This window comes from Panthera leo, chromosome C1 (genome assembly GCF_018350215.1).
Source record: "Panthera leo isolate Ple1 chromosome C1, P.leo_Ple1_pat1.1, whole genome shotgun sequence".
Taxonomy (NCBI): domain Eukaryota; kingdom Metazoa; phylum Chordata; class Mammalia; order Carnivora; family Felidae; genus Panthera; species Panthera leo.
This window is the reverse complement of record NC_056686.1, coordinates 8,663,468-8,724,863: the sequence shown is the minus strand read 5'-3', so window position 1 is coordinate 8,724,863 and position 61,396 is coordinate 8,663,468. Positions and strand designations below refer to the sequence as shown.

Here is a 61,396-nt window from a genome sequence, read left to right as displayed (position 1 = left end):
GGAGCAGGCAGGGTGCCTAACATACATGCATTTTATTTAACCTTCAGGACATTCCCTGGAGGCACAGAGGAGACATTATTCCAGCTCACATATGGCAGACCACTGGGCCTCATTATGTGCCAGGCGCTAGGACACAGCAGTGAACAGGTTGTCTGGTGGCCTCAGCCACAGCAGGGAAGGTTTGAAGCCTATGCTCTCTCTCCAGTACCGCAGCCACCAGCCACCTGTGGCTATGGAGCCCCTGAAAGGTGGCCAGTGCCAATTGAGATGTGCTGCAGACTCGTACCCCCCCCCCAAAAAAAAAATAATATATACACACACACATATATATATATACACACACATATACATATGTATATACACATATATCCATATACACATATGTATATACACATATATACACATATATCCATATATACATATGTATATACACATATATATACATATATATCTATATATACACATATAGGCACATATAGACACATATATCTATATCTATATCTATATATACACATATGTATCTATATATACATATATATAGGCACCTGGCTGGCTCAATTGGAAGAACATACGACTCTTGATCTTGGGGTTGTGAGTTCAAGCCCCATTGTTGGGTATAGAGATTACTAAAAAATAAACTTTAAAAAAGGTAAACAATTTCATTAATGCTTTTATGTTGACTATATGTTAGTGATCATATTTTGGATAAAGTGAGTTAAATAAAATATATTGCTAACATTAAGTTCACCTGTTTCTTTTTACTATTTAAAATGTGGCTACTAAAACATCTAAAATTGCATAAAATGGCTCACTGTGTGATATTGGGGTTTATGACAAATACATATTGTCTTCATCCACTGTTTCTATAAATTGGGTGTCTCATTCATAATGAGCTCCTTTCAACCACACCTGGGTTTATGTGAATGCGGTAACTTTTGGAAACCCCCTAAGGATTGAGGCTGGTTGCCAGGGGAACCAACAATGTGATTAGAGGGTTGAAATTCCAGCTCACTACCTGTAAGCAGAAAGAGTTAGGGGTCCCCAGGAAAAGACAGACATAACTTTCCTGACGTAAGTCATTTTAGGGTTGCCTGGCTGGCTCAGTCAGTACAGCATGTGACTCTTGATCTCAGGGTCATGAGTTCAAGCCCCACGCTGGGCATGAAGCCTACTTTTAAAAAGGGGGGGGCACCTGGGTGTCTCGGTCAGGTAAGTGTCTGACTCTTGATTTTGGCTCAGGTCATGATCTCTGGGTTCGTGAGATCAAGCCCCAAGTTGGGCTCTGTGTTGCGTCAGGCTCTGTGCTGACAGCACTGAGCCTGCTTGGGATTCTTTCCCTCTCTCTCTCTCTCTCTCTCTCTCTCTCTCTCTCAAAATAAATAAACTTAAAAAAAAAAAAAAGGCATTTTCAGCTCCCCACCATCCCATTGAAGAATGCTAGAACAGCCACACCCAGGCCAGGAGATAAGCTAATCACATCAGGACAATAATCAGTGGTGAAATCCTCAGTGTTGATTCCAAAGTGAACAATAACCTGACACACATTCTTGAGCTATCTCTGCAGGATCTAAACCCCTCTGAGCACTCAAATAGAGGGCCAATTGGAGCCAGAGACCTGATGCTGACTTTTGCCAGCCCTCCGGACTTTGACCTGGACTCAGTCACCTTCAGATGACTTTTGCCCCCAAGTCCCTGCTGTATTCCCCCTTGTGCCAGCCCCTTCATGCATATGTATGCACTCTTACCTTAAAACTTCCCCGATGTTGTTTCTGGAGACACTGCTTTGGGAAATATCCTTAGTGTTCTCCTTTTACTTGTTGCACGGAAATCCCTTCCTTTTCCTATTCTTTGGCTTGGTTGTGAATTTTGGCTCAAAACCCATCAAGAGGAGAGCCCAGGTTGGGTAACAAATTTGGCAACTCTGGTGGAAACTCTCACCTAACCCCTTCGAGTTCCTTCTGTGGGGAAGGGCATAAGAGAACCCCTCTTGATGCCTGATTTGTTGAGGCACCTCATCTCGCTGAATGAGCTCAGTGGCTGTGCCAAACATTTTTTTAACGTTTACTTATTTTTGAGAGACAGGACGTGAGTGGGGAAGGGGCAGAGAGAGAAGGAGACACAGAATCTGAAGCTGCCTCCAGGCTCTGAGCTGTCAGCACAGAGCCCAACGCAGGGCTCGAACCCATGAAGTATGAGATCATGACCTGAATCAAAGTTGGACGCTTAACCAAATGAGCCACCCAGGCGCCCCCCAAACATTTTAATCAGAGAGTCCCTTCAGAGAGGTCAATGGCAATTATCTCACAAATCAGATTAGGGTTCTGCCGCTATCTCAAGGGGAGAAAAGGAGGGCTGGAGGTCTGAGCAGCAAGCTGGTCTGGTCTGGTCTGGTCTGGTCTGGTCTGACTGGGGAGCCAGGACTTGTAAGACGTCCTTGTCTCCCCAAGTTCTGGAGGCTGAGAAGGGATGCCTGATCATTGAAGGCCTCCATGAGATAGATCTCAGGTTCTGGAGATTGTCTGGAAATTGTCTGGGTAGAGAGGTGCCAGTTTGGTATACCTCAACCAGCTGGGTGTCCACTTTTAAATGATCAACTGAAAGAGCTTACTTACCAACGCTCTGCAGGACATTTTCAGTGGGCTCAGAAGAGCTGAATTTGTGTGGACACTACTCCTTATTGCAGATCTCTTTGTAGTTGGAGAATGTTTGTAAAAGAGCTCCATTTGATTGGTTATAAGGCAAGTGCTCATCAAAATTCAGCATTCGAGGGACGCCCAGGTGGCTCAATTGGTTAAGCACCCAGCTCTTGATTTCAGCTCAGGTCATGCTCTCATAGTTCATGAGTTCAAGCCTTGCATCAGGCTCCGCACTAACAGTATGGAAACTACTTGGGATCCTCTCTCTCTCCCTCTCTCTCTGCCCCTCCCCAGTTCATGCTCTGTCTCTCTGTCTCTCAAAGATAAATAAACAAAAAAAAAAGGATTTTATTTTTTTTAAGTAGTCTCTACACCCAATGTGGGGCTCAAACTCACAACCCTGAGATCAAGAGTCACTCACTCTACTGATCAAACCAGCCAGGTGCCTCTGTAAGTACACTCTTAAAAAGTTTCCAAAATTTTTGGTTACTTCAAACTTTGAAGTTTTTCTGGGTCAAAGAATAAATTGGGTTCGATTCAATGGATATCGAAATCTTTTCCAAATAAGATCCTGGTATAACAATTCACAATTGCTTACCACTTAGTTTCCACTAGACATTACGGTTTCTGAGAATTAAAAATATAATTAAGAATACTGAAAATAATAAGGGAAACAACTCTGTATGCAAGGAAAGATACATGTTTTTGGCAAGAAAGGTATAAGGAATGGGGATACTTTTTTTAATTCTAATTTTTTTAAAAATTTACATCCAAATTAGCATATAATGCAACAAGGGAATACATTTTTTTAAGAAAGTAATTTTGTCCTAAAATGAGACTGGTTGTTATTTTTTTCTAATACTTTAACGTTTTAATTTAATTTTTGAGAGAAAGAGAGAGAAAGCGTGAGCATAAGTTGGGGAGAAGCAGAGAAAGAGGAAGACACAGAATCTGAAGCAGGCTCCAGGCTCTGAGCTGTCAGCATAGAGCCTGACGAGGGGCTTGAACTCACGAGCCTTGAGATCTTGACCTGAGCACCTGACCCGAAGTCAGATGCTTAACCGACTGAGCCACCCAGGGGCCCCAATATATTTTTTTAAGATTTTATTTTTTTAAGTAATCTCTACACTCAGTGTGGGGCTCAAATTCACAACCCCAAGATCAAAACTTGCATGCCCCACCCACTGAGCCAGCCAGGCGCCCCCTGAATCTTATCAATATTAAGAGCTAAGTTTTCCCAAAAAGTTAAAAACAGAACTACCCTACAACCCAGCAATTGCACTACTAGGTATTTACCCAAAGGATACAAGAATACTGACTCGAAGGGACACATGCACCCACCCCGATGTTTATTATGAACAATAGCCAAATTATGGCAAGAGCCCAAATGTCCATCGACTGATGAGTGGATAAAGATGTAGTATATACATACACATAATGGAATATTATTCAGCCATCAAAAAGAATGAGATGTTGCCATTTGCAATGATGTGGATGAAGCTAGAGTATATTATGCTAAGGAAAATAAGTCAGTCAGAGAAAGACAAATAGCATATGATTTCACCCGTATGTGGAATTTAAGAAAAACAGATGAACATAGGAGAAGGGATAAAAAAAAAAAAAAGAGAGAGAGAAGCAAACCATAAGAGATTTTTTTAAGTTTATTTGTGTGAGAGACAGCAGGAGTGAAGGAAGGCAAAACGAGTGTTGCATCCACACGACTCCTGAAACAGAACGCTACGGGCACCAGTGACAGTCACAACAAAGTTTCTTGCAATGAGAAGCAAGGCCGACCGATCGGGACCGGCACTCTCGACCAGAGTGTGGCCTCGAACAGCCGGGGTACAGAGTTTTTATAGCCAACCACATCGTCTAATGATCACCTAGGAACAGAACAAAGAAATAGTTCCCAGATGGGGGTAGAAACAGTTTAGACCTGCCCTTGCCCCAATCCAATCAAACACTAATCCAGTTGACTTTCCTTGAACTTTTGATTGATAGGATAAGGCTGTTATCTCTTAACCTACAGCATTAAAACAAAGCTGTTATTTCTCAAGGCTACAGGTTAGCCCTAACACTACAATTTAACCCTTACAAGAGAGGGAGAGAAAGCATCCCAAGCAGGCTCTGTGCCGTCAGCTCAGAGCCTGACATGGGGCTTGAACCCACGAACTAGGAGGTCATGACCTGAGCCAAAATCAAGAGTCAGATGCCCAACCAACTGAGCCAGCCAGGTGCCCAAAGATTTTATTTTTTTAAAGTAATCTGTACACCCAGCATGGGCTTGAACTCCTAACCCTGAGATCAAGAGTTGCTTGCTCCCCAGACTGAGCCAACTAGGCACCCCAAGGAGAACAGATTCTTTTCTTTTTTTTTTTTTAATGTTTATTTATTTTTGAAAGAGAGAGAGAGAGAGAGAGAGACAGAGTGTGAGTGGGGGAGGGGCAGAGAGAGGGGGAGACACAGAATCGGAAGCAGGTTCCAGGCTCTGAGCTGTGAGCACAGCTTGAACTCAAGAACTTCGAGATCAAGACCTGAGCCGAAGTCGGACGCTTAACCAACCAAGCCACCCAGGCACCCCTAGATTCTTACTGAACCTATGCAGATAACTGTAATTGCCATCAGAGTAAGAATACTCACTGAGAGTTTCCAAGTTTTAGAGGGATCCGGTAGGGAGAAAAAGAGAAATGTTTCAGTTTGTTCACAAAGGAATATTTTACCAAATTTCTGTAAGTCACAGATATGTTAAGAGAACAAGTTTCCTTAAATCTGGAAGAGCAAACATGGAAGAACCAGCAATGTGTCACACGAGAGTGATTAAAAATTATAATCATTTTCCTTAATTCATTTAGTCCCACGTTATTCTTGTTCTGTTTGAATGCAGTTTTTCCATTAGTTCTGAAAATTCTTACTCAGTTTTAGTTTTAGGATCTGAAGGGTATCAGAAACCTGTATTCATCAAAAGTCCTGCCCATGAATCTCCTTGAAGATGAAAAACATTCGTAAGAGCATCAGAAGAATAATTGTAAATGACGAAAGACTCAAAACTGGCCCTGGGTAGGGGTGCCTGGCTGGCTCAGTTGGTGGAGTGTGCGACTCTTGATCTCAGGGTTGTGGGTTCGAGCCCCATGTTGGGTATAGAGGGTGTTTAAAAATGGAATCTTTTTTTCTTTAATAAAATCCTTAAAAAAAAAAAAAAGGGTCATGGTTAACAATCTGATGACAGCACATTACGACATACCTGACAAGGAAATTTGGTTATTTCTGGGACACACAACATTTCAATAACTAGATTACAAGTGATGACATTATACCATGGCATAGTAAAACATTAGGAATTTCATATAATTTCTATGACAACTATAGCATTTACCCATACAATATAACCGGGGGGGGGGGGGTTTATCATCACTTATTTGACAATCCTTCCCATGGGATTGAAGATGCCAAATAAATAAGTTTATTTTTGATCTGTCAAAAAACTTCCCTTAGAGGAGCCTGGGTGGCTCCGTTGGTTAAGCAACTGACTTCAGCTCAGGTCATGATCTTGAAGTTCTTGAATTCAAGCCCGGCGTGGGGCTCTGTGCTGACAGCTCAGGGCCTGGAGCCTGCTTCGGATTCTGTGTGTCCCTCTCTCTCTGTATTCATCCTGTCCTGCTCCTGCTCTGTCTCTCTCTCAAAACAAACAACAACAACAAACACCGAAAAAAAAAAAAAAAACCACACACACACACAAAATTTTTTAAACCCAAAAAGAATGAAATCTTTAAAAAAAAAATGACTTGTTTTACAAAGTAGTTTTAATTTGTCTATTTTTGATGGAAATGAGGGTGATTTTGCAGAGAAAAATGTTTCAGTTACACATACTTATGGATGTTAAATTCTAGTTCTGATCATCTTTGAGTGTTTGCTGGTTGGCCTATGACACTGGGCTGGATCCTGAATTCTTATCTCGAATATCTAGCTATAATTCACCAAACTAAAGTTTTCAATTTTCTCCCATTCTTGGACTTGACGAAACCTGTCTTTTCCCCTAAAGCCCTGCAAACCGGAACTAGGTACCTGGAGGCAAACTTCAGAGAAACTTCCACAGTGGCCCGTGTTTATGCCATGTTTGTGCCTGTTGCTGTCTGAGTCATTCAGAATGATCACGGGAGACCTCGGGAGAGAGGCTATACAGAAGAGTGTGTACTGTGTTAAAAACTCACAGAATAGGGGCGCCTGGGTGGCGCAGTCGGTTAAGCGTCCGACTTCAGCCAGGTCACGATCTCGCGGTCCGTGAGTTCGAGCCCCGCGTCAGGCTCTGGGCTGATGGCTCGGAGCCTGGAGCCTGTTTCCGATTCTGTGTCTCCCTCTCTCTCTGCCCCTCCCCCGTTCATGCTCTGTCTCTCTCTGTCCCAAAAATAAATAAAAAATGTTGAAAAAAAAAAAAAAATTAAAAAAAAAAAAAAAAAAAAAAAAAAAAAAACAACTCACAGAATAAACTCTGACTCTGCCTCTAGCCAAGGCTGTGTGAACTAGGACTTTGCCTGGGGAAGGTCGGCAGGTGGATTTTACTGCCTCTGGGGGATTTAAACACCTTCTGTTTTTTTACAGATACTTTCACTGGAAGGATGGAGGTTTTCCTTGTGGAACTGAAGGGGCAGATGGGGTAATCAAAGGGTTGCCTGGGGGGAGGATTCCTAGCTTTGGTCTTGCCTGAACAATACAAAGTGATAATGGACCAGCATTTGTTTTAAAATAACTCTGGGTGTGGCCCGTGCTCTAGGGACAAAATAGAAGCTACAGGCTGCCGGCAGGGCACAATCATCTAGAATGGTCTTAAGTAAAAGGCACCTTTGGGAAATGCTCTGGGGGAGATTGAGAGCCTAGACGTCCCTTGGGGGGATCGTTGAAAGCTACAACCAGACTTTAAGTGGGGAAGACCTTACCTGGTGCTGAAACTGAATAAGCGATAAAGCTTGTAATTCACCTAGGGGACTGTCATTCTGCCCTCAACAAATACACAAATATGAGCCTGCCTTTATCAAATGAAATAAACTCCATTCCTATGAACCAAGTGACTGGGTTTGCTTGAAGACCTGGAAATCAGGATCATCTCAGGATCAGCTCAGCCCTATCTCAACAGGACCCGACTTGATGCTATTAACCACTCACCCTTTTAGAAAGCTACAGAAGGGGGCACTTGGGTGGCTGAGTCGGTAAAGCGTCTGACTTCAGCTCAGGTCATGATCTCACGGTTCGTGAGTTCGAGCCCTGTGTTGGGCTCTGTGCTGACAGCTCGGAGTCTGGAGCCTGCTTTGGATTCTGTGTCTCCCTCTCTCTCTGCCCCTTCTCTGCTCATGCTGTCTGTCTGCCTGTCTCTCTCTCTCAAAAAGAAATAAGGGGCGCCTGGGTGGCTCAGCCGGTTAAGCGGCCGACTTCGGCTCAGGTCACGATTTCACGGTCCGTGAGTTCGAGCCCCACATCGGGCTCTGTGCTGACAGCTCAGAGCCTGGAGCCTGTTTCAGATTCTGTGTCTCCCTCTCTCTGACCCTCCCCTGTTCATGCTCTGTCTCTCTCTGTCTCAAAAATAAATAAACGTTAAAAAAATTTTTTTTAATTAAAAAAAAAAAAGGAAACATTTGAGAAAACTAAAAAAAAAAAAAAAAGAATGAGGAATGCAATATCTCAAGTGTAGGGAGGGCAGATTTTATAAACAGAAAGAGTAAAGAGCTCCTAGAAAAAAGAAAGACAGACATAGCTTTCTTGATGTAAGAAAAGTCATTTTAGGCCCCAGAGGCATTTTGTTAAAGAATGTAAGAACAAACAGCCACTCTCAGGCTTGGAGATAGCTTAATCATATCAAGACAATAATCAGCAATAAAACTCCCAGTGCTGATTCCAAAGACTGACCTGATGCACACTGAATTGTCTCAAAGTGCCCTTTGAGCACTCAGATATGGACCAGAGAATTGAAGACCCTTCCCCTATCCAGCCCAATCCCATGCTGTATTCCCTACAGCACAAGCCCCTTCATGAATATGTATGTACGCTTACCTTAAAACTTCCCTAATTTTGCTGCTGGGGAGACACTGCTTTGGGTCATGGCCCCAGTGTTCTCCTTACTTGTTGCCCATAAACCCCTTCATTTTCCTATTCTTTGGCTTAGTTGTGTCTTTTAGCTTGACACCCACTAAGAAGCAATCATACTCCCTTGGGTAACATTCTCACTCAACCTCCTGGGAGGAGAGAGGACTGAAGATTGACTTGATCATAAATGGCCAGTGGTTTAATCAATCGTGCCTATGCAATGAAGCCTCCATAAAAATCCCTGAAGGACGAGGGTAGCAAAGCTTTCCGGCTTGGTGAACACGTAGAGATATAGGGAGGGTGGTGGGCCCAGAGAGATGGTGAGAGTTCCTTGCCCCATCCCACATACCTGGCCCTACGCATCTCTTCTATCCGGCTGTTTCAAAACTGCAATCTTTTTTTTTTTTTTAAAGATTGACTATTTTGCTTTTTTAAAAAAAAACTTTTTTAGTGCTTATTTATTTTCGAAAGAGAGACAGAGCATGAGCAGGGGAGGGGCAGAGAGAGAGGGAAACACAGAATCTGAAGCAGGCTCCAGGCTCTGAGCTGTCAGCACAGCGGACTTGAACTCACAAACCTTGAGATCATGACCTGAGCTGAAGTCGGGCACTTAACCAACTGAGCCACCCAGGCACCCCCAAAACTTCAATCTTTTATAATAAACCAATAATCTAGGAGGTGGAGTGTTTTCCCAAAATCTGTGAGCCATTCTTGCAAGTTAACCGAACACGGGATAGGGTTGTGGAAATCTCCAATTTATAACTGGTCAGTCAGCAGCTTAGGTGACAATTTGCATGGGTGATTGGTGTTTAAATGGGGGTGTGTGCGGGGGACAGTCTGGTAACAACACTGAGCCCCTAACCTGTGGACTCTGATGCTATCTCCAGGTAGATCGTGTAGGATTGAGTCACATTTGTAGGATACGCTTTTGGTGTCTACCGAGAATTGGAGAATTGCTTTGTGTGGCTTGGTGATCAGAAGTGGAGTATCATGTAGAATAAAAAGGAAAACAACAGTTTTTCTGTGCAGTTGGATCTGTGGCTCACATTATATTTCTACTACACAGCACTGCTTTATAAGCATGGTCGAATCTTGCCACAAATACTTGAAGAGGCAAATCAGTACCCGCAGACCGACCAGCTTATCAGTTCCCAGTAAAGTTGATCCAAGGGAACGTTCCAGCTCTGAGTGAAGCAGCAGCCTCATGTCTAGATTCGGACTCTGCACTGTGCGGCCACTCCCAGATGTGGCCTCTGGGTGTGGCCAGGCCTTTGGGATGGGGCACATACCAGGGCCTGTGACCCACTGCCTGGTAGAGTGGCTGTTTCCTCCTTCTAGCTCCCTGGCCTCCCTAAGGGGACCAAGGGCAGGAAATGAGTTCCATTTCCTTTCTCTTCTTTGGCAGAATCTTGCCCAAGTCAGGTGGAGGCCTGGAGGTTCTCCCTCCTCAACATCTGTCTTGTCTATTTCTGCGAGCTGTGGCCTAGGTCCTGGTCATGTGACTGACCTGCTCCAGGAGGCTTGGAATCCACCCCCAGCCCTCTTCTCTGGCCCTCCAGCCAACACCCCGGCTTTCTCTCTGAAAGGGTTTCAAGCCGTGAGGCTCTCATCGACAAGACTCCCCCAGTTCGACTGATAGTATTATAGGTGAGGGGTGCAGGGCAGGGCTGGGGCCCAATTACAGACCTTTCTTTTCTACATTACCTACTTCTATTTTGGATGGCTTTTTCTAGGTGGACAGGAATTGAGTCGTAATCAAAAACAGGTAGTAGTTGGGGCGCCCGGGTGGCTCAGGTGGGTAAGCATCTGACTTCGGCTCAAGTCATGATCTCACAGTTCATGAGTTTGAGCCCAGCGTGCTAAAAGCTCAGAGCCTGGAGTCTGCTTCGAATTCTGTGTCTCCCTCTCTCTGCCCCTCCCCAGCTCATGCTCTAGCTCTCTCTCTCTCTCCAAAATAAACATTAAATTTTTTTTTAAGGTAGTAGTTAAAAACAACCCTGATACACACACACATATATGCACAAACCAGCTCAAAAAGGACACCCAAGAAACAGATCAGGCATGGTTGCTTCTGGGGAGAATTCTGTAGCCAGGGGTGAGCAGGATAAGGATTAAGATTTCTACTATATGGGTGCACCTGGGTGGCCCAGTCGGTTAAGCGTCCGACTTCCGCTCAGGTCATGATCTCGCAGTTCATGGGTTTGAGCCCCACGTCAGGCTCTGTGCTGGAGCCTGCATCAGGTTCTGTGTGTGTGTGTGTGTGTGTGTGTGTGTGTGTGTGTGTGTGTGTGTCTGCCCCTCCCTTGCTTGTGCTCTCTCTCTCAAAACTAAATAAACATTTAAAAAAACTTTAAAGTATATATAAAAAAGATTTGCACTATATGAATTTACTGTGAGTCAATTTAAAAAACACAAACACTTAAAATTATCTTTAGAAAGCATACACAGAATCCATCAATCATCAATGACATTGAAGCCATGAAGTCCAATCCTCCTTTTACAACCTGGGAAAATGAGCTTTTACAACCCCCCCCCCCTGCCAACAGCAGCCACCCTGCGCCTTGCTGGCCCCAGCCGCCTGGCCTGGAAAGTCTCCACTACTGGGAATCTCGTCCCCCTCCAAGGCCCCACTCAAATGGCATCTGCTACCAGGCTTCTGTCTCAGCACTGCCGGCATTTGGGGACAGTTAATGCTTTGGGTCAGGGGTCATCCCGTACACTGTAGGGTGTTTAAGAGCATGCGGGCCTCTGCCCACCGATGCGGGTAGCACCCCACCCCCCACCCCTTTCCTGGATGTCACAACCAAAAATGACTTCAGACATTGCCACATATCCCCTGGGGAGAGAAATCACCCTCAGCTCAGAAGCACCGCATCACAGAAGACACTGGCGCTTCCTGGGCACCGTGAACCGTGTTGCAGCTCTGATTTCTGTCCCACGGCTCGGGGAGCAAGGGACCAGATTTCTAGCGAGGTCATATTCAAACCCCTCTCCCTACGCTTACTTGTGTGACCTGAACTGGCTTCTCCTAAGCCTCCAGTTCCTCATCTATAAAAAGGAAATGACAGAGGCGCCTGGGTGGCTCAGTCGGTTAAGCATCTGACTCTTGATTTAAGCTCAGGTCATGATCTCGTGGTTCGTGAGTTCGAGCCCTGCGTCTGGTTCTGCTCTGGAGGTGCAGAGGCCGCTTGGGATTCTCTGTCTCCCTTTCTCTCTCTCTGTCCTTCCCCTGCTCTTTCTCTCAAAATAAATAAACTTAAAAAAAAAAAAAAAAAAAAAAAAGGAAATGACAGCCCCTACCCCAGAGGGCTGAGCACCTGACATACACAATGCCCAGCCCACAGCAAGGGATGGATAGAGGTTGGCCCTCAATATTAATAAACACCCCGAAGTGTTATCAGTGTTACAAGAAGAGTGTGTCCAGGGTGTGGTGGGGGCCACCAGGAGTTCTCTCTGGTGCAGATCTCCAGAGATGAAGCTTGCCCCAGGCGGCCAGCGCCGGGCTCACGTGTAAGGCTTTACAGAACACACAAATGACACCGGGATCATACGTGACTGGGTTTGGGAAACACAAGCCACCCGGTCTGCTGACACAGCCCTTCTTGCCAGCCACGGGCTCTTAAACCTCTCCCTGCAGACACTCGCTCGGACACGTGCACAGTCACTCACCCAAGCATCTCCCACTCTGTGGTGTGAATGATCTTTAATAGAAACTCTCCTGTTTCTGTCTGTCCCTCTCTCCAGAGGCATCGGGACAGGGTGATTCACTGCAGCGTGCGGACATGTCACTCCCTCCCCCCACGCAGAGGATGGAGCTTTGGCATCGATGCCTTTCCTGTCTCCCAGGGGGTTTCTGAGTCATCATCTCCAGGGGACAACATTCTGCTCCCACGACAGGAGCCACGGAGGAAGGGGCTTCGGCAGTCCTGGGGGCAGGGAGGGGGCGTGAATCTGATCCGGTCTCTGTGTCTGCTGGGAGCAGAAGTCCTGGGCTGCAGCTCTGCCCGGGAGAAGCTCCAGGGCTCCCTTCTCACACCTAGAGCACCTCTGGGCAGCCGGTTAAGCCCTTGTTCTGCTCAAGTCCCGCCCCATGGAAGAAGCAGACAAAGAGGACTGGGTATGTCAGGAAGATGGGTGGGAAAGGGCAAGTTGCCACAAAGCAATGAACATGCACTGCTGACTACGGGGCGCCTCCCTGGGCTGGGTCCAGAGCACCAGGAAAGCCCCAGCCAAGGAGGTGTGTTCTGCCTCTGGCTCGTGGCCAAATCCCTCCGATGGTGGCTCCAAGAGCAATGGAGGTCAAGAGCCTGGAGGCTGGTCCAGGTTCCCTGGGGCCCCGACACCCCAGAGTGCTGCCCGGCAGTGGTTGTTGGCAAAGAGGAAGAGGTCCGAGGTGGCTGGCCTGGCCAATTAGGGATCGACGAAGGACACGGCGATGTAGCGGGTGCCCCTGGTGGTGGGGAGCCCCTCGTGGTAGTGCGTGAGTCGCCCGGGGTGCATGAGGGTCCAGCCTTTCCGTGGGGCTCGGATGGAGCAGTTGTAGCGCAGGAACCGACAGCCCCCGCCCTGGGATACAGGAAGCGTCAGTTCTCCCACGGGAAGCTGGGCCCTTCCCCCGCCGCCCTATCCCCCACCTGAGCCACTGCAGCCCAGTGTCCGCAGCCCAGTCTGCCAGGGATGCCTTGTAGAGTGACAGCCACAGCTGCCTAAGGAGGACACTCAACTCAGCAAAGACAGAGGGAGCGAGAGCACTGACCTTGAGTCAGGCAGCCCTGGGCAAAGGTTGGCTACATGCTTTACTAACCCAGGCCTCAGTTTCCCCTCCCAGGAAACAGGCATGAACCTCACAGGGTCATGAGAATTAAGTGAGATGATCCAGGTAAGAGCTCAGGGCCAGGTTTCTCAACCTCAGCACTATGGACATTTGTGGGCAGAAAACCCGTTTTTTAAACTGTGGTAAAATGCATGTAACTGAAACTTTACCATCGTAAACATTTTTTAAGTACACGGTTCTGGTGGTACTTTCTCTTGTGGGGGGGCTGCCCTGGGCACCCCTGGCCTCTACTCACTAGATGCCAGTAGCACCGCCACAGCTGTGACAACCAAAAATGTCCCCAGGGGGTGGGGGGACAAAACCATCCCCTAGGTGAACCCCTGATACGTGGTACACTCTCAAAAAAATTAGAGGATGCTTGTGTGGGTGTCCTTCACTGTGGCCAGCCCAGGACTGAGTCCCCAAAATGCTTAGAAAATAGCAGCTTAAAAAAAAAAAAGAGGGGCGCCTGGGTGACTCAGCCAGTTGAGTGTCCAACTTTGGCTCAGGTCATGATCTCATGGTTTGCGAGTTCGAGCCCCACGTGGGGCTTTGTGCTGATACTGTGAATCCTGCTTTGGATTCTCTGTTTCCCTCTCTCTCTGCCCCTCCCCTGCTGTCTCTGTCTCTGTCTCTGTCTCTCTCTCTCTCTCTCAAAAATAAATAAACAGAAAAAAATTTAAAAAAAAATAGCAGCTTAAGGAATGAGTGAATGAACAATGAATGAATGAATGAATGACTCCCTAGCTGAGCACACCTAGAGGCCTCCCTTGGGACCTTGAGGCCCCCAGAGCTGTCCCCTCTCCACCCCACGTCCTCCTGGTTTCCCCGGCTCTCCCCTCCAACCACCAGCCTGAGCCCCGCACCCTGACTAAGCCCATCCTGCCATTTCCAAGGCAGCCTCTTCCTTCTGAGACTGATGGAAACCCTAATCTCCTTATCACCAACAGCTATCAGGCCTTGAGTACTTACTGCGGGTTCCCATAGGCAACCACCTGAATGAGCTCAGGGAACTGTCACAGCAGTTGTGTGGAGGGCCCTCTACATTTTTCCAGCCAAGATAGGAGGAAACTGAGAGCCTAAGAAACATGTCTGAGGCCACAGAGCTGGTGAGTAGGTAGGCAGGTGCCGGTTTACGCAGTCTGACTTCTGACCTCCTGTGCCCACGATCCACTGTGTCTGAAGTCCTTTCCCTCACAGACCTGGCACCCTCTCTCTCTCTCTGGTTCTTGGGCACTGGGCCCCACAGGCCCCGCGGCCCCAACCACCCTGTGAGCAGCTCACCTCGTAATCCACGCCGACCCGGTTCAGGGCGATGTTGATGGTGAAGGTGGAGGCGTCGTGGTGCGGCATGAGGGACGGCTGCTCATCTGGCTTGTAGCGGACAACAAAGGCCAGGTCGAACTGGGCCTGTGTCAAGGGGGTGGGAAAGAGAAGCGGCTGGACAGAAGCCGCTGAAGAGCAGGAGAGGCAGGGGTGCAGAGGAGGGGCCCCTCACGCAGTCTTTGGGATGCTGGCTCCCTGAGGGCAGGTTTGTTCAACGCCGTGTTCCCCCGTGCCTGGCACAGGGAAGGCTTTCAATAAAGATGTGCAGAGAGGGGAAAGGACAGAAGGAAGGGAAGGAAGAGAAGGGAAGGGAGGGGAGAGGAGGGGAGGGAAGCTAGGGCAGAAGGAAGGCAGCTCATCCTTACAACCCTTTATGGCAACTATGCAGGCTGCTGATTCGTCCGTCAAGGGCAGTGCCCAGGCAGTCAAAGCAGGGGTCTGGAGAAAGCCTTGTGCGTGAGGCGGTGATCAAGGGAGGGAAGGAGCGCAAAAGGCAAAGGGGCAGTCAACAGGTACTCAGTGGGGAGCTAAAGGGAAATTGAGAGAGGAGTGAGTATGCTGGCCAGCGAGCCGGGGGCTTGTCTGCAAGCTGGGCAGAGATATCCTTGAGGCAGGATTTAAGGACACGAAGGAAGGAGTCAGAGGAGTGATGTCACAGGCTGGAGGCAAGACGGGCTGCCCCTACCCTGGACTCTTCCAGAGGCGCTCCCACCATGGGAGGAGACTTCACTCCCACCTGGAGACCAAACATTCAGGCCTCTCCCGCAGGCTGGGACCACTCTCTCTCCTTCCCCCCACTCTCCTCTCCCTAGCCACTCCCCCCCCATCCCCTCCCTGGCTACATCCCAGGCACACCCACCCTGGTATAATAGCCTGGGTAGAGCTTCTCGGTCATGGGGGCGATGTACTCCACCAGGAACTTGTGCCATTCCCGCTCGAAGCTGATCTGGTTCATGTGGATGTCGATGGTTGGTACGTTTTCGTAGCCACCCTGGATGCGGTTGTCCTGGAAGTGACCAAGGCGAGCGTGGTAAGCAGAATTCTAAGACGGCCGCCTGGTGTGTGGACTGCCCAACCGCCCCCATCCCACCTGTAAACACGATGGGATGAGGTTAGGGCAGAGGGCAAAGCGAACGGGCTCTGCAGATGTCACTGAGGTAACAAGTCAGTTGACTTTGGGTTGATCACACGGGAGAGTGCCCCGGGCGTGCCTTTAAATGAGCATCTTGAAGAGAGAGACTCTCCCGCTGGCCTGGAGGAAGCACGGGAATGAATTCTGCCACAGGAGCTTGGATTAGGACCCTGAGCCTCACCTGAGACCCCCAACCCTGGCCGCCCCTCGACTGCAGCCTCGAGAGACCCCTGAGCAGAGGACCCGGCTGAACCACATGTGGACTCCTAGAAACCCGGAGATGATACGTGGGTGTTGTTTTATGCTGTTGAGGCTTCGTGGTGATCTGCTACACCGCAGAAAAAACCAGGTGCAGAGGGTCACAGGTTGGCTCAGGCACTAGAGTCCCAGCACTGACCTGGTCCCGGGAGCACAAAGGCTGGCCAGACCCCAGAAAGCATGGGCTATGCCTGTTCCTGGCCTCCGAAGATGATCTCACCACCAAAGCACGTGGATGAGGCTGGTAATCGGAACCACTGGTTACTCCAGCTGCCAGGTCAAAGGTTAGCCAGGCTCTGAGGCACACGGGCCCAGGGCCTCATGTGCCTTTATTTTTTTTTTTTTTTTTTTTTTTCAACGTTTTTTATTTTATTTTTGGGACAGAGAGAGACAGAGCATGAACGGGGGAGGGGCAGAGAGAGAGGGAGACACAGAATCGGAAACAGGCTCCAGGCTCCGAGCCATCAGCCCAGAGACTGACGCGGGGCTCGAACTCACGGACCGTGAGATCGTGACCTGGCTGAAGTCGGACGCTTAACCGACTGCGCCACCCAGGCGCCCCTCATGTGCCTTTAAAAATGCCCCCTGAACTTTCTAAGACGAGTACAGGTACGGGATTCCTCTTCCAGGGAACCACACAGCCTCTCAATCCAATATGCTACTTGCTTCTGCTGTCTGGTGAATGTGGCCTTAACGTCCCTAATTCTTCCTCATCCCACACTTGCGTGTTCCTCCCCCATTACACACCCAATCTGGTAAAGGAAGCGAAATCATTCTAATAACAAACCAGGAACTGGAAATCTAGAATGTGAGATTAAGGCAGCTCAAAGTCACCTAGCGGTCATGGCAGCCTGGGGACCCATACTCCAACCCATTTCTTCAATCCCCTACTCCTCAGTGCCAGAGCACCCCCCGAAAGAGTCCCAGAGAGAGGGGTGCCTGGGCGGTTCAGTCGGTTAAGCGGCGGACTTCGGTTCAGGTCATGATCTCACGGTTTGTGGGTTCGAGGCCCGCATCGGGCTCTGTGCTGTCAGCACAGAGCCCACTTCAGATCCTCTGGCCCCCTTTCTCTCTGCCCCTCCTCTGCTCATTCTCTCTCTCTAAATAGATAAATAAACTTAAAACAAACAAGCGAACAAAGTCCCAGAGAGGTTGGCCAGCTTGCCAGGAAAAGAGCCCAGAGGGCAGGCTCCCCCACATTTCCCAGCCCAGGCACCTGGGCCCCCACCTTGTTATCTCCCAGAGACCACTGGCCATAGTGTTCCATCTCCTCCACCAGCTCGTCACAGGCCGTCTCCGTGAAGATGGGGAACCAGTAGACATCTGGGCAGGGCTGGGGAGGGCGGGGACGGAGGGGAGGACTCAGTCACACGGGTCCGGGTGGCACCGCTGCCTCTTCCCCCACCTCCCCCACCCCCCTGTGGAACCCGCCACAGGCAGGGCCCCTCAAGTGGCCCAGGCCCTTCCCCATACCCTGGTCCGTGAGCTGCTAAAGGGGGAAGGAAACTGAGCTCAGAGCTGGTCTTTCTCAGCCAAGGTCACAGAACTACCGGGGCAGAGCCAGGAAGGGAATGTGCGTACAGAGGGAGGACAGCCCAGCAGGCTTCGGGGCAAATAGAGAAGCACTGTTTCTTGCTACTGGCCCATGGCCCACGGTTGAGACCACATTTGGGGACATTTTCCTCTTCCTCGCCTGGGCCAGGAGAGCAACCCAAGGTCCTGAGGCCCCTGCAGACTCCAGCTGGGAAGTACCGACAGGAGGAAGGACCAGCCCACTGCCCAGGCTCTTGCCCAAGTGCTTCCAGAGCCTCCCCTTCTCTCCTGGGGCAGCTGATTGCCTTCCTCTGCCCTCCATCCCCCTCAGCAGGTGCAGGGTGTGAATCCAGTACCTTTGTCCCCAGAGGCGCCCAGTCCTTACCATCTCTAGCAGCTTCCCTGCCAGGGCCTTGGTGTAGTTCTCGTGGATGTACTTCTCCTTCCAGTCCTGGGGTGGGGGGAGGGGAGTCGGTTGGGGTCCTCAGGCCTGGCCCGGGCCAGCTGGGGCTCCAATGCGGGTGAATGTGTGCATGCCTGGGGGAGGGGGTACGCACCAGGCCCACCGGGTGCAGGTGTATGACGTGGGCACACAGTATGCCTGCAGGAGCTGGTGTCTTCATGGGTACCTACACGCGTGTGCATGTGTGTGCAGGTCTGCGTACAGGTATGTGCATGTGCCCAAGTCAGCCATAAGCTCACAATGTCTAGGAACGCCGTCACCACTTTCTCCTCCTCTGAGCTTCTCGACACCCTCAGAAGTGAGCGAGGCTCAGACAGTATACCCATTTTAGAGCTAAGATAACTGAGACCCCAAAGGTCGAGCGGCTCAACTAAGTCACAGCTGAGGGTCCACAGACCCAGGCCTGACTCCTGGTCTCCCCTCCACTAGATGGCGCTGCCTCTCCAGAGCCCGCGTCTCCCAGCCCAAACCCTGCCCCACACGGTCCCTGGGGTGGAGGAAGGCAGGTGGCAGGTAGCCCTCAGAGCCCCAGCCCTTCTCAGGCTGAGCAGGAGTCCCCTTACACCACTGGCTCGCTGGGGTCCCTTCCTCTCCCTCCCCTGCCCATCCACCCAGGACCTCACCTCGGGGTTGCTGAACACCTCCCAGAGGTCGTTGTGGAGGTGGCTGGTCTGGTAGCTGTCCAGGGAGAGCAGGTGGCCAAAGGTGTGCCGGTTGGTCAGGTACATGAACACATCCTGGGGAGAACAGGACGGATGGAAGAGAGCCCCTCTCCCCCACCAGTCCCAGGAGAGAGAGGCATGGCTGCAGCCTCCTCTGTCCATCAAGTTGGAGATCAGGGAACCAAGTGCGGGCACCCCATCTTGTCTCCCTAGCACCCGGCCAGGCCTGACATGGATACAATCAAGGAGGGCTTCCTGGAGGACTGAATGGGAATCAAAGAACCAATGTTGATGGTGTAGAAGCAAAGAATGGTGTCTGCTCCTGAAGTTCAGAGCACAGGAAGACACCATCATGCTGCCACATTTAAATAAAAATAACCACAGTCGGGGGCACCTGGGTGGCTCAGTCGGTTGAGCATACGACTTGGGCTCAGGTCATGATCTTACGGTTTGTGAGTTCAAGTCCCATATCGGGCTTGCTGCTGTCAGCCTATCAGCACAGAGCCCACTTTGGATCCTCTGTCCCGATCTCTGCCCTTCCCCGCTCACTCGCGCTCTCTCTCAAAACTAAATATTCTTAAAAAATAAAATAACCACAAAAACATATCGGGTGGGGCACAGGGAGAGGGCAAGGGCGTCTCTTTGGCACATTACTCTGTGCTGACAGCTCGGGGCCTGCTTGGGATTCTGTCTCCCTCTCTCTCTAATGTACTAAGGTACATCTAATGTACTCGGGGTACATTTAGGTGGAGAGTTTAGGGTTTTTTGGCTGTGTTGAAAATGTCAATGAAACAGACGGTGTGAAAACTGGGTCCACTAAAATGGTCCCCACGGACCCTAAGGACCAGCCCTCGTGCCTGATGCCCCGAGTGCCCCCCACCAGGCCCTGGCATCTCAGAAGCTCGAGGCCTAAGGCGGCAAGATCCAGACCACCTTCTCCATCAATGCCCCCCCCCCCCCCCCCCCCGCCAACTGCCCAGCCCTGCCGACCTGCTGCCGGATATTGGCACAGAAGGCCATGTCGGGGTCCAGCTTGCTGTGGTGGAACAGGTCTGTCTGCAGCAGCTCAGCCCGCAGGGCACTGCCCTTGATCAGGTAGATGTTGGAGATGTAGGGCACGTTCCAGACGCCACTAAGGGTGAGAGAGGAAGATGGAGGGGGCTGCAGGCCGTCATAGGCTAGAGATCAGGGCCCCGGGGGAGGAGGCAGTCAGAGGCCGGGAGGGCACGAGAGTGCTGACTTGATTCCCCTACCCTGGGCACATGGGCTCAGGACAACTGCCGGGAAGTCCTTCCCTGTGTCTGACTGCAGTCTTCCCTGCTTTGGGTTTCGCAGGAATTCGAGGGCAACAGGGACGGGAATATTGGGGGAAGACGGGTGAGGGCGTTCCCATCCCGCAGGTACTCACACGCGCCGCCCCTGCACAATGTCCACATAGTCCTCGGAGCGGGCGTAGTAGCCATCTGCGCTCAGGGCCCCCCAGAAGTTCGACCACAGCCTCCCATGGCGGGTCATCAACGGGGCGATGACGTTCCTGAGGAAGGGGGCACCTCAGTGGGAGTCTCCCTGCCCACTGGGAGTTTGGGGCAGATCTAATTAGTGCGGGGAGGGGGGGGGCGGGGGGAGGAGTGCCCTTTCAACCCGCAAGTGGGGCCTGGAGGGGGGTGGGTTGGCCCATCTGGTTCGTGCTCCCTCCAACAGGGCAGCCGGGAGCGGAGGGCAGGAGGGGCGGCTTGCAGCAGGGAGGAGGGAACATCTTGGACCAAGACAAGGTTGCCGGGCTGGGGCAGGCCCAGGGTGGGAGGTGAGGCCAGGGTGAAGGCGGAGAAGAGAGGCGTGGCGGGGGGCCAGGGGGGTGCCTGGAGCGGGGGCCCGGGCTTAGAGGGCCAGCCTGCCGCAGCCCACCCACAGCCTCACTTGTTCTGCTCGATCAGCAGGCGCAGGGTTTTAGGCTCCGTCAGGGCCACGTCAGCATCCACGCTGAAGTAGTAGGTGCAGCCACGGTCCTGTCGGCACAGATCCCTGCAGGTAGGGGTTCCGGGGTCAGCAGAGGGGTCCCAGGGTCCCAGAGCAGCGCTGCAGCCTTACTCTCCAGGCCTGCCCCCCTCTGTGACCACAGGGAACCAGCCAAAGGTCTTTAGAGGGGTCAGGCCAGCCCTGGTGCAGGTTGGGCCCAGCAGCCTTGACCCCGAGACCCAAACCCTGGGCTGTTAGGCTCTCAAGATGAATGCCCGGAGCTCAGCGACTGCTATCAAGTGCCCTGAAAACCCTCGGACTGGGGAGAACACGGCCCACAGACAGGTTCGTACACCGCCCAGGGCTAGGGGGTAAACCGGTTCTGCCCCTTCTGAAGTGTAGTTTGGTCACCCGTACCAAAAGCCTTACAAACTTATGCTCTTTTTGTTAATCTGGCCCAGGGCTCAGCAACGTACAGCCCGTGCTCCAAATCCAGCCCACTGCCTGGTATCATTGTAGGTCGTGACCTAGGAATGGCTTCACGTTTCTGAATGGTTGGGGGAAACGAAAATCAGAAGGAGTCACATAAAAATCATATGAGGGGTGCCCGGGTGGCTTAGTTAGTTAAGTGTCTGAGGTCGGCTCAGGTCATGATCTCATGGCTCGTGAGTTCAAGGCCCGCGTCGGGCTCTGTGCTGATAGCTCGGAGCCTGGCGCCTGCTTCGGATTCTGTGTCTCCCTCTCTCTGCCCCTCCCCTGCTCATGTTCTGTCTCTCTCTAGCAAAAAATAAATAAACATTAAAAAAATTTATTTTCAGGAGCGCCTGGGTGGCTCAGTTGGTTAAGCATCCAGCTCTTGGTTTCGGCTCAGGTCATGATCTCATGGTTCGGGGGTTCAAGCCCTACATCGGGCTCTGTGCTAATGGCACGGAGCCTGCTTGGGATTCCGTCTCCCTCTCTCTCTGCCCCTCCCCTGCTCGCTCTCCGTCTACCTCTCTCTCAAAAACAAATAAATACACATTTTTTTAAAAGTTTAAAAAAAACTTATTTTTAAGTCGTATGAAATTCAAATTTCAGTGTTTGGAAGTAAAATTCGTGGGCGCACAGCCACGCCCATCTGTGCTACAACCTCAGGGTCAAGTGGGCATGGCAGAAGAACCTTCCTGGAGGTTCCACAGCCTCGGATCTGGACTAATTCTTCCACAGTCAACAGGGATTACTTGTTTGTTTTAATAGTAAAGGCAAAATCAGAGATCGTCTCTCGAAACTGTCCTTGTTTACCTACTTCTGGCTTTCCAGTTCTTCCTCTTTCTCTGATTTGCTTCCTGCACCCAAATGACACTGCTCAGCCCTACCCAGGAGCCCCCAGGTTGGCAGGGCAGTGCCTATTTCCCCATTTGACAGATGGGAACACTGAGGCCCAGAGAGGGGCAGGAACTTGCTGGAGACCACACGCAGCCTTCTGAACTCCTCTGTCTCCTGGCCTGATGCCCCCTGACACCACGGCCCCCCTGCCCACTACCGTCAGCAGAGATGACCGTGGTACCCCAGCCCCCAACTCACGCGCCCACGTTCCTGGCGTCGGCGTTTGCCACCCGAACCTCAGGGCCCACCAGTTTCACGGACTGGTACTCGCTGCCATGCTCTGCCAGGAACTGTTCCACCCGAGCCTTGTGGTGTTGCTCCTAGGGGTGGGGGATGGGAGGGTGAAGATGGGGACAGTGGTTCCACCCCAGGACCACAGCACCCCTGCTCCTGCAAGCCACTCCCCTTCATTCCTCGCACACTCTTGGCCATTGGCTTTCCTATCTCCGGACCTCTGCGCATGCCAGCCTTTCTGCCTGGAGTGCCCTTTCCCAGCCATCCCTGACCAGGCCAGGCCCACCAGCGTCTTAAGAGCCTCTGTCACTTGGACAGCATCCCCGACCCCATATCCAGAGTCGTTGATTCTGCCAGTCTGGAGCGAGGCCCAGGGACCTGCTTCGCTACAAGATGCTCTGCGTGATCCTTGGACTGCACTTTGAAAAACAACAGTCCATTCCCCAGGCTCCTTGCAGGGGGAAGCGGACAAATCCAAGATTTTTAGGATCAAACCCAGGATTCAGAGCGAAGCCCGGCTCTGCTACCATTAGTTGTGTGGCCTTGGACAAGCCACCTCACCTGCCTCAGCTTCCATTCCCTCCCTTGTAAAATGGGAGGGCAACTGAGCCTAAGTCCCAGGGTTCCTGTAAGGAGGCGACAATTCAGACCGGGCTCACAGGTCTTTAAAGACTGCCTGTGACAGTTTTCTTTTTCTGCACAAAAAATGAGAATTCACGTCTCCAGGGAAGCGGGGAGACTCCCAAGGGCAGGGCTGACACCCTTCTCCCGTTTCCACGTGGCACAGTTGAACTAATGTCTGTGACACAGGCAGAGCTGAGCCGAGCGTGCGGCCACAGGGCCCTGGGAGTGGGGTGCTGACTGTCGGGGCTGAAAGGTCTCAGAAAGGGGTGCTGCCGGATGAGAGGACGTTACAGGAGACAAGAAGCCTTGAGAACAGAGAGAACTCGACGGCGTATCTGGCATCCCGGATGCCAGGGAAATGAGGTGGGACTTCATCCAGCTAGGAAGCGGGGGAGAGGGAAGGAGCTAGGAATACTGAACCTGGGCCTGCTCCCCACAAAGCAGCAGGCCTCAGGGCCCTCCTTGATTCCCCAGAGGGTACGCAGGGAATGAAAACCAGTTTGTCATCGAATCGAATCAGGAAGGACCGACTGAGGCAGGGAGAGAAACAATGACGATGATGACAGCTAGGAGCACCTGTCATGTGCCTGCCCTTCCCTCCTGTGTGTTCCCCGTGCCCACTTGTTTAACCCATGCAGCAATTCCACGAGGTCGGCACGATTCTAGCCCCATTGAATAGGTGAGAAAACTGAAGCACAGAGAGGTTGAGCAATGTCACACAGCCGATACAAGCAGTGGCCCTGGGATTCAAACCCGGCCAGTCTGACTCAAGTCAAGCCCAACGCCACTTCCATTTGGCCCAGACAGTGATGCTTCGGTTAGTTCCGGAGATGTCCCGGGCCACCCCGTGAGGCTGGGCCTTGACCCAAGCCTCATGGCGACCCCGCCAAGTGCCTGCTACTCACGTGGTTGTGAATGAAAAGCCGCATCTGTTTCCGGGGGTAGTGGAGGCGGAGGAGCCGCTGGAAGAACAGGGATAGGAACGGCGTGGGCTGTTCGATGAACACGCCGACCAGGACTGTGGGCAGAGCTTCATCCTGCACGGGGAGGGGGCGGCATGAGGGGCTGGCGATGTGGCCACCGGGCCGCTGCCGAGCCCCTAGGGTGGCCTGAGGGACCCAGAGCCAGAGGCAGAGGCGTGCAGACTTAGCAGGAAAGGGGCCTGAGCCAGGGGGCTCCAGGCAGGATGTGCAGAGACAGGCAGAAGCAGGGACTGACAGGGAAGCAGAAGGAAGCGGGAGGAGGTGGGGGGTCCCTGCTGGGCAGATCGCGTGAGCCTAGACTTGGAGCCAGGCCTGCTGTCACACAGCTTGGCTGGCATGGGTCTGCAGCGAGCCATAAACAAGGGGTTCAGGGGGCGCCTGGGTGGCTGTGGGTTGAGCATCCAACTTTGGCGCAGGTCATGATCTCACAGTTTGTCAGTTCGAGCCCCGTGTTGGGCTCTGTGCTGACAGCTCAGAGCCTGGAACCTGCGTCGGATTCTGCGTCTCCCTCTTTCTCTGCCCTTCCTCGGCTCGTGCTCTATCTCTCTCTGTCTCTCAAAAATAAATGAACAAAAAAATATATATATTTTTAGTATGAATAGATAAACATTTTAAAACAAAACAAAACAAAACAAAACAAAACAGGGGTGCCCGGGTGGCTCAGTCAATTTAGCGTCCAACTCTTGGTTTCAGCTCAGGTCATGATCTCACGGTTCACTGTCAGCACAGAGCCTGACTGGGATTCTCTCTCCCTCACTCTCTACCCCTCCCCCACTCATGCTTTCTCTCTCTCTCAAAATAAATAAACTTAAAAAACAAAAAAACGAAAAAAACGAGGAATAAGATCCGTGAGTGAGTGGAAGGCAGCTATAGGAGAGGAATCAAGCGGAAGGAACCAGAACTTTGGCGTGGCCAGGGGCGTGTGCGTGAACAGGAGCCATATGTAATCTCAGAAGGCTTCCAAGAGGAGGTGCCTGGGTGAGGAGGAAGAGGGAACCCCAGACGGGAAGGTTATCCCTTTACCTCCCACCAGAGACGACAGTCTCTTCCAGAGTCACTCAGCCTCCCCATCTGCGAGGACCAAGCGCCCCACGTCTGGCAGCCTTACCCCTATGCCCCTGAGGCTGCGCAGGCCCTCGTCACACACAGCGCAGCCTGTCTCGAAGGTCCAGAAGCGCGGGATGTAGTTGCCCAGGTAGTTCAGCTGCAGCTGTAGGGAGACGTGGGGTCGGAGACGAGGGGTAGGGCTGGCCCCGCCCACCTGTAACCACTGAGTCACATCCCTCTCAGCCCCTGGTGTTCCCACACCCCGGCCCTCTAAGGGGACAGGAATGCGGCTTTATTTGGGGCAGGTTTTGGACAGAATGTTCTGGTGCCCTGAAGATCACCGAAGCTGCTCTGGGGGCCCAGGGAGGACTGGCAGCCTGATACACTTTTATCTCTGGATCTGCCAGAAGCCTGTAAAATGCAGACTGCTGCCTGCCCCCCACCCCAGAGAGTCCAACTGAGCAGCTCTGAGGTGGGGGCAGGAAGTCTGCTTTAATACCCTCCCCTTTCTCTCTGACATGGTGGGGGGAGTGGAGGGGGTCGGGGACCACACGTGAAGAAGTGTGCTGTGAGCCAGGGCTGGCTCCCCGGGGCATGTGAGGTCCGGCCCGCACCCCAGCTGCTTCTTAGCTCCAGAAGCACAGGGACCAGTCTGTGCTGCTCACGACAGACTATGCCTTATGTCCTTCCTAAATGTTTGCCGAATGAAGAAACAAGTCTGCCCTGGGATGATGGGGTACGGATGACTTGGGGCAGCCCAGCTGTGGCCTGGATGGGGTCAGCAACCTCCTTTCTGTCCTGGGGTTCGGCAGGGATGAACATTACTGACCGTCACAGCAAGGAAACAAGTCACCATGCTGAACTCAGATGTGAGGACAGAGGCAGCCAGGGGGCAGCGGGGCCCAGGGGGGTGGCTCTGACCCCAAGGAGAAGCGGTGGGGTCACAGTGAGAGCAGAATTGAGCCTCTGGCCCTGCTCTCACTCTCCCCAGGGGCTGGGGCCTCTCCCTACCTTGGTGGGCCCATTGCCATGAATCAGGACCGGAAGGGTGTCATAGGCAAGGTTCCTCGCTCTCACGTGGCCCATTTCAAACTTGAGCACCACCTCATCTGGGGGTCAGAAAGCACAGAGACATCCAGTATCAGGTCTAGAGGCCAAGTTCAAGTCCTAGCTCCTGCTCAGGGCTTGTTCTGGGCTATTAACATCACTTCTTCGAGCCTCAAGTTTCCTCGTCTGTGAAACGGGGGTAAGAGCGGGAGGGCTCTGTGTTGGGCAAGCACTCAGCACCACTCCTGGCACATAATGAGCATAGAATCCACGGCAACCCCCAGTATTTATGGTGATTACTTATTCAAGCCAGAAGCAGGAGATGGGAGAAAACAAAGACCTGAAACATCCCAGCTAGAGAAGCTCCAGGGACAGAGCCTGGGGGCACCTGCTCCGACAAACGACAGACCTGGAGAGCAGCACTGAGAATGTGCCAGCCCCAGCGGAAGGCCTGAGCAAGGTGGGGGACAGGTCCTGTCCTGGTGGAGAGACTCCCTCGGGCAGGATCCTGACAGATCCTCTGACCCCATTAGACAGCAGGAGGTAGCAGCCCATCCAACAGTTACAAATGCAGAGGAGTCTTCCGTCAGAGGCCTGGGAAGACACTGGGGAGGGAGGCCCTCCGTGTGAGTGACCATGTGAAGGGGCCCCTCTGCGCAAGCGCCTGGCTCCCCCAAGAGACGCTCAGGACCCAGCTTCTTAGTCTAGGTTCCTGTGCTTCCAGAAGCCATAGGCAAAAGGGTATGGCTTTTCCTGCACCTTCCTGGGAAAGGACTCATCAGATTCTCAAAAAATAAGATTCCATTTATCCCATAAAATCACCAAGCAGCTATTGGGTCCAACTATCCTTTTCTTTTTTTTTTTCCAACTACTCTTTTCTTAAGATGTCCATCAGCTTCCTGTGCCAGCCACCTGGGAGGTGGGAGGGCAGGGAAGGAGAGGAAGCAGGAGCACCTATAAGAACCAGGGATGCAGGGCTGGGGACGGGTACCTACTGTGTACATCGCCCACCTGCTCCCAGGCTGAATTGCTGCCTACTCCCCTGGTGTCCCGCAGGCTCTTAGACTGACCTCTTGGCCCTCCTTTCTCCACCCCCAGGGAAACACAGCTCTGCCCCAGGACATCCAGGTGGCCTCTGGGACCTGGGGATGGGGCAAGTGACCTCCTGGAACAATAGCCAGAGAGAAACCAGCCTCTTCTCCTCCTTGGGCTCAGGCCCTGCCTGGAATCCTCATCACCTTATTAATGACTCTCTTAGGATCCCTCTCCCCATGGGGGCCGCTCACCCAAGGCTCCATCCAGATTCTGGAAGATACGGCAGCGGTGGTCCAGGGTGATGTTGATCTGCTCCTGTAGGAAAGAGAGCACTGGGCTGCAGCAGGGACAGGCCCTGGTGGAGGATGGGGCTCCATCATGCCCAGTGTGGGGAGCCTGCCTTCCTACTTCTGCCCCTTCCTCCCCCCAACACCCGCTGTGCCCTGGCACACCAGGACAGCTCGGAGCCCTGTGATCTACTGGTCCAGTGGCTCTACTCACAGAGAACCAGGGACTCTCAGAATTAGAAGGCATCTAAGGCAACAGCTGGTTCAAGTATAACAATCACGATGACAACAAATGTTTTTCACTTTACTGTCAATCAATGATCTAAATACTACATAAGCATTAATTCATTTAATCCACACATCCTTTTTTTTAATCTTTAAAAATTTTTTAAAAATGTTTTTATTTATTTTTGAGACAGAGAGAGACAGAGCACGAGCAGGGGAGGGGCAGAGAGAGAGGGAGACACAGAATCCGAAGCAGGCTCCAGGCTCTGAGCTGTCAGCACAGAGCCCGACGCGGGGCTTGATCTCACGGACTGTGAGATCATGACCTGAGCCGCAGTCGGACGCTTAACCGACCGAGCCAACCAGGTGCCCCAATCCAAACAACATCCTTATGGGAAAGTCCCACCATCGCCATATTTTACAAATTTAAAAAACAGGGCACAGAGAGGTTGGATAACTTGCCTAAAGTCACACAGCTAATAATTGGTTAAGCTGGCATTTGAACCCCAGGAGCCCGGCCCTGAGGTCCCTGTTCACTGCACAGGGCTGCCTCTTCAAGATCCAGCTGTGTCTCATGGAGCCCTAGGCCAGGCCAACAAAGGCAAGTGGCATGCTAGGCCCAGTCCTCATCCCATAGAGAGGGAAGGGGACTCCCACAGAGTCCGCTTTTATGTTTTGGACCCTGGGCTTCTGCAAATGATGTCACCCGAGGCAAAGGGGAAGGAGGAGGAAAGACTGAATTAAAAAGATCAAGTTCATGTTTCTACCTCACAAGTCCAGCTGTTTCATTTCATTAGTTCGTGGATAATAAAAACTGAGGCCGAGAGAGGGGAAGTGACTTACCCTAGGTCGCACAGCACCGCATGGATGGAGGTTATGGGGACAAGCAGGGAAGAATCCGGGAATCCTGACCCCCTCCACCCAAGGACTCTCTGAGTTTCCTGCCTGCCCGGAGGACACTGGCTAGTTTGGGGCGACACTGGTCCAGACCTGCCACCTTCAGTCCCTTCGATGACCCCTGCCTCCCTTAAGGCAGGCTTGGAGGTCATGGCACAGGTCTGGCCAAGACCTCTTCAGCCTCCAGAAACCTGCCCGCCCCCCCCAGGCAGGGTGGGGCAGGGGCAGCTCAGCCTGTCGGTTCCTTTCAGTACCATCACCCCCAAAAAGGAGGCTATGAACTCCTGTCTCGCTGACTTGAGTGTCCGTGAGGGTGAAGGCCCCCCACTGTCTTCTTCGCAGCCACATTCCTGCCCTGCACCTGACAGTGTCTCACATGCAACAGGCGCTCAATAAATAGCCGCTGAACACCTGAGCGAATCTGCGAATGAATAAGTGGGGGCCCAACCCACGGAGTCAGGGGGCACTGCTCCCACTATAGCATCAAGATCCAGCGTCAAGATCCCCCCGCCCTGCCCCTGTTCCTCAGCCCCACCCGCCGCCCCTTACCCTCTTCTCTGGGTCCAAGAAGATCTTGGTGTAAAAGAGCTGGTCACTGTCACCGTCCTGGCCCTCCCACTCGGCCACCAGTTTGCTGAGGCTGGGGGCATAACCGATGAAGCCTGCGGTTGGTGGGGGACACACAGAGACAGACACTTAGCTTCCGGCCTCTAAACCAGAAGCCTCTTCCCAGACTCTGCTTTCATTAATCTCCCACTCCTTTACCTCCTCTTAGAGGTCCTCCTGGATTGAAGGGAGGTAATGTCTGTAGGCTGAAAGCAACCTGCTAGTTCATGCCACTTGGTGACAAGTTCCCCCTGAGTTCACAGAGAAAGATCAATGGCATCCACTAACCTGAACCAAATCAGGTGCCGGGCACCACGTAGGTGGTGAATAAATGCATCAGACCAGGAGTCCCTGGAGAGCAGAGCTGGTAGGACATAGGCTTGGAGCCCCTTTTCTACAGTTATCTGGGAAACTTGGCCCAGAGAAGGGCAGAGGCTGGGCCAAGGTCACACAGTGCATGGGGGCTTAGAGGGAAAAGCCCACACAGCTCCTTGGCCACAGTGCAGACTGGAATGGAGAGAAAAGGGAGAAGGGGCCAGCCAGGGAGGGCTCCACCCCAGGGAACACCCCCAGCCTTGGGCCAGGACCAGGCCATCTAGACTGTGCTAACTCTCTCAGCCAATGGGGAGAAGTGGCTGCCGGAGACGAACCCCCTTCCGTGGCTGGACAGAAGAATCCAGAATAAAATATGGATTTTACTCTCCATGCAATAAGAAGGCATTGAGTGATGCGTGTGGCTTTGTGCCTGGCTACTGGGTGGAGAGCGGACTGGAAGGGGTGAGGGCTGAGGCCGGCAGAGCAGGCAGGAGGCGACTGCAAATGGCCGGGAGCCAAGTGAGGCGGCAGCAGTGGGGGATGGACACGAGGGCAGAGTCAAGACCTTTCAAAGTGGGAGTGGCGTCACCAGCCCGCTGACTGAGAGGCGGGGGGGGGGGGGGGGGGGGGGGGGGGGGGGGGGGGACGACCAAGGGAGGATATTTAGGGGTGGCTCTGGTTTTGATCTGTGCAGATGGGTGGCTGTTCACAAGATGGGGAGGACTGCAGGGGGCAATATGTCCCGACGGCAGCGGATGGACCCCTCTGGAACCCGCCCAGCCCCACCGCGGCCTCCGCGCCCAGACTCCTCACCTCCAGAGCCCAGGAACCTCTTGCCATCGGACACTGCCGGGTACTTGGCCTCCAGCCTGCGGTCAGGGTAGATAAGCTCCTCGGCCGAGAAGACCACCTGGCTCCTGGCCTGCCGGAACTTCTTCAGGAGCTCTCGAGGCCCCGACGCAAATACCACGTCATAGCTGTGGCCAGAGCCGAGGAAAGTGGGGGCGAGGCAGAGGTGAGCAGGGGCTCATGAGGCCACCTTTCCCATGCCACCCCTGGGCCACGCCAGGGGAAACGGCTCTTCCCTGCTGTCTTTGGCCAGCCCGTGGCATTGCCACCCCGCCCTGGGCAGAGATGGTCCCCACCTCACACTCGAAGCATGGCTCACCCCACCTGGGCAGGGCCCCCTGCCCATCTCACCACCCCTGGGAATGGTCTTTTCTGGGCTCACAGGCCCCCTCAAACGGTAGGCAACCTTAGCTAGAGCGAGTCCCCCCTCACCCCCGATATCCTGCAAGGGCTAGAATATTCTAGAATATTCTCTCTGGGCCCCACCCAGGAAGCCCCCAGCCACCTACCTGTCTGTGAAGAGAATGACCAGGTTTTCCTTGTCTGCGTGCTTCTCCAGAGCTTTCTTCAGCAGCCGAACCTTCAGCCCTCCACCTGATGACGCCCCCTTCTCCCCATTCCAGTCTTCCCCCAGGCCCAGCGCCTACAGAGAAAGGCCCTTTAATGTGGGCTTTTGGTACAGAAGTATCTTGTCAGCCAAAATTCTACCTCTGCCTGAACAGTGAACATCTTTGCCTGTCTGTCCAGCACCTCCTCCCTCACCTGTGGGGAAACCATTCTACACCGTGTGTGAGGCTGACAGGGCTCTGGGGGTGGAGGTGGGGGTGATGTGACCACACCTGGCCAGTCAGTGTCCCATCCTTCCCCCAGCCATGGGTTTGGGCATGTGACCTAAGCATGGCCTGTCAGACTCTTCCCTGGGACTGTTCTGTCCCAACTACGGAAAGGCTGTCTAGTTCTGTCGAGGTTGAGAAGCTGAGGCATGTGGGTCTGTGACTGGTGGTCATCCTGCCACCATGTAGAGAGAGCATGCCTGCAAATGAAGGCCAAGGGAACCTGGAGATAGAAAGATAAAGCCCTAACCATGCAGCTCGAACCCCTAGATCCAGCTGTGCCTGAAGCAACCCTCTGCTTCAACCTACATTCATGTGAGCTAATCCATTTTCTTTCCGGCTTAATGCCACTGGATTGCAAGCTGTGTAGGCAATGCCCTGGTCTGCCCTGTCATCATTCCAGCCCCAGTGCCTACCACTGTGCCTGACAGAAGGAGGCACTCAGCACACTCAGCTAAATACTGGAATGTCTCCCTGCAGGGCTTAGCCCCCATCCTGCACACAGAGGATACCAGAGGACAGCTCAGCCTCTGTTTCTTTAGAGCAGAGTTTATACAGGTAAGATCTCCAGACTACGGCCGTCTCAAAATCCCTTGGCGGGGGAGGGGGGAGGAGGGAATTGGTAAAATGCTGGTTCCCAGGCCCTGCCTTCTAAACCAGCCCTACTCCCCTAGCGTTAGCATCGCCCCATAGCCCTCCTGTCTCACTTTCCCCACATTCCCAACTCTGGCACCTCCCAGACTTTGCTTACATTCTCCCCTTCTTGCTTTTCCTAACTCATCCTCCTCTTTTGGGCTTCCAGAAGCTTTCCCTGTGGCCCCAATCAGTTCGGGAAGGGCAAAAACCCAGCTCCTGGACTCACCCGCTACCCCGCGGTTGTCCTGGCCCCTTCCCCCCACCGGGAGCCTCTTACCTGGATCTTGTAGTTGAAGAACTGGCCTGAACGCTTGAAGCGTCGGAACCCCTCAGTCTCCTTCGTGGCCACCGTGAGGACTAAGAGGTTGTCTATGGACAGAGGACGGCGTGGTGAGTGGGAATGGAGGGTGAGGAGAGGTGACAGGCAAGAGCAGGTCATTGTTCCTACATGTGTCAAATCCCCGCAGGATGTGCCCTCACGTCCACCCATTACAGACAAGGGCCCAGGGCCCGGGTAGGAAAGATGTACCGAAGGTCACTCAGCTGGTTAATGATAGAGCGGGGACAGAACCTGGGTCTCCTGGAATCTCCTCCAGGGTTCTGTCCCCCTGGGAACTGAATGGCACGACAGGAGGCGCCCAGAACAGAAGCGTCTGCACCTTGCACGGTGGGGCTGGGTTTCTCTGGATTTAGGGGGCTGTGGCCCCAACACGGGGGCGGAGGGAAGGGTTCGTCCTGAATGCCAAGCACCAGGGGGACCTCTCTAGCTGATGCTGGACATGAGCCCAGGGATGGCCACCTGCCTGCACCCAGGGCGCACACTGCTAATCCATCCCAACAGCCTTTCCTGCTGAGCCTCTCCGCCAACATGTGAGAACCTCTGAGTTGACCCTGAGTGGAAACGGACTTGAAATCCTCAGCTTTGGCCAGAATAGCTGTACTACCTTAATAAGAGACTTCTCTCAGGCTCTGTCGTGTGGCTTCACCTCTGCAATAGAACCTGCTGAGGGGCGCCTGGGTGGCTCCGTCGGATAAGCATGTGACTTAGGCTCAGGTCACCATCTCGCGGTCCACGAGTTCCAGCCCCGCGTCGGAATGCATGCTGACCGCTCGGAGCCTGGAGCCTGCTTTGGATTCTGTGTCTCCCTCTCTCTCTCTGCCCCTCCCCAGCTTCTGCTCTCTCTCTCTCTCAAAAATAAATAAACATTAAAAAAAAAAAAAAAAAGGCTACCCAATTGATTCTGATTGCAATCAGAGTTAATCACCGACTTAAGGAAATCATGATTCATTAAAAAAAAAAAAAAAAAAAAAACCTGCTGAAAACAGCTCCCCAGGGGGCATCTCTGGGAGCCCTGGGGAAGCCCCTTCCAGATCACAGTATGAAGGGGCACCTGGCTGGCTCAGTCAGTAGAGCATGCAACGCTTGATCTTGAAGTTATGAGTTCGAGCCCCACGCAGGGCAGAGAGATGACTTAAAAAAACAAAACAACACAAAAAACAAACAAACGACAAACAGTACAGTGGTCAACCCTTTATCCACGGGAAATGCATTCCAAGACTCCCAGCGGATAGGACCGCTCCACAGATAGTACCAGACCCTATATACGCGATGTTTTTTCCTATGTGTATGTATCTACGATAAAATGTAATTATAAATGAGGTACAGTAAGGAGTGAACAATAGCGAATAATAGGATGGAACAATTATAACAACATACGGTAACAAGCATCATGTGGATGTGGCCTCTCGTGCTCACCCTCCTTGCGATGATGTGACATCTAAACACCTGACGAAACACCTAGACACTTGACGAAACAGAGTGAGCTGAATGACACGGCACTGAGACATAGTTAGGCTGGAGGATCATCTGCTTCCGGACCCTGGTTGACCGTGAGTAACCGAGGCCGCGGGTAAGGGGAGGCTACTGTTACCCACTTCAGGGAATGCCAGACTCATTCAGTGAGATCGGGCCTGTAAAACCCTCGTTGGGTTTTACTAAGAGCTATGACTGGTGCTGATCAGTGAGAGGCAAACACCCTGCTTTGGCATTCACGGCCCTCCCTGATCGGCCCAAGTGACGTACTCCTTCCCTCCATTGGGTGGACGAGATCTCCCCCAGCCAGGGGTCTCACCTTGCTGAGCTCCTCCCCTCCTGCCCCAGCTCCCTCTCTCTGTCCCCTTTCGCTAATCTTCCTCCAGGTCCCAGGGCCAGTGACAGTGACACCCCTTCCCTGCCACCACCTCTATGAAGCCTTCTGAGATTTGTCCTGACCTCTCTCCTGCCTTTAGAGGTAGGACACCCCCCCGCCCACCACTTATTACCGTTTCATGGGGTCCAGGACATAATGCTTTCCTGGGTGAACTGACCCACCAAGTGGCCAGGCCAACACAGGCAAGTAAGACCTTCCCATACACCCCCACCCCCCTAAAAACAAGAGAGGCCTGGGCTGAAAGAACAGAAGCGTATGGAAAGGGGAGGCCTCGCCACCTGACCTTGGGGGCCAGGAAAGAGGGGTGCTGCTCCTCACACTTGAGGAGAGGCTCCCCCAGTTCTTGCCAGGATGGTTAAGTGTCCCTGCACCTCCCCCCCCCCGCCACGCCCCCTCCCCCCCCCCCCCCCCCCCCCCCCCCCCCCCACCGAGCGAGGAGAAGAGAGTGGCTGGCTCTGAGGCCCTCCTGTCCTTGGCAGGGAACGCTGGGACAGGGAGTGTCACATTTCACAGATGGACAAAGCCCGCATGTGTGTGTGTGTGTGTGTGTGTGTGTGTGTGTCTGTGTAAGTTAGTGGATCAGGGCTCCTGAAGACAGGCTGTGGTGGGAGGGGCTTGAGGGGGTAGGCATCTCAAGGCTCCTTTCCTGAGTCCCCTCTAGCAAAAGAACAGGTACCCGATGGCTAGCCTTTACCGAATACCTTTGGCACGCAGGACTCGGTTCTAAGCACTTTACTCTCCTGACTCCCCACTCTACAGTTAGAAACCTACGGCTCAGAGATGGTAACTTGCCCAAGGGAGCCAGGAAGTGGTAGCACCAGAAGTGGTCACAGAAGTCTGGACCCAGAGTCCCCTCTCTTAACCTCTGCATGCACTGCCCTGGCTTGGGGCAGTGACCAGCTGTCTGTCTCTCCATCTGTCTGAAAAAACCCTAGCTGAGGTCGAGGAGAAGGTCCCAGGCTATGCTGGACCCTCCCCACCCACCCAGCCTGTCTCTTCTCTGATTTCCAGGATGATCCCAGGTGCCCCATGGGGGCCTTAACAAATCTAGTAGCCGAGGACTCCAGAAGATCACCTGGTCCAGAGGGTCAACCTGCCTACATAGCAGCATCACAGGGAGCCTGTGAATTCCAGGACCAGAGGTCTGAGATGGGCCCAGGAGTCTGGATTTTTTCTACCCTTCCCAGGTGATTTCTGATGTTAGCCCATTGGGAAATTTCCGATCCGACCCATCCCCGGTCCTGATCGGGGCTCCGATGCAGGGGTGCGGGGATGGGTCACAGCAAGAGAACTCAAGGCAGACCCCTCCCCCAAGGGACCCTGCCATTACCTCTCAATACCCCCCACCCCCACGCAAGCTGCCTCAGTGAACCCAACCTTTGCCCCATTCCCTTGCCTTGCCTGCACAATTCACTCCTCCTTCCTCTGAAGAGGCCCCAGTCCTCCAGGAAGCCCTCTTTCCTCTGCCCAGCAGGTGATGCACCAGTACAAACATGTTCCTTGTCCCTTTTGCCAGGCCAGGCTCCTGTCTTTATTCCTTGGCCTCCCTCCCCCTCCCTGGGGCTGGGACTGAGCGTGACTCAGGACGTCTGGTGTATACCGTCTGGCCTTAGGGAGCACGGTGGGCAGGTGACTCTAGTAAGCACTACCACCGGTTGAGCCCTTGCTAGAAGCCACATGCCACACAAAGTGTGTTACAGTCATCACATTTAACTATCGACATCCCATGTGGCAGGTGATAGTTCTACCCCTCCCTTCTATAGGCAGGAAACTGAGGCACAGAGAGTCCAAATGACCTGCCGCAGGTCACAGAATCTTGCCGGGAGAAGGGAATGAGCTGGAACTCCAAATGCCTGTGTTCTTAACCTCACCATTTCTCTGTCCAACATCCTGGAAGGCTGCAGACCGAATCCAGCATTTCCAGCCACCCTCTCTCAGGCATCCCCAACGTGGACATTCGGCTCCAGTCACCCGGCAGGCAGCCAGGGCACAGGGCATGCCACAGGGTGTCAACGTGGAGGCTTCGGTATGGAGCACCAGGGCCCTGCCCCTCTGCTTTCTGGCCGGTCCGGCCGGCCCACCGGGGGCCAAAGCCAGGGTCCCCATGAGGCCTGCCACCCAGGGCTCTTGGCCCTCCAGACCTGCTGCCCAAAGTGCAGCACTGGTTTTCCCCGACAGGCAGGCTGTGATCCAGGATCAGAGGTGAGCAAAAGGCAGCAGGGCAGAGCGGCAGACGGACTGCTGGTGAGTAACTTAGCTTCTCTGTGCCTTTTATCTGTAAAATGGGGTCATAACAACAATAGTAGTACTTTCCTCCAGAGACTTTCGTGAGTACTGAATGAGCTAATGTCCGTGAAGTGCTTAGCATAGTACCTGGCTGCGGGTGCCACATGTCATAGGGAACGTCCCGAGAGAAGGGCATGTGTGTGGCCAGGTGCTGCCCCAGGGGTCAGGGATGCAGAGAAGCCACCTTGCTGAGAGCAAGAATGATGGGGACAGGCTGAGCCCGGGGGCTTGGGGGAATACAGATCCCTCTTTGGGGTCCAAAGAGAAGGCTGGGAACGCAAGATGGCTCTCCAGGCACGGTCATGACGCACCCAGTCTGCTCTCTGGGGAGGTGGGAATGAAGCTCCTCCCCATCCTCCGTGCTCCCCCCAGGCTTGAACGGAAGCCATAAACGGTGCGGCAGAATGGCAGGAGATGTACATTCCCAGTGCCCAGGAGCCCGGCGTGCCTCCCCTGGGTCTGAAGCCCTACTCCTTTCTGCCCCTTCAGTCCTCCTCGGACACTCCCTCCCCCCACACACATCCAGCTGGGCCCGCCTGACTCCTGGGACCTTTCCACTCCCTGCCTGGAACAGCATGACCCGGGACCCCCGCCCACGCCCTGTTGACTTCCCAGAGCCTTGGAACTTGGCGGCTGTCAGGCTCCAGGTGGGCCTTCCCTCTCCATGGCCAAACCGAGGCCTGCAGGGACAGGCGGGAGCCCAGGAGAGAGCAGTGATCAGCTAGAAGTCTCTACAAAAGGGAGAAAGGACCAGGTCTATGGGAATTTGTTCGTTTGAATGTCGCTTTGTCGACCGTCTCTTTCTGTCTCCCACATTGGTCTGGGGGCTCCCCCAGCATAGGGCAATGTCTCCCTTCTCAAGCATAGGGCATTCTGGGAGCAGAGGGCTGTATCTCCCCCCATAACATTGGGTACCTACTGAGGTGAGCAGTTCTGGGCCCACCCACCGCTAAAACTGGGAACTCCCTAAAGTGGAAACCCCATCTTTCTCTCCATGTGCCAAATCCACGTGCGTGTGGGTACACGCTGCGAAGAGCGCCATTCCTGAACCTGCCCACTGGAACATTCCTCGGCAGCTGCCCCATCCCAGCCACCTGGCACCGACCAGGCACCCCAGCCCAACCAGGGGAAGGGAGGAGCTGGCCTCTCTGGGGGGTGCCGGAGCGTCCCCCACTCCGGACACCAATCAGTGGGCCTGCAGGACCAACTACCCTCCCACTCTGTCCTAGCCAGCAGGCTGAGGGTCCCGCCTCAGTTGGGCCTGGGAGAGTTGAGCAGGCTCCTCCAGACAGCATCTCTGACCAACAGCACCCCACCCCCACCCCATCCAGACAGGGGTCGGCGGAGATGAGCAGCGGGTCTGAGTCCCAGTCAATGACCCCACCTCCAAGCACCTACCACGACCCGAGACCAGGTGTTTAACCTTTTGGGCCCTCAGTCTTCCTATCTGCAAAATGGGCTAATGATTCCTTACTTATTAAAAGGATCTGGATAGAGCAAGGGAAGAGAAGGGTCTCAACCTGAGAGGGGCTTGATATTAGCTCCATGTCTGGCAACCTGTTACCTCTTGTCCGTCAATCTACTATTTACTTATGATCTACAAGGTGCTCTGCCTGGATCATCTCAGTCACACACTCAATCCTGCAGCTTTAATGGGACTCCCTTCTGTCTCCTCTGTCCCTTCCAGTCACCTGCCGGGGCCAGCGCGCCTGAAGCCTTGTCATCGATTTGGTCCCTGACTCACTTCTGTGGGCTTCATTGTGGGAGCAGGAGTTTTTTCTCCTTCAGTGGTCTGAGGCGGAGGGAGCCCACATCAGCAGAAGCAGGGGAAAGAGAGGCCCAGGAAACAAAGGCTATTATAGGGCGCCTAGCTCCTGGCCAGCGAGTGGACCCAGGCCACAGGCCTTTGGCACACACTATCAGCCCAGCCCTGTGCTCAGCACCTGCATCACGGGATTTTTTTGACCTGTGTTACTACCCTGCTGGGATACTCCAGGAAAGCAGGCGGTGCTGGGTCCAAGAAAGAAAATGCCGGTGTAGGCCAGGTATTGAGCTGAACCCTCACCAGGAGGCCTCATCTCCTGGAATCCTGGTCAGAGCACTAGGACTCAGGTACCACTGCCCCCACTTTGCAGGCTAGAACACCAAGCTTCATGGAGATTAGTCACCGCGGGCTTTACCGCTAGGAGATGTGTGGCCTCGGGCACAACCTGGCACAAAGGAGGTACTAAGAAACGGTGGTTCCCATCCCCTCCCCTGGTGAGGGTCTTCTATACCACCATCCTGCCTCCTCTGGCTCCCAGGTTCTCAGGAAGGAGGGCAGCCAAAACAGGGAACCGTGGTCGGGGTGGCCAGTTCAGCTCTGCTTTGCTGGGATTGCCCACAGGCTATGCTCTACTCCGGGCTCGCAGATGTTCAGCAGGCAGCCCTGGAGGTGACCCAAGGAGCGGTGGGGAAGACACTAGCACCTACTCAGAACGATGGGGCACACTCTGAAACCTGCCCTGGGGATGTAGAGGGAACCCTAGACACGGAGTCCAGTGGGTCTAGAACCAAACACTCCAAGACTGGACAATCCTGGGTAGTCACTGCACCTGTCTGAGCCTCAGTTTCCCCAGGTGCAACCTGGAGAGAGTTAAGACCCACCCAGCAGGCGCCCCGCAGACCACAGAGGACTGATATGACAGCGTAAATGGCTCTGCCACGTGAGCCACCCCCTCCTCTCCCCACCCCAGTGGCTGTGATGCCTACGGTCTCTGAGCCCGGCTCGGAAACCAGGCACCCCTGGGTGTCAATCCTGGTTCCAAGGCCCCCAAGCTGTGTGATCTTGGGCAAGTGAGCCGACTCCAGAACCTTACATAGTGTGCCCCTCTGGAAAAGGGGGTAATAGAAGAGCTCGCTTCCGCAGGTTGAGATCAGCTTAACCGATAGCTGGCCGATAACAAGTGCTCCCTAAACAGTAGCCATTGGTATTACTGTCATGAGAGCTATTATGATTTGGATGGACCTCGGCTGTCCCTCCCCTCCCGGCTGCACGGACGTGGGAACCGCAGCGCCAACAGAGGAAGTGATTTGTCCGAGTCACCAGCGAGTCAGTGGCCAAACGGCCAGAACCCGGATCCCCTCGGAAGCCCAGGCCTCCCGTGCAGCCCAGACCAGCCTCTCGGGCCCCGGGCCCGGCCCGCGCGCTCACCCTCCGGCTTGGCGTCGCCCTTCGCTTCGGCCAGGAGCAGCCAGCCCAGCGGGGCCAGGAGCAGCAGCGGCCGCATGGCCAGGGTCTGGGGACGTCCGGCCGTTCCCGCCGCGCTCGCAGTCTGGAAACTTCGCGACGGGGCCCGCGGTCCGGCTGCCACGCACGGAGCCCGCCCCGGGGGCGGTGTCGCGCCGCCCTCTCCTCCCTCCCCGCCGCCCGCCCGGGGGAAGGCTTTTCCCGCAGACTCGCCCGAACTGGGGCCTCGCGGAGCTGGGGCGGCTCCCGGGTCCTTCCGCCCGCTCGCCCGCCTCCCGTTCTTCTCTGGGGCTTTTCTACCGCAGGAAGCGGGGGATACGGGGGTGTTCGGGGCGGTCAGGGCCCTCCACACCCCTGGAGAGACCCCACCCCTGGCTGCTGGAAATGCAGAAAGTGCATCACCATTCACCAAAAAAGGAAATCACTTAATCCGCCTTTAAGTCCCTGGGCGGCAAACAGAACCTCTAAGCCAAGAAAGGTCTTGCTCTGAAGTCGCCGCGTTAAGTGAGTGAATGAAAGAAAAGGAAGCAAGCAAGGAAGGAAGGAAGGAAGGAAGGAAGGAAGAGAGTTAGTTTAGTTAGTTTAGTGGGAGTTAGTTTAGGACCTCCAAGGGCTCCTGGCACAGATGTCAGCCAGGGTCATCCAAGTCTGGGGAAAGAAAGGCATCCTCCCTTCCTAGGAAGAAGCCCTCAGACAGATCGGGGAGCCTCTTTCCCGCAGAGTAAGCTCCAGAGGCGTGGGTGGTTGGGTGCAACTCTGGGTGCGGCAGGCCCCCCCTCCAAACCCTGGAGGGGCAAAGGGTGGCTGGAAGAGGCATGTCTTGGATGTTAATGAACAACAGAGTAGGCCATGCATAGGTCCTGGGGAAAAGAGAGATCAATACCCTAAGACTGCTCCAGCAAGGGAAATACTCTATCAATGTCAGTGGGCATACAATATGACCCCACTCAGTAAAAATACACTCTCGTGAATACAATAGAGACAATGCCAGAAGCAAATGACAGGCAAATGTATCCAGGTGTGGGATTGTATATATGTATAGTTATATATTATATATCACATATATTATTTCCTGGTTTGTTTATTTATTTATTTATTTATTTATTTATTTATTTATTTATAAGCAGGTTCCACGCCCAGCACGGAGCCTAACACAGGGCTTGAACTCACAACCCTGAGATCAAGACCTAAGCTGAGATCACAAGTCGGACGCGGATGCTTAACCAACTGAGCCACCCAGGCATCCCTACTTTTATTTTCTTATTTATATTTTTCATTGCTTTTATAATTTTTCATGCAATTAATATATCCTATTTGTACAATCCAAACAAAACCAACACATGTTATTGTTAGAAAATGGGTACAATCCCTGGGCACCTTGGAGCTCATCTCATCGTACAGAGATTTACTCACTGTACAGATGGTAGAAGGGAGCACGGAGGGACCCAGTAGCCAGCTCAAGGTCACAAGGCAAGTAAAGGGAAGAGGTGTGGGTGCGATCCAGATTTTCTATCTCCCAGCTGGGACCCCTGGCAGGCGGGGAGTTTCTGCAGCTGGAGACAGGATTTGGTGCCAGAATCCACCGGATGTTTTTGAATTCAGGAGAATACAGACTGAAATTCCAGATCTTTCAAGAAGGAAATGGAGGGATGGGCAGAGGGATGGAGAATGAATGTATGTTGCCTGGTTCAATTTTCAAAGTTCTTTCTCATTCTGTGTTCACAACAGCCTTGTGAGTTAGGCAGTATCCTATTTGTGAAATATGGAAACTGAGGCCCAGAGAAGTGAAGGGACCCTGCTCGACATCACCCAGCTGGTGTGGGACCACAGTAAGGGAGGTGGCTTTAGAACCTGGTTCTAACTCTCCATTTGCCGGGACCCAAGGAGAACCTCAATGGTCACAACGGTCACGTACTTTGGACAGAAAAAGTCCTCGGGCAGCGGGGTTCCCCTGGTCCACGGGCCCAGAGTCATTGTAAATCAGGAGAGGGAATCAATCTGGGAGGCTGCTGGCCTCCTCTGGAGAAAGGATTCACCCCGGTGCAGCCTGCCTTCCATTCCTTCCATATCTATTTCCTGCTCCCTTTGCCAAATTGCTAGAACTTGAACCTGGTCCAAACTTCATCCAAAAGTAGAGCCTGTCTCCTTAACCAGTGGTGGCTGCTGCCCAGATGTTACTGCTGGTACGTGCTGCACGTGTTGTGCACATTTAAAGGCACAGGATTCGGCTTTCCTGGGAAGGTGCAGAAAGGACACCTGGCCTGGAGGGCGGTTCTCTGGTGCCAAGGGGTAGGGGCTGCTCTTCTCATCTCCATTGTCATCGCCGCCTTCTCCTCCTCCTCCTCCTCCTCCTCCTCCTCCTCCTCCTCCTCCTCCTCCTTCTTCTTCTTCTTCTTCTTCTTCTTCTTCTTCTTCTTCTTTTCTTCTTCTTCTTCTTCTTCTTCTTCTTCTTCTTCTTCTTCTCCTTTTAAGTTTATTTTCTTATTTTGAGAAAGAGAACGTGCACGCGTGAGCAGGGGAGGGGCTGGGGGGGGAGGGGCAGACAGAGAATCCCAAGCAGGTTCTACGCTGTCAAGCGCCAAGCCTGATGTGGGGCTTGAACTCACAAACCGTGAGATCATGACCTGAGCTGAAGTTGGATGGCTGCCAGCCGGCCCTCAGCCCCCCTCTGGCTTTATACTCATCATCTAGTCCCACTGGCATTTAGCCCCCTTAATAATAATAATGATGGTGGGGTACCTGGGTGCCTCAGTCAGCTAAGCATCTGACTCTTGATCTCAGCTCAGGTCTTATCTTAGGGTTGTGAGTTCAAGCCCCGAGGTGGGCTCTGTGCTGGGTGTAAAGCCTACTTAAACAATAATAATTATTATTATAATTATTAATAGGATTTCCAAGCTGTTCCCTTAAGTGAAAATAGAGAGATACAAGTGTATATTACATGCTCCAATTTCTGCGAATGGAAAACAGCAGTAATTGAGTCTAGGGAAAGGAACGGATGAATTGGGGCCCCGAGAGAGGAAGACTTCACCAATCACCTTATAGCACATTTAGAATTTTGGATCATGTATGTGTGTTTCTTGTTTCCTGGCAAAAATAAATACTGAATGGTTATTTTAAGCCAGGAAGTATGTGAAATGTTTCACATGCTTGTGTCTCTTAAGTCTCAGAGCAGCCCTACTGTGTTTTATTTTTTTTTAATGTTTATTTCTTTATTTTGATAGAGAGACAACAGGAGGGAGACAGGCAGAGAGAGGGAGAGAGAGAATCCCAAGCAGGCTCTGTGCTGTCAGTATAGAGCCCGATGCAGGGCTCAATCTCAGGAACTTTGAGATCATGACCTGAGCCAAAATCAAGAGTCGAATGCTTTACCGACTGAGCCACCCAGGACCCCCAGTCCTACTCTATTTTATAATCCCCATTTTATGGAGGGAGAAGCCCAGGGAAGTTAGGTGACTTGCTAGCAAGGGGTAAGGCCAAGAGATTTGAAGCCCAGAGAGCCTGATGTCAGGGTCCTCTCTCTTGACTCCCGGCTTTGTTGTAGCTCAGTTGCTTACCCAGGGCTGTGATTCCCCTGTAGGGGTGGGAAGTGGGGAGGGTGGGTGATTGGGGGTGGGGGGAGTGTTGAGAGTGGCAAGGGAGTTACGAGCACAAATAATGAGGCTCCCCTTTGACCCAGGAATCTGCTTCCAGGAATCGCTCCCCCTGAAACATTCATGTAAGTAGGCCAAGATGGATGTCTATTACATAGTTGTTTGTAATAGCCAAAATAATTATGTGGCTTTACATTTACTGAACACTCACGATGTGTCATGCGCCTTGCATACCTTGCCTGCATTGACTCAATTATGCCTCAAAAATGTAAGACACAGGGGTGCCTGGCTGTCTCAGTCGGTAAGGTGTGCCACTCTTGATCTATGGATTGTGAGTTCGAGCTCCATGTTGGGTGTAGAGATTGCTTAAAAATAAAAACTCTTTAGGGGAAAAAAAACATACGAGGCAGATTCTCTGGTCATCCCCATTTCACAGGTAGAATCAAGCCTGGTCCAGTCCTTTGTTCTCACCACACTGTGCCGCCCAGGTACTCCTGCCTTCTCGAGGGGGTTGAACGGATCCTGTCTTTCTAACTGTAGGTCATGGATTCCTGTACATTCATGAACATATACTGTGGGGTTTGTGAACTCCAGGTGGGAATTAAGAATTGTGTTTATGGGGCTGCCTGTCTGGCTCGGTCAGAAGGGCATGTGATTCTTGGAGAGCCTGGGTGGCTCAGTCAGTTGAGGACTTTGGCTCAGGTCCTGATCTCATGGTTTGTGAGTTAAAGCTCCATATGGGGCAGCACCCTCTGTCCGCCTCTCTCTGCCCCTCCACCACTTGTGCTCTCCCCAACATAAATAAATAATAAATAAATAAATAAATAAATAAATAAGTAAACTTAAAAAGAAAAAAAAGAGGAGGGGTGCCTGGGTGGCTCAGTCAGTTAAGCGTCTGACTTCGGCTCAGGTCATGATCTCACAGCTTGTGAGTGTGAGCCTTGCATCGGGCTCTGTGCTGACAGCTCAGAGCCTAGAGCCTGCTTTGGATTCTGTGTCTCCCTCTCTCTCTGCCCCTCCCCTGCTCACACTCTGTCTCTCTCTCAAACATAAATAAATAAATAAATAAACAAACATTAAAAAGAAAAAAAGAGGAGCATGTGACTCTTGATCTTGGGGTCCTGAGTTCAAGTCCCATGTTGGGTGTAGAAATTCCTAAAAAATAAATAAAATAAATAGGGGTGCCTGGGTGGCTCAGTTGGTTAAGCATCCAACTTTGATTCAGGTCATGATCTCATACTTCATGGGTTCGAGCCCAGCGTTGGGCTCTGTGCTGAGATTGTGATCTGTGCTGAGATTGGGCTCTGTGCTTTGGATTCTGTGTGTGTCTCTCTCTTTGCCCCTGCCCTGCTCATGCTCTGTCTCTGTCTCAAAAATAAATACACAATTGGGAATGCAAGCTGATGCAGCCACTCTGGAAAACAGTATGAAGGTTCTTCAAAAAACTAAAAAGAGAACTACCCTACAACCCAGCAATTGCACTACTAGGCATTTATCCACGGGATACAGGTGTGCTGTTTCAAAGGGACACATGCACCCCCCATGTTTATAGCAGCACTATCAACAATAGCCAAAGTATGGAAAGAGCCCAAATGTCCACCAATGGATGAATGGATAAAGAAAATGTCATATATATATATATATATATATATATATATATATATATATATACATACACAGTAGAGTATTACTCGGCAATCAAAAAGAATGAAATCTTGCCATTTGCAACTACGTGGATGGAAATGGAGGCTATTATGCTAAGTGAACTTAGTCAGAGAAAGACAAAAATCATATGACTTCACTCATATGAGGACTTTAAGAGACAAAACAGATGAACATAAGGGAAGGGAAACAAAAAGAATATAAAAACACGGAGGGGGACAAAACAGAAGAGACCTCATAAATATGGAGAACAAACTGAGGGTTGCTGGAAGGGTTGTGGGAGGGGGGATGAGCTACATGGGGAAGGGGCACTAGGGAATCTACTCCTGAAATCATTGTTGCACTATATGCTAATTTGGATGTAAATTTTTAAAAATAAAAAATTAAATTAAAAAAATACACATTATAAATAAATAAACTATTAAAAAACAGTTGTGTTTATGCTTTGATAATAGCCTTGGGAAAAAAAAAAAAAGGTAAGCATACTTGCAGGATCACCTGGACAGGCACCTTCTCACGGGGTGCTGGCATTCCCAACTCTGCAAACATGCCTGCTCACAGCCCACAAGAAGCCACCTCAAATGACCGTTTAAAATTTTCAGCAACTGAGAAGCACTGTCTGACTTTGGATTGTCCTGAAACCAAAGTGGAAACAATTGCTCCATTGTCCTCCCCTGTGCTCATATTGAATTTTTTCCCTTAGAAACAAAGCAAAATTTCTCTTCTGCATGGATGATTCACAATTTAAAGTCATTTTCAAATAATAAGACTTTAGTGTCTTATGTTATTTAATAAGTTAAAACTCAGGGTGACATCAAGCTGACGTGGTGTGGCAGAGAAATGAGACAGTCCTGGGCGGGATTCGTGTCTCCATATGCTGATCTGGAAGAGTTGGCAACAAAATATTTTGTATAAAGTCTAGTTTACGGTGGCTTCTTTCTTCTTTCTTTCTTTCTTTCTTTCTTCTCTCTCTTTCTTCCCTGTACTAAGGGTTTTTTTGCAGGGAAAATCGTCATTTTTACACAAAAGTTAAACAAAAGTTAATTTTTTTTTTTTTTTTTTTTTAAATCGTAGGGCTGTTGAAACCATCAGTAGCAAATGGGGCCCAACACGTGTTCAGTTTGGCTGGCTCAGTGTTTTTTTTACAAGTAAGTTGGACGCTCTCACGCCTCCACCCCCCCCACCCCCCACCCCCCCCCCCCCCCCCCCCCCCCCCGACCCCAGCCGTCTCTTTGACTTCGCTCTATCAGCGGGGGAACGGGTGGTCCAGCCCCTGCGACTCCCGTCAGTTCCTCGCCGAGGCTCCGCCCCCTTCTCTCCGACCCGCCCCTGTCTCTTCCCTCCGCCCTTTCCTTCCCCTTGTGTCGCAAAAGACTCGGCGGCGCTTGACGGCCGGGGTTGTTTGACGGCCGGTGGCAACCGAGAGGGAGGAGGAAGCAGCGGTGGCTGCTGCTGCGGCGGCTGCGGCAGGGGCCGGGGTGGGCGCCGCGGTCCGGGCCGGGGAGTGAGGCGCGGGCGGCCGGGCCGGTGGGCTGGGCGGCGGGCCCGGCGGCCGCCCCCGCGCCGCGCCTGGCGGCCCGATGTGGCTGCAGCAGCGGCTTAAGGGGCTGCCGGGACTGCTGTCGAGCAGCTGGGCCCGCCGCCTACTCTGCCTGCTCGGCCTCCTGCTGCTGCTTCTGTGGTTCGCCGGCTCCGGGGCGCGGCGGGCCGCGGGCGGCCTGCACCTGCTGCCCTGGTCCCGCGGCGAGCCGGGCGCCGCCGAGTCCTCCGCCTGCCTGGAGGCGGCCACCCGCGCCTGGCGCGGCCTGCGGGAGCGCGGCGAGGCTGTCCCACTGGGCCCTGGAGTGCCGGCCCTGGTGGCCAACGGCTTCCTGGCACTGGACGTGGCCGCCAACCGGCTGTGGGTGACTCCTGGAGAGCGAGAGCCCGCCGTGGCGCCGGACTTCGTGCCCTTCGTGCAGCTGCGACCGCTGAGTGCGCTCTCCGAAGCCGGAGAGTCAGTACTGTTGCTGCGTGAAGGGCTGCTGCGCCGAGTGCGTTGCCTGCAGCTTGGGACCTCAGGCCCCGGCCCTGCGGCCGCCGTCCCCGGACCCGCCTCGGCCTCCGGCCTCGTCACGGGATCCGGCCGCGACTGCGTGCTGCTGCAAGAGGACTTTCTGGCGCACCGGGGCCGACCCCACGTCTATCTGCAGCGTATCCAGCTCAACAATCCCACGGAGAGGGTGGCCGCGCTGCAGACTGTGGGGCCCACTGCCGGCCCGGTCCCCAGAGCCTTCACCAGTACCCTGGAGAAGGTGGGAGATCATCAGTTCCTCCTCTACTCGGGCCGGTCCCCGCCTTTTCCCACGGGGCTGGTGCACCTGGTGGTGGTGGCGGCCAAGAAGCTAGTGAACCGGCTCCAGGTGGCTCCCAAGACACAACTGGACGAGACAGTGTTGTGGGTGGTGCATGTTTCAGGCCCTATTAACCCCCAGGTGCTCAAAAACAAAGCAGCCAAGGAGCTCAAGGTGGTCCAGGATTTGGCACGGAAGGAAATGCTGGAGCTCTTGGAGATGCCAGCGGCTGAGCTGCTTCAGGACCACCAGCGCCTCTGGGCTCAGCTCTTCAGCCCAGGTGAGGCCTGGCCAGTTCTTGGGCCACAGTGCACACCTTACACCCGGGCCTCCGCGGCCCACCCTGGAGATGCCCCACTAAAGTCTGCAGAGTTGACCCTGAAGGGGAGCAGTGGGAGTGGTGAAAGGGAGCTTGGCCATTGACCTGGGCTGACTCTGCTCCACCGCTTGGTATTTGTGCGAGCGACGTGGGACCAGTTTACTGATCTCCGTGGGCTTGTGTTCAGTAATAACAGGAGCACCTCAGAGGGCTTCTGTGAGTCCGAGGAAGGAATGAGCGTAAAAGACAGGCCTTACTGTTCTTTGTCCTCATAAATGAGGCCTGATTTGGAGAGTGGTTTTGGGGGTCAGCTTGTAAAGGATAAATCAGGCAGAAGGGCCTGGCGGGTCCCCAGATTCTTTCTTTCCTCAGTCCCTCACAGTCTGGCTGGTGACAGGCATGCGCTTTTTTTTTTTTTTTTTTTTACACGTGTTTGTTTATTTTTGAGAGAGGCAGAATGCAAGCGGGAGAGGGTCTGCAGAGGGTCTCTGCACTGATAGCAGAGAGCCCAATGCAGGGCTCGAACTCACGGACTGTGAGATCACGACCTGATCCAAAGCCAGATGCTTAACCGACTCAACCACCCAGGCATCCCTCCCCACCCCGCCCTTTTAAAGTGTATTTTGAGAGAGAGATCGAGAGAGCATATGAGCAGGGGAGGGGCAGAGAGAGAATCCCAAGCAGGCTCTGCACAGTCAGCATGGAGTCCCACAGTGGGGCTCAAACTCATGAACCATGAGGTCATGATGAGCTGAAATCGAGTGGGATGTTTAACCGCCTGAGCCACCCAGGCCCCCCCCCCCCCGCCTTTTTTTTTAAAGTGACCTCTGCGGTTCGTGGGGCTTGAACTCAACAACACTGAGATCAGGGGTCATGTGCTCCATTGACTGGAAGGGGATGGAACCTCTCCAGCAGGTGGAATGCACCCACCAAATAAAAACTTCCTTCCCCTAAAGACTGTTGAAGTAAAGGAAATCCTATTCTAGGTGAGAGAGAGATTTTGGTTTCCAGGGTGCTCGTTGTCTAAATCCTTGTATTTAGTTGCTCAAAGTGTGTTTCACTCGTTCAGCAAGTATTGATCGAATCCTGCCAGGGACTGTGCTCCATACGACGGATAGAGAAGTGACCAGAACAAAGCGCCTGTTTCATGGTGCTTGCTTAAATTCTGGATGGGAGGAAGACAATAGTAGAAAAGTGAAAGTCTGAATAAATAAGCCAGATTGCTCTTTAGAATACGAAGTTCCATAGAGCGGGGCGCCTGGGTGGCTCAGTCAGTTAAACCAGCCAGCCCTTGATTTCTTGTGTCAGGCTCTGTGCTAACAGTGAGGAGCCTCCTTGGGATTCTCTCTCTCTCTCTCTCTCTCTCTCTCTCTCTCTCTGTCTCCAATAGCGCTTGTGCAATCTCTCTCTCAAAATAAACTTAAAAAAACATTTTAAAAGTTCCGTAGAGAAAAATTAAAAGTATGTGATTGAGGATGACTGGGTGGGGTTCGGAGTGGGGTGGGGGCCTCTGTTTAGCTCCAGTTGTTGGGGAGGCCTTTCCAAGGAGGAAGCACTTAAGCTAAGACCTGAATAGCAAGAAACTGACCATGTGATGATCTAGAGGGAGCTGGCAAGTCAGAGGCCCTAAGACAAGAGCAGGTTTGGTTGAGAGGCCAGGGTGGCTTGTGGGTAGCAAGCCAGGAAGGGGTCGAGGTAGCCAGATCCTGAAGGGTCTTGTAGACCGTGGTGACGACTGTGAATTTGGTTCTAAGTGGGGTGGAAGGGAGAGCAGAGACAACTGTCGGATGTACATTTTTCAGGATCCCCTGGCTGTTCTATCCAGAATCTAGACTATAAGGGACAAAAGTGGGACACGAAGACCAGATGAGAGGATTTTGCAGGAGCTGAGGTGAAAGAGGAGGGTGGCTGGCACCTGAGTTGTGGCCGTGGAGACAGAAGTGGATGGCTTCTGATACTTTCAGAAGTGGCGCCACCAGGACTTTGCACGGACTGGGCGTGGGGCGTGAGAACTGGAGGGTGACTCCTGAATTTGTGGGGAGCCCTCGAGCAAGTGTCTGGAGGTAATTTGTGGAAGGATTGCTTTGGGGCTGGAAGAACTTAGAGCACGTCAGGTCCCAAATGCCTGTCAGGCGTCTGGGTGGAGACCCCAAATGGGCAGTTAGCTGTTCTGAGTCTAGAATTCATACGGATTTGGGAGATCCGGTGTTCAGATGTTATTTAAAGCTCCAGGACTGGAGCACAGGATGATGGCAAGGAGCAACCCAGGATGGGCCAGAGCGCTGATGACGGTGTTCCGGAGGCAGAGGGCAGGGGGGCGGGGGGCGTGCTGGACTCTTCAACCGGCACCATGTCCCGGCCACGTCTGTGTTCTTCTGGGCGCTGGCAGGATTTATGTTTATTATGTTATTTATGTTATTATGTATAGGATTTAATGTTTACTTATTTTTGAGGGAGAGTGCGAGTGGGGAGGGGTGGGAGTGGGGGGTTAGGACTACGGATCCAAAGCAGGCTATGCACTGACAGTGGTGCCTGATGCGGGGCCTGAACTCACGAACCCTGAGATCAGGACCCGAGCCGAAGTTGGACGTCCAACTCACCGAGCCACCCAGGCGCCCCGGGAGGCCCCGCTTTGAACAGGATTTTAGGCTTCAGGCCCACCGGGTCAAGTTGGTCATGTGAGGGAGCCAGAGCTCAGGGGAGGCCGGAGCTGCCATTTCCGTCGCTCCCGCTCTTCCCTTCAGAACCTCATCTTCCCGGCCGGGCCGTCCCCGCTTAACGTGCAACCTTTGTGGCGTTTCAGGTGTGGAGATGAAGAAGATCACGGACGCCCACACCCCGTCTGGCCTGACCGTGAACCTGACGCTGTACTACATGCTCTCCTGCTCGCCAGCCCCGCTGCTCAACCCCAGCCTGAGCCACAGGGAGCGCGACCAGATGGAGTCGACGCTCAACTACGAAGATCACTGCTTCAGCGGCCACGCCACCATGCACGCCGAGAACCTGTGGCCGGGCCGGCTGTCGTCCGTCCAGCAGATCCTGCAGCTCTCTGACCTGTGGAAGCTGACCCTGCAGAAGCGCGGCTGCAAGGGGCTGGTGAAGGTGGGCGCCCCAGGCATCCTGCAGGGCATGGTGCTGAGCTTCGGGGGGCTGCAGTTCACCGAGAACCACCTCCAGTTCCAGGCCGACCCCGACGTGCTGCACAACAGCTACGCCCTGCGCGGCATCCGCTACAAGAACGACCACATCGACCTAGCCGTGCTCGCGGACCCCGAGGGCAAGCCGTACCTGCACGTGTCCGTGGAGGCCCGCGGCCAGCCCGTCAGGATCTACGCCTGTGAGGCCGGCTGCCTGGAGGAGCCCGTGGAGCTGACCTCGGCGCCCCAGGGCCACACCTTCCCGGTCATGGTGACGCAGCCCATCACGCCGCTGCTCTATATCTCCACCGACCTCACGCACCTGCAGGACCTGCGCCACACGCTGCACCTCAAGGCCATCTTGGCCCACGACGAGCACATGGCCCAGCAGGACCCCGGGCTGCCCTTCCTCTTCTGGTTCAGCGTGGCCTCGCTCATCACCCTCTTCCACCTCTTCCTCTTCAAGCTCATCTACAACGAGTACTGTGGGCCTGGGGCCAAGCCCCTCTTCAGGAGTAAGGTATAAAGCCCCCCTGGGTCTCCAGGGCCTGAGGCCCCGGCCTCGTGTTCTAGCCTCAGACCGGGACGGGAGAGGCCTGGGCGGCAATGGGGTGTCCTCCTAAGCCAGTACCCTCAGCCCGCAACACAGACAGGAGTGAGCGGGTTTGCAGAGGCTGTCAGAAAGCGACTTCTGAGAGGAGACCGTAGGGAGGGACAGCAGTGGGGCGCCCCGGTGGCTCAGTCGGTTAAGCGTCCGACTCTTGATTCTGGCTCCGGCCATGATCTCACGGTTCACGAGATCGAGCCCCGCGTCGGGCTCTGCAATGACAGCGTGGAGCCTGCTTGGGATTCTCTCTGTCTCCTTCTCTCTGCCCTTCCCCAGCTTGCATGCGCCCCCCTCCCTCAAGATAAATAACTAGACTTAAAATAATAATTGCAACAAGCCCCTAGATAGACCGGAAACTGCTGTCTAAGCCTCAGGTGAGCCCCCTGCGCTCCCTCCTGAGGGCCTGCTCGTGCCTCTCGCTGTGGGCCAGCTCAGGTGGCCATCTCGTTAGCACAAGGCAAGGTCATTCCTCATTTCCTCAAACACCTTGGCCCCCAGGAAGCCGTGACTTTGAGCACGGTCGCTGTGAGACTCTCATCAGGAATGTGTCTTGGGGATCAGGCTCAGTCCCAGGGGAGGCCGCCCCTTCCGCCCCCCCACCCAGTGCTCCATGCTCCGTTGCTGCCAGGATTCCCCGGGACAGGGAACAGAAGGAAGCCCATCGCTGGCAGTCACAGGAGGAAGTTCTCCAGAGGGAGCGGGGCTCGCTTCCCTTTCTCTCCTCCTCTTGTCGCACTAGCATGTGCAGAGATAGATTCAAGAGCTCTGGGTCTGTGCTCCCGAGCAGTTGAGGAGCCTGGGCCAGCTCCGGAGAAATGCCTCCTCACCTCCACAGAGGGCTTTGTGCCTTCTGGTTTCTAGTTTCTGGCCCAAGGCCAGGACTTGAGAAGAAGCAGCTCTCAGCCCTGACGGAGTGGGATGGGAGCAGGGTGGGCAGCAGGTCTGAGCCTGGAGCTTGGAGAACAAATGGAAGGTCAGATGAAAGAGAAACGGGGCCGAGCTGTAACAAAACAGGGGCTCCGTTTGCATTGCGTGGGTCTGACGGCCTCTGTTAAGCCGGCAGGCTGCTCCTCCCTGCTGCCTGGTCGGCTTCTCTGCTCTTAATCTGCCGTATACCCGTCTGTCCCCGGTTCCCCACCCGATCCAGGGGACAGGCCAGACCCCTAATTTTGGGGTGCTACCCCGTGGCCCTCAGTTGACTCGCGCTCGAGCCGGGGTCCCGCCAGAGCAGAGCCCAGCGAACACTGCGTCAGCCCGAGGAGGTGTCCGGGCCACCAACCCCACGGTGGCTCTAGCGCATCCCTGGGCCACAGTGTCTGCAGAGCCGGATCATCGCCCGGGCGGGATGCCACCAGGGGCGTCCCCGTCACCTGCCCCGCGTGAGATTTCTGTAGCTTCCACGGGGTTGGTGGTGAACAATAACAACTTGTTTTGTTAATTGAACAGGAAGATCCCAGTGTCTGAGTGAAGTCCCATCTGCACAAGACACCCAGCACCGAAAGTCCTGCTGCACGAACAGGGGATCCTTCGAACGCACCCACCCTTTTGTGCCTTGTTGGGGACGCCAGTGACGCAGAGTGCGTGTGGATGTTCAGGAGTCTGCATCGGGGAGCGGGAGGGGAGGGCCGGTGGACTTTTTGTAAGCTTTCGACTCAATAAAATGAACCTGTATGGAAAATACTTGAAATTGAACTCACTCCTTCTGCTTTCCCCCCTTCTTCTGTCCCAGGAAACAGAGCCTCTTTTGAAAAGACCTGTCTAGGAGAAGTTGTGTTCTATTCCTAATTTAATGTGTTCTTTCTTGACTGAATTTTTAATTTATTGTTGTTGAGATTTTGCCAGATGCTTTTCGCACCCCCTTCAGACAGTGAATCTCGGGCGGGGATTTCCGACCTACGCCGCCCCCGGGGGGGCATCCGGAGGCCCTGCCGCCTGCACCTGCGCCTGCGTGGAGAGCGTGGGTCTCGGGTCCTCCCCGGTTTGCACATCGTCTCTTTCTTACCATGAGCCTGTGGAGATCTGTGCTTTTGTACTTCTGGGCTTTAGGGGGAGGTATTTAACTTTCTAGGGGTTGATGATTGTTGGGTTTTGAAATACCAAAGCTTTTTTTTTTTGTTCTGTTTTTAAATAAATCTCTTTCAAACTTCCATGATCGGTTTGTGTGTGGTTTGAAACCTCTGGAGACAGCGTATCTTCCTCCATCAGTTGACTTTCAGGTAGTGTCTGAAGCAGATGGGCTGCCCAGGCCTTTGGGGATGGCTGATTCCCCCCCACATCTACTACTCCTCTTGAGAAGACGCTGATCCACTTGGGGGGAGGGTTGGTTCACCAGGTCACCCGGCAGAGCGGGCGGATTGAGGAGCGTCAGCCCGGCCCCTTCCCTGCTGCAGTGCCTCTCCCCCACTTGCCCTAAACAGCCTAGATTTGTCTGTCCTGGGTGTTGCCAGCCACAGGGCTGGGCAGCAGGAAAACACCCCGATGGCCTTCTGCCCGTTGGTGGTGGTGGTTGCAGGATCTGATGACCCTGCCTGGTGGGGAGGAGAATGGGGCTGGGCCCAGGACCAGAAAGCGACTTGAGCTAGGCCTGGCAGCCCGCCTTGGGAGGCCGTGGGCACAGCGTTGTGGGTGCTGCAGCATGACTCCCTGCGAAGCTTGGTCTGCTCGCCACCAGCAGAATGATGCTCACAATGGCATGCTGGGAGGGAAAGGAAACCTGTATCTCCACCCCTACCATGAGTTGTCCTGGCTCCACCCACCTTCCCCTTGTGCTCTGGACGAAGTGCCTTCCTCGTCCAGCCGTGGGTCATTGGCTGGCCTACCCATTTAGGGAAGCAGGAATCTCACGGGGTGCAGCTGGATGTGGTTTACGGTGTGACGGGCCCTCCAGTTGTTTCGTTAGAGTAGAAGCTGCTTGGGGAGCCTGGGTGGCTCAGTCCGTTAAGCGTCCGACTTTGGCTCAGGTCGTGATCTCAAGGTTGGTGTTTGAGCCCCGCGGCGGGCTCTGTGCTGACAGCTCGGAGCCTGGAGCGTGTTTTAGATTCTGTGTCTCCCTCTCTCTCTGCCCCTCCCCTGTTGGCACTCTCTCTCTCTCAAAAGTAAATAAACATTAAAAAAAAAAAAAAAAAAAGGTGGAAGCTGCTTGACAAGAGCCACACTTAATGTTTCTCCCCTCTGTTTGGCTTGGAACTCGGCCTGTTAGAGGCTCCTAAACGGTAAAAACAAACCCATGTACCTGCTGCCCCGGAAAGACTGACTGAACAACCAGAATTTCAATAAACTCCTTGTGAATTATAGCTCGCGTCGAGCACTCACTGCGGGTCCCTTACTGGACATCCGCGCGGGCCTCTGCGGGAGGAGGTTAGGTAGGATCCCCTTGGAATCTTACCAAGCTGCTTTCTCAGGGGTGGAAACCTGGAATGGGAAATTTAATTTCACGCTACTTAGCACTTCCCAAAAGCTGAGGGCTCAGTATGGACATGTATTAGCTCCCTGAAAACCGACCTGCGTCGTGGGCCCCCGCTGATTTGCAAGTCCCCTAGGAGTTTCCTAGGAGTCATCTGAACCTGGTCCCTGTTCAAGAGGGCGGGGAGAGACCAAAGAATGAGACAGGCCACTCCAGGGGGGTAGGCAGCAGGTGGAGTAAGAAGGGAACTTACTCTACGAGGCTTGTCTTGGGCTGTAAGACCAGTGCATCCCGGCACCCGCCTACCACACATTAAAGCTTCTACAGAGGTCTTACCTGGGTTCAGACATGCGCTCAGTCACCATCATAGTTCTGTCCCCTTGGAGCAGACTCTGGGAGCAGGAAAGGCACTCAGATCCCACATCCAGGGCCAGGGAAGGGGTGAGGAGCCTCTGATCACCTGGGGCAGCTCACGGATCACTGGAGGTCACGTCCTCTCCATGACTCCCTGACAGCCCCCCTCCTCTCAGCCCACCTTTTGCTCTGTGTCCCCGTCCCCCAAATTCACATGTTGAAATCCTAACCCCCAGTGTGTTGGTGTTTAGAGGGAGCCCTGGGGAGGTGACTAGGTCATTAGGGTGGAGTCCTCCCAAATGGGATTCTTGCCCTAATAATAGAGACCGCAGAGAGCACCCTCGTCCTCGCCTGTGTGTGGGGTGAGGCCACAACAGGCGTCTAACAGCCCAGAAGGGGTGCTCACCAGAACGCACGTGCTGGTCCCCGATTCCGGACTTCCAGCCCCCAGAACTGTGGGAAGCACCTGCCTGTTGTTTCTTTAAAAAAAAAAAAAATTTTTTTAGAGATGTATTATGTATTTATTTATTACTACTTTATTTATTTTTAAATTTACATCCAAATTAGCATGTAGTGCAACAATGATTTCAGGAGTAAATTCCTTACTATCTGTTACCCATTTAGCTCACAACCCCTCCAGTAACCCTCAGTTTGTTCTCCATATTTAAGAGTCTCCTATGATTTCCTCCCTGTTTTTATATTCTTTTTGTTTCCCTTCCCTTATGTTCATCTGTTTTGTCTCTTGAAGTCCTCATATGAGTGAAGTCATATGATTTTTGTCTTTCTCTGACTGACTAATTTCACTTAGCATAATAGCCTCCAGTTCCATCCACATAGTTGCAAATGCAAGATTTCATTCTTTTTGATTGCCGAGTAATACTCCATTATCTATATAAACCACATCTTCTTTATCCATTCATCCATCAGTGGACATTTGGGCTCTTTCCATACTTTGGCTATTGTCGATAGCACTGCTATAACCATGGGGGTGCATGTGTCCCTTCGAAACAGCACACGTGTATTCCTTGGATAAATACCTAGTAGTGCGATTGCTGGGTCGTAGGGTAGTTTTATTTTTAATTTTTTGAGGAAACTCCATACTGTTTTCCAGAGTGGCTGCACCAGCTTGCATTCCCTTTCTTTTCAAAAATGTATTTATTATTAAAAAAATTTTTTTTGTTTTAAAGTTTATTTATTTTGGGGGGAGGGGCAGAGAGAGAGGGAGAGGGAATCCCAAGCAGGCTCCGCGCTGTCAGTGCAGAGCCCGACGCGGGGCTTGAACCCACAAACCGTGAGATCATGACCTGAACTGAAAGCAAGAGTCAGACTGACTGAGCCACCCAGGTGTCCTCCTTCCTGTTGTTTCTAAGCCCCCAGTCCCTGGCACCCTGTTATAAGAGCCCAAACAGACTAAGACAGGCATGTTCTTGCAGTGGAGGAATGGAACTTTTTGGAGGCGAAAACAAACCAAGAAACAGAGATTCACAGGGTCTTAGATGAAGAAGAAACCTTAGAGGTTTTGTTGCTCAGAATCTGTAACCTGGCTTCGTTGGATCCAAGGACCCCAGAATGGCCAAATGTATGCACTTTTTTTTTCTTTCTTGAGACGTTCTGTAACTTTCCTCAGATTCTTTTTTTTTTTAATTAAAAAAATGTTTTTATTTATTTTTGAGAGGGAGGGAGAGAGAGAGAGAGAGAGAGAGAGAGAGAGAGAGAATGAGTGGGGGAGGGGCAGACAGAGGGAGACACAGAATCTGAAGCAGGCTCCAGGCTCCGAGCTGTCAGCACAGAGCCCATAGAACCTGACCCAGGGCTCGAACTCGTGAACTGCGAGATCCTGACCAGAGCTGAAGTCAGATGTTTAACCGACTGAGCCACCCTGGTGCCCCTTGAGTCGGATTCTTAAAGGATGCCTGGCTTCAAAACGAACAAGATAACCTCCAGCTCGGGGGTCTTGTTTTTACCCTCCCCCACCCACCACAGGAAGCGGCAGTGGTCTGAGCTTCTGAAGCCTGGTTCAGAGTCTGGCCATTGGGTGGATCACACCATTTGCTGTGGTGCAGGCGCCCTCCCTGCAGAAAGGAGGCTCAGGGACGGTGGGGTCATCTTGGCTGCTGGGCACCGGCTCAGCAAACTGCTTTACCTGAAACAAGCTATCGGCGGTCTGGCTCTCCGGGTTCCCGGGAGCCTCTCCTCCGGACTTTGGCCAGCGGAAGCTTTGGATATACCTTTTGGTTCAATAAATATTCACTGTGAATCTTCTAGAAGGCCATGCATCTGGCCCTTGGGTGGCAAAGCGGGAAAGATTACATTTGATGAACATCTGTGTGCTTGGCACTTAAGTTTTGTGAAGGCAGTGGCTACCTCTGTCTTTTCGTTTCGGGATGGCCAGAAACTAGCACGGGGTAGACGGTCCAAGAATGTTTGTGGAATTGTATTTGTCTGCATTACGCCATTTAATCCTTGTGTTTGGGGTTGCGAGTGACAGAAAACTTTAATTATAAGTGGTTTAAACAGAAGGAAAAGTATTGGTTCACAGAGTAGTCCAGCAGGAGTTCAGGAATGGTTTGATCAAGAACTCAAGTGACATCAGTAGGGCCCAGCTCTTAGCCCTGCTTCCTGTAGCTTGGCTCCCATCCACAGACTAGTTACCTTTGTGGTAACAAAATGACCCCAGTTATCCCAAGCCTGATGCCCTCCTAGCAAAGTCAGCAGCGTCTGAGTCTCACTGTTCCCACCCGCGGTGCAGAGGTTCACCTCCCAATGGACAACCCACCCCCCAGCCAATCGCTGTGGCCAGGCTGCAAGGGATATGTCCGTTAGGTTAGGCCAATCAGGCCACCTCTTCAGCTGAGATGGGGTCAATCTCCAGCCACTGAACAGAGGACACTGGGAGAGAGGTGGTTTCTCAAAGGAAATTTGGGGTACTCTTAACAGGAAGGAGGAAAAATAGATGCTTGGCAGCAAAGCTCCTGGGCCCAGGGTGCCCTGCAGGGGAAGTTTCATTCCCATTTTGCAGATGAGGCAAGTGAAGCTCAGAGACCACAAGGCACTGAGCCCCGGAAAAGGGAGGGGACCACACAGATAGAGTCCCTGACCTCAGGGATGCACAGTATGAAGGGGAGACAGACAGATAAGAAGCCAATTACACTGCGATCAGAGAGTGGGAGCGTGGGGCTGGCACACTGAACCTCTCCGCTGGAGCATCAGGGGTGGCTCCCTGGAGGAAGCTGGAACCTGAGGGATGATGGGCGTCCACCAGGCTAAGGCATGGGACAGGACTTTCCAGGTCGTGGGCAAAGCATGAGTAAGTATACAGACATGGGTGGGGACATTTCGGGAGGCAAGAGGACAGTAATACTCCGGTTTGTCCAGAGTGTAGAATCCTGTAAAGAGAGGTGGGGTTTATCGATCCATGGTGATGGGGTTCTTGAGAAAATGGCTAAGAAGGAATTCTTGAGACGTCTTTGGTGTAAAAAGGTGATTTTATTAAAGCACAGGGACAGGATCCGTGGGCAGAAAGAGCTGCACTGGGGTTGTGAGGAGTGACTGATTGTATATTTTTAGGTTTGTGGAGGGAGGGAGATAGTGTAAGTCTCTAAGGAATTTTTAAATTTTTTTTTACATTTATTTTTGAGAGACAGAGAGAGGCAGAGCACAAGTGGGGGAGGGGCAGAGAGAATGAGACACAGAATCTGAAGCGGGCTCCGAGCTGTCAGCACAGAGCCCGACACGGGGCTCGAACCCACAAACCGGGAGATCACGACCTGAGCTGAAGTCGGACGCTTAACAGACTGAGCCACCCAGGCGCCCTCTGAGGAATTTGAAAGCAAGGTTTTCAAGGACCTCGAGGGGCTAGCTACTGGTGAGATAGGGTTACTTTTAGTCTTTAATAAAACTAAAACATCAAGGAAGTAAGGCAGCCATGAGTTCCTTGAGCAAGGTCACGTTCTGCACGTTTCAGGTGTCTATCCGCGAGCTGCAGGCTGTAAGGAGATTTAATTTAAGCTACATTTCTCTTGCCTGTGTCTCCCTCATCACGGATCTTTGACTTCGAAAGGCAAGGGTGGGTAGGCTCTCAGACCTAACTCATGGCAATGACAGCATCACAGGTGACGCTCCCTCCCATGGACTCTCACGTCCTCTCCCCGCGTTACTGTTACAATTGTAGCCAATCTTTACGGCTTCCCCCGAAACCAAGGGAGGACAGTTTATCACCCTGTTTTACAGAAGTAGAAACTGAGACAGAGTGAAAGAGGATGCCTTGCCAAAGGTCAAAGGGAGGTCGCCAGCGCCTCGCAGGATTGACAACCTCCCATCGGCAGGGCAATTACCACTCTGCTCACATCGCTCCTGGTTGCCCAAGCGCCATAGGAGTCCATGGGACGGCTCTGTGGGTGTCCCAACATATGACAAAACAGAGGCGGGCGAGCCCAGGAGGAAGGCTGTGGATTCTCTCAAAATAGAACTTGGCCGCAAGGTAATTAGGCAGCATTTCTGGGGAAGGGAGAGCTGGATGTAAAAGAGTCGGCAGCGGGCTGGGAGTTGGGGGACCTGATTCCATCTCCAGCTCGGTCATTATCATCGCGCAACCTCCCATAAGTGAGGTAAGCGTTTAGACTCCAGGTTCCCACCTGTAAAATGGGTCTAATAGCACCTTCCAACTTCAGGAGATGGTCGGGAAGTCCCACTTAAATAGAGGACTGTGTGTGAACGTGCTTTGATAAGTTCAAAACTTTCTACCCACACAGAGGATGGTTTGCACTGAGTAGCTGGAGGCAAAAGAATGGAGGTCAGAGCTCCTAACCCCGGGTCCGCAGGCAGAATTCAGAGGGTCTGCCAACCTGGATAGGTTTCATTTTCACCAACCTCTGGCTGAAATTTAGCATTCCCTCCCATGGTTAACTTTGGCACTTACGTCATTGTCACAGATGACAATGAACGCATTCATGACCCCGTTATAGTTGTTGCAGAGATCTTGAAGTAATTGCTCATGGCTGTTGCGCCTTTGAATTTTGTTTAAGTTTATTTATTTATCTTGAGAGAGACAGAGACCGTGCAAGTTGAAGAGGGGCAGAGAGAGAGGGAGACAGAGAAATCCCAAGCAGGCTCTGCACTGTCAGCGCTGAGCCCGACGCAGGGTTTGAACCCACGAACTGTGAGATCATGACCTGAGCGGAAACCAAGAGTCGGACGCTTAACCGACTGAGCCACCCAGGCACCCCTCATGGTGCCTTTAAAATTATGGTAGTCATTAAACTTGCTACTAGATCCCAATATTTGGTCTATTAATAAAGAAGCACAGGTTACCAGTGGCAAATTTGTTTTAAAAATATAGTTAGGGGTGCCTGGATGGCTCAGTCGGTTAAGCGTCCGACTTCGGCTCAGGTCATGATCTCACGGTTCGTGGGTTCTAGCCCCGCATTGGGCTCTGCACTGACAGTGTGGAGCCTGCTTGGGATTCTCTCTCTCTCTCCTTTCTCTCAGCCCCTCCCCTGCTTACACGCTCTCTTTCTCAAAATAAATAAACTTTTAAAAAAACCTTTAAAATGATGGCTCATGTTTAGCATACACAAAGTAGGCCAAATGGGAGATAAATAGATAGATGTAAGAGGAGATTTATTATGGGAATCGGGTCACGGAATTATGGAGGCTGGAAGTCCCACGATCTGCCACCTACAGATGGAGACCCAGGAAAGCCGGTGGCGTAAGTGGAAATTAGGGCCAAGACCAGGAGCCCATGTCCAATGGCAGAAGATGGATGTCCCAGCTCTAAGACAAAAAGAGCAAACCCGCCCTTCCTCTCCCCTTGTGTTCTATTCAGGCCCCCTCAATGGGTTAGGTGAGGCCCACTCATTTGGAAGGTCAATCTACTCAGACTGTGTATTCAAACACTAACCTCTTCCAGAAACACCCTTCCAGGGGGTGCCGGGGTGGCTCAGTTGGTTAAGCATCAGATTTCAGCTCAGGTCGTGATCTCATAGTTCGTGGGTTCGAGCCCCATGTTGGGCTCTGTGCTGCCAGCTCAGAGCCTGGAGCCTGCTTCGGATTCTGTGTCTCCCCCTCTCTCTGCTTCTCCCCCGCTCGCACTCTGTCTCTCAAAAATAAATAAACGTTAAAAAAAAAAAAAAATATATATATATATATAGGAAAAGAAACACCCTTCTAGACACGTGTAAAGAGTAATTTACCAGCTCTCTGACACAAAAATCAATCATCACAGTGACCTGTTAGCTCAGTTGAGTGTTAGTATTTTCATGAACTCATAGATTTAAATATATCTGAGATGCTTTGATCCTTTGAAAGTATTAATCTTCTTGATGGCCCATTGGTATCACCTTGGGCTTTTGGGAACTTCTGCGAGGGCGTAAATTTCCTGGCTCCTGCCTGGAATCTCTATTTCTCCAAGGAGCCCGCTTCCGTTGACCAGGA

At 52.7% G+C, this 61,396-nt stretch overlaps 2 protein-coding genes across 3 annotated transcripts; one reads left to right on the top strand and one right to left on the bottom strand.

Annotated features, from left to right (window-relative positions):
- Positions 1 to 12,394: 12,394 nt before the first annotated feature.
- PLOD1 (procollagen-lysine,2-oxoglutarate 5-dioxygenase 1) lies at positions 12,395 to 39,680 on the bottom strand. The gene is made up of 19 exons (XM_042950742.1): positions 39,524 to 39,680; positions 32,112 to 32,203; positions 30,875 to 31,008; positions 30,330 to 30,493; positions 29,145 to 29,257; positions 27,438 to 27,501; positions 26,116 to 26,213; positions 25,166 to 25,267; positions 23,980 to 24,111; positions 22,415 to 22,536; positions 20,813 to 20,917; positions 20,304 to 20,429; positions 19,886 to 20,027; positions 18,857 to 18,970; positions 18,156 to 18,221; positions 17,466 to 17,570; positions 15,707 to 15,853; positions 14,806 to 14,931; positions 12,395 to 13,274 (listed from the first exon to the last, which is right to left on the bottom strand). The coding sequence occupies exons 1-19, from the start codon at positions 39,597 to 39,599 to the stop codon at positions 13,119 to 13,121; spliced, it is 2,184 nt and encodes a 727-aa protein (XP_042806676.1). The 5' UTR covers positions 39,600 to 39,680; the 3' UTR covers positions 12,395 to 13,118.
- Positions 39,681 to 46,355: 6,675 nt separating this feature from the next.
- Positions 46,356 to 53,354, top strand: KIAA2013 (KIAA2013 ortholog). 2 transcript variants are annotated; one of them, XM_042952344.1, is made up of 4 exons: positions 46,356 to 47,424; positions 50,267 to 50,565; positions 50,641 to 51,120; positions 52,654 to 53,354. In XM_042952344.1, the coding sequence occupies exons 1-4, from the start codon at positions 46,392 to 46,394 to the stop codon at positions 52,669 to 52,671; spliced, it is 1,830 nt and encodes a 609-aa protein (XP_042808278.1). In that variant the 5' UTR covers positions 46,356 to 46,391; the 3' UTR covers positions 52,672 to 53,354. The 2 variants fall into 2 exon arrangements, with proteins under 2 accessions (XP_042808278.1, XP_042808277.1); XM_042952343.1 differs by having other exon boundaries at positions 46,359 to 47,424; positions 50,267 to 51,120.
- Positions 53,355 to 61,396: the final 8,042 nt, after the last annotated feature.

Bases quoted from the DNA above. Each gene is read 5' to 3' on its own strand.
- PLOD1 (XM_042950742.1), bottom strand. From the start codon at position 39,599: ATGCGGCCGCTGCTGCTCCTGGCCCCGCTGGGCTGGCTGCTCCTGGCC. The intron at 20,430-20,812 runs GTGAGGCTGTGG...CCCCTTCCTCAG, and splicing joins CTGCTGATCGAGCAGAACAA to GAACGTCATCGCCCCGTTGA. The intron at 18,971-19,885 runs GTCGGCAGGGCT...TGTTCTCCCCAG, and splicing joins GTGCCAATATCCGGCAGCAG to GATGTGTTCATGTACCTGAC.
- KIAA2013 (XM_042952343.1), top strand. From the start codon at position 46,392: ATGTGGCTGCAGCAGCGGCTTAAGGGGCTGCCGGGACTGCTGTCGAGC. The intron at 47,425-50,266 runs GTGAGGCCTGGC...GTGGCGTTTCAG, and splicing joins GGCTCAGCTCTTCAGCCCAG to GTGTGGAGATGAAGAAGATC.